This window comes from Parasteatoda tepidariorum, chromosome 7 (genome assembly GCF_982258835.1).
Source record: "Parasteatoda tepidariorum strain Cologne lab strain chromosome 7, Ptep-v5.0, whole genome shotgun sequence".
Taxonomy (NCBI): domain Eukaryota; kingdom Metazoa; phylum Arthropoda; class Arachnida; order Araneae; family Theridiidae; genus Parasteatoda; species Parasteatoda tepidariorum.
Window position 1 is genome coordinate 23,841,299 of NC_141761.1, and position 72,089 is coordinate 23,913,387.

At 31.8% G+C, this 72,089-nt stretch overlaps 1 protein-coding gene and 2 long non-coding RNA genes across 3 annotated transcripts; all 3 read left to right on the top strand.

Moving 5' to 3' along the window:
* Positions 1–32,124: 32,124 nt before the first annotated feature.
* LOC147806952 (uncharacterized) lies at positions 32,125–36,606 on the top strand. The gene is made up of 5 exons (XR_015435781.1): positions 32,125–32,222; positions 33,472–33,538; positions 33,850–33,895; positions 36,134–36,189; positions 36,495–36,606. It is a non-coding gene; the product is annotated as an uncharacterized LOC147806952 (long non-coding RNA).
* A 4,280-nt stretch (positions 36,607–40,886) lies between these two features.
* LOC147806953 (uncharacterized) lies at positions 40,887–59,002 on the top strand. Its single transcript, XM_087168713.1, has 10 exons — positions 40,887–40,986; positions 41,018–41,589; positions 42,894–43,011; positions 43,481–43,605; positions 45,780–45,958; positions 48,401–48,564; positions 49,710–49,796; positions 50,820–50,919; positions 56,390–56,453; positions 58,876–59,002. The coding sequence occupies exons 2-10, from the start codon at positions 41,417–41,419 to the stop codon at positions 59,000–59,002; spliced, it is 1,137 nt and encodes a 378-aa protein (XP_087024839.1). The 5' UTR covers positions 40,887–40,986; positions 41,018–41,416.
* Positions 59,003–61,689: 2,687 nt separating this feature from the next.
* LOC147806954 (uncharacterized) lies at positions 61,690–62,513 on the top strand. Its single transcript, XR_015435750.1, has 2 exons — positions 61,690–61,759; positions 62,070–62,513. It is a non-coding gene; the product is annotated as an uncharacterized LOC147806954 (long non-coding RNA).
* The last annotated feature ends 9,576 nt before the right edge of the window (positions 62,514–72,089 follow it).

Below are 72,089 nucleotides of genomic sequence, written 5' to 3' on the forward strand. Positions count from 1 at the left end.
TTACTATACAAAATATCCTGAATATACAGTTTTAAATTCATATGTTTAACTATAATGTACGAATTGTCAGCATTTTTTATAGTGCTGGGCGTATTAAAGCAAAATATGAAGCATGAAAAGTATTATCTAATTTACTTAAATAGTGTTTACCATGACAAGTGCTCTACAGGCAAAGTATAAACTGTAAAAATCAGAGGAAAAAAACAGCGAATTGCTTAATCTCTCTATTTTTTTTTTAATCGAAAAAATATTATTGAGTTGATGACTAAAGAAAGCAATATTTTCTTAAGTAAATAAATCAGTTCTTTATAAACACAAATTTTACTTTAGCCATCATATTTGCTTTTAATCGAACGAATGAATCAGGCGATACATTAGAATAGTGATTTCGGAGCAATGCTCCTCTTCATTAGAAAAATATTATTGTTAAGTCTATGAGATTAGTGTAGGGAATACTCAGTTAGTGATACCGAGCAATAACCCACATATCTCGGCTCAACTACTATCTACATTTGAAATAAGTTTCAAACTATGCTGGTTTGTCATTTGATATTGTATACAATGCCTGAGCAATGTCGTTTCTTATTTTTACAGCCAATATATCAAAACCTGTATTTCCAAATTTATCGGCAACATCTATTCAATTTGAGTTTATGCTTTTAGAAAGATGTTCCCGAGTAGTTTTTTTCTTCAAATTTTCACATTTAGTGACCCTTCTAATGCTTAACAGTTGAAACTGTTCTAAAAAGTTTCGAAGATTGTAATATCTTAGTTAATTATTTGTTTTTATATACAACTCAACACGTATGTACAACTCAACTCGTATGTTTACGACAACTCAGTTATGCTGTTTACTTGGTAACTTGGTGCACTTAAATTATATTGTAATCTTCAATAAACTTAATAAAATATAAATAAGTCTTATGAGAGTATTCTCAATATTGTAAATATATAAATACATCACGAAGATGACAACAGCCTCAATTTATTCAATATTTTATTGTCATTAAAGTTTTATAAAATTCATATTACAATGCTTCTTTTGCATATTTTCTTTCAAATAGACATGTATATCTCCTGAACTAGCAGAAAAGATTAACACACAGGAGGTCTGGAACTTGGCTGAAATGCTTTCTCACACTGAGAGTATGTTTTATTCATGTATTGAAATCATTGGAAACGAAAGAAAAAGATGCGAGTAAGTAATATATTATGTTGCTAGAAATAAAGTGTTCCGAACCTTAAGTCGTCACTAACACTTGACAGTGAAACTTAGAACACTTGACTACAACTTACACACAGTTTACGTCATACATCGTAAAGTAGATCATTTTCAATGGAATGAAATATTCCAGAAAAATTATGAAGTAGCAAAAGTTTTGCGAAAACAAATAATCTTGTGGATAGAATTTTAGACAGTAACAGATACGTTTGTTTTTATTTTTTTCTATTAGCCTCTTCAAACCGAATAAAAGAACATTTTCAATAGTTAAGCTAGAGTTTCATAATCTTTATCATAAATTTTAATTTAGATCATAAGGTGTACCCTATTGGCATAAGGCCGCATTAGTTATTAAGCCGCAAATGTATACAAAGAAGAGCAATGAGAACGAAGCATGTATATTACGAATACTTATACGCAATAGCATATTTACGAGGAGCATTTCATTTCCCTCCCCATTTAAATAAAAAAATTCATCGAATATACATTTTGTATGACCTTTTTGTATACCTTTGTTACTGGCCAATATATTCACCATCTTTGTACGTGAATAGAATTAAATTGCTCGTTTTTTCTTAGCATTTAGTAATCCTTTGAGGGCAATAGTATCAATATTATAACAAGATTGACAGTCTTCCAGCTAGCTAAAAACTGAAACTCTCTGCCTTTGGCATATACAGCCCTAAGATACAACTTCACATTTTCTTGTGCATTAAGATTAAAGAAGAAAAAAAAATGCAAGCTAATCCATGTCATAACCTTATTATCTAAAAAGAATCCGAGAAAAGATTTTGCTACGTGAATGGCGGTATTACTTGCTAGATTATCCAATGTCGACCACCAATCATCTCTTCAAATGGCTGGTTACTAGAATTATGTATATATTTTTTTTTACTAATTAATAGATATCATGCGTCCTGTGTGAAAGGCCAGGTTAACCGATACAACGTTATGAACGGAATATTTCCAGATACTTTAAACATGGCAGGTCCGGAGATTATCGCTACCCATAAGCTTGAGCAATTGCGCCTTTTTGGATTCAACCCTTTTAATCCATTTTCTATAAAGAGGATACACCCAAATTCTCTTCTACTCTTCTTAGTTTGTGGATAGCTTTCAATGTGAGCTACTGTTTAATTCTTTAATATCGCTTATTGCATGAACGATATAAAAACGAAATAGTAGATGAGAAAAAAAGTTAAAATGTTCTCCAACATTGGCACATTAATGGTATAAGAAGGTTTTGACTATTCAGTGAACTTAATGCGGCTTTTCACAAGGCCGCATTAGGGCTACAGAGAGCTAAAACAATTTACTGCCATTTACAAATAGAATTAGTGAACCAAGTTCAATTTTCATTGGGGAACAACGCCTCCATTCCCATCTACCATTGAAAAAATTTCATGTTCAGGGTGTTTCGAAAATAAAATGCTCGTTTTGAAATGACCTGCCCTTTCCCAGATCTTATCCCCAAGTAAACTTAGGAAGATATCGTCCGTAGCTCTATTTTCATTAATGTCTGACAATTTCAGTATCTAACAGAAATGAAGGCTGCACGCATTGAAACTTAGAATTGATATTTCTGTCTCTCACGGATTAGCAAATGCTATGTAACATCTCATATTTTAAGTAATATAGCATATACACTGGCTATTAACAGAAGTAGCTTGTTTTGGTGGGATATTTTCTTTTTACATGCGTGATTTTTTTCCCTGCCCAGTTATTCCTGAAATCAGTTACACCTGGTTAAATTGAATTTTTACACTACCTCTCCTAATATTAATTATTAATCCTCCACTTTGCTCAAAAAAATAATATACAGTAAAATTTGTTTCCTAAACTAAATATGTTTATCAACTTTTGGACCGTAGCATATTTATTTGATTCTAATTAGCTTCTTCGAACCAAAAGGAAAGCATTTCATACACTTAAAGCATAGGTTTTTGGGGAGTCATCATAAGTTTTAAATGAAATTATGAATTCTATTCGGGAGACATTTCAGAAAACGTACATTAACAGAAAGATTTAGAGAACAAAATTTTTTGTGAAACAAATTTTTGACGTGAGCAGATTTCATTGCCCATTTTGCTTTTTATTATCAGAAAAAAATAGCTCTGAAATTGGATTTTATGATGGTCATAGTGAACTTAAAATTAGACTATTTTCGATAGATAATCTACATATACTGTTATTCCGAGATTTTTCTACGTCAAATGGTTTGGCAAACTTCATATCTAGCTGATAAGCTTTTAGATGGTAAAAAATCTATTTGTTTTTATTTAGTTTCTTCAGCTTGGTAAAAAGAGAAATTAGATCTGTTATATAACAAAATCAAACATTCTGCAACAATTTTAATTTTTCGATTGAAAATATGCTTGGTAATTTGACCGAAGCAATGATTTGTTAAACTTAAGATGTTGTTGATCGGATTTTAACAGATCTATTCTTTTCTATTTAGCTTCTTCAAACCTGTAAAAAAAGCATTTCCGACCCTTAGACACGGAATAACAGAAATGAAACCCACACTCTGCTACACTTTCAATTCTGCGATTGGAAAACCTAAGTTTCGGAGTAAAAGTTTACCAAAATCAACGAGTAAGTACGAATTGCAAAAATGTATAACTGACGTTTTGAAAATTATCAAAGAAACTTAATTCATGAATAAAGCACTATTTTAATCAAAAAATAACTAACTTCAGATTTAATACTCTGCTTCGAATTGTAAAGGATGAGCAATTTCTTGAATATACACTAAATACGTAAAACCGATTACGTGACATTTATTTTTTTTTAATTATTTTTTTTCTCTCAAAAAATTGCTTTATTTTAAGAAGTTTTCTTGCCTATATACAAGCACAAGTTAATTCTAGGTGTCTCAATTATTTTTAAAAAAATAATTAAGAAAATAAATGCAATGATATGGAAATATCGATTTGCTGCTTTCTGTTGAAGAAATAAGCTTAACTATTTTTATTATTTTTAAATTATCAAATTAGGCGTTAATGTTGGAGAAATAATAAAGAGCAATATTTTCAATACAAAAAACATTTGCAAATGAATGGTTGACTGAATGTAAACAGTAATAAGCTTCTTAAAACCGGAAGAAATTTAGAAAACTTCCGGTGTCTGTTTCTGTTATACTTACGAGGCGTTGTCTGAACAAATTAGTTTAATATTGTAGGAAGTTTTATTATTCTGATTAGATTTACGCTTAATTTTACCATCCATAAGAGTTTTCTGTAATTAATAAATTATAACAGCTCGTGAGCCTGAAACGACTTTAACAAAATTAATATCACCACATAAAAGTGTGTAAGGGTACCCATGTTTCGAGTGTTATCCCTTATATGGCTATATTTGTGTAAAATAGCGCTGTTTGTTATTTTTTGGGTAGCAACATAGCAAGCTTGCAGTAGTTTTGCTAACTTCCAATGAAACCAAGAGCAAATGATTTCGGAAGATTTCTTCCGAATTTGCTGTTTTTTTCCATTGGATGGTCCATTTTATCAAAATTAATATCACAACATAAAAGTGTGCAAGGTTACCCATGTTTTGAGTGTTATCCCTTTTGTGGCTATATTTGTGTAAAGTAGCGCTGTTTGTTATTTTTTGGGTAGCAACATAGCAAGCTTGCAGTAGTTTTGCTAACTTCCAATGAAACCAAGAGCAAATGATTTCGGAAGATTTCTTCCGAATTCATTTGCTGTTTTTTTGAATTGAATGGTCCATTTTATCAAAATTAATATCACAACATAAAAGTGTGCAAGGTTACTCATGTTTTGAGTGTCATCCCTTTTGTGGCTATATTTGTGCAAAATAGCGCTGTTTGTTATTTTTTGGGTAGCAACATAGCAAGCTTGCAGTAGTTTTGCTAACTTCCAATGAAACCAAGAGCAAATGATTTCGGAAGATTTCTTCCGAATTCATTTGCTGTTTTTTTCCATTGGATGGTCCATTTTATCAAAATTAATATCACAACATAAAAGTGTGCAAGGTTACCCATGTTTTGAGTGTTATCCCTTTTGTGGCTATATTTGTGTAAAATATCGCTGTTTGCTATTTTTGGGTAGCAACATAGCAAGCTTGCAGTAGTTTTGCTGACTTCCAATGAAACAAAGAGCAAATGGTTTCGGAAGACTTCTTCCGAATTCATTTGTTATTTGTTTCATTGGAATCTTAGATTGCATTATATTAAAAACACAAGAAGAAGAATAACATTGGATGGTCCATTTTCCAAGTTTAGGCTTAAAAATCAGTCGGAAGAAGTAGGTCGGAAATCTTACGACGAATTTCCACCCCCAGCGCCATCTGCGCTTAGCTTTACACGGCCAACAATTCCATTACAATGTGTCGTAGTCTGAAGACAAAATTAACAGCTGTTCATGCAAATATTTTATTTTCCTACAGTTAACATTGTTTTATCGGTTTTCTGATGCTTCTCAGACAAATCATTGACTTGAAAGGCCAGATAAAACTAATCAAAGTCTATTTTACTGCCCGAGATAATTGAAAGGATTCAACCAAACATTATTTTTAATCGTCAACCAAGATATTATATTTTCAATCTAAGCATCAAGATTTCTGTTTTTGCCAGATTTTAATATAGTTCTTTATATTTGTTTTAATGTTAATTGGGAAATCCTAATACTTAGAGTTTTTGGTTTACATTTTTTCACAAATTTAAAAAAAATATATATATACATTGAGGGATATCATGTATACTGTTCCCTACAAAATTACAGCATCTTCAAATGTATGTAAAACATTTTGTGTCAGATAGAGAACTTAATTTTATAAAGTTTTTGAATTTTCATCAAAGGGGTACCTGAAGGTGACGTAGTGTAGGTATCTCTATCCTGATTTGTTCTTGAAACGTAGCATTTGTTTACGTTAGCAACTATTCTTTCCATTCTATTTCGAGTTCTCCAAGTCCATCAAGTTTCAATTCTCTTTGGTGATATATATTCATAACACTCCAAACATTATTTCACAAATATTTCAATCATTTCACTAAATATTTCTTACTTAACACAAAGACTGACACGAAACCATGTAGAACATGAACTAATTATGCATGGAAGTTTCCAGGTTCCACAAAACAAAAATATGCCACTGTTACAATAAAATATATAAACAAATGATAAATCTAGGTAAATATCGTAGACGAGAAAGAATTATGTTTTAACAATTTTCTATATGCAATACGCCGTTGTATTTAATTAAGACGTTAATTAGTAGTAGTAGTTCATTTACGTCGCACTAGAGCTGCACAATGGGCTATTGGCGACGGTCTGGGAAACATCCCTGAGGATGATCCGAAGACATGCCATCACAATTTTGATCCTCTGCAGAGGGGATGGCACCCCCGCTTCGGTAACCCAACGACCTGCACGCGAAGTCGAGCACTTTACGGTAGCACAGTTTAACGAGGACCAATACCACACACCCTCGGTCCCTACGCAGACTGATCCAAGTTGGTCACCCACACGCACAATGGCCGCAGCCAGTGATGCTTGACGTCGGTGATCTGCTGGGGAAACGTGTCTTAACGATCAGTCCACTGCGGGACAAGACGTTAATTAACAGTCTAACTTATGTGGTGAAACTTAGCACGACTTTAACACTCCACCCTGTTTATAAGCTATCAGAGCTGCTGCTGAGGTTACAGGTCACGTGTCTGTGTATCAGATATCGTCTTTTTCTCTAGTTGCAAGTTGTACGCAATTGTGTACTTGCAACTAGATTCACCCTTCATTTATCAGATTCACCCTGTATATTCAATGAATCTCACATTTAAATACTCTACCATGTTACTTTTTATTCAGAGATAGAAATGATCCTTCTTACCGAATGCCGTGATTATGAGAATACTCTTTTGACGCCAGGATTATTTATATCAGTTCATGATGGAAAGAAGATAGTTAATCCATTCTTTCATGGAGATATTATGTATGGTGGGAATAAGTATGAATATAATATCGGGAAAGAGGTAAGTAAAAAAGTTTTTTTTTTGCTTCAAAATAGTAGTTCAAGAAGTAATATCACAAAATATCTATCATTTACTATTATTTATTATTTTTTTTGATACTTCGGCATTACAGAAAGAAAATTGTGAAAAAAAAATTATTACGAATCATTTCTAAGTTGTATTAATTATTATTAAATTTATTATTAATAATTTAATAATAAATTTCGGTTTCTCCAACGTTAAATTTGCAAGGGTTGAGATTGCGAATGATAGCATTTTTTCAACTCTAACTATGCTTTTTAACTAGTTATTATGCCGAACATTATCTTCAAGAAGGCAACTTTTCCCTCGGAAATGAAATCGGCATTGGCGGTTTCTCCAACGTTAATTTTGCAAGGGTTGAGATTGCGAATAATAGCATTTCTTCAACTCTAACTATGCTTTTTAACTAGTTATTATGCCGAACATTATTTTCAAGAAGGCAACTTTTTCCTCGGAAATGAAATCGGCATTGTCGGTTTCTCCAACGTTAAATTTGCAAGGGTTGAGATTGCGAATGATAGCATTTCTTTAACTCTAACTATGCTTTTTAACTAGTTATTATGCCGAACATTATCTTCAGGAAGGCAACTTTTTCCTCGGAAATGAAATCGGCATTGGCGGTTTCTCCAACGTTAAATTTGCAAGGGTTGAGATTGCGAATGATAGCATTTCTTCAACTCTAACTATGCTTTTTAACTAGTTATTATGCCGAACATTATCTTCAAGAAGGCAACTTTTCCCTCGGAAATGAAATCGGCATTGGCGGTTTCTCCAACGTTAAATTTGCAAGGTTTGAGATTGCGAATGATAGCATTTCTTCAACTCTAACTATGCTTTTTAACTAGTTATTATGCCGAACATTATCTACAAGAAGGCAACTTTTCCCTCAGAAATGAAATCGGCATTGGCGGTTTCTCCAACGTTAAATTTGCAAGGGTTGAGATTGCGAATGATAGCATTTCTTCAACTCTAACTATGCTTTTTAACTAGTTATTATGCCGAACATTATCTTCAAGAAGGCAACTTTTCCCTCGGAAATGAAATCGGCATTGGCGGTTTCTCCAACGTTAAATTTGCGAGGGTTGAGATTGCGAATCATAGCATTTTTTCAACTCTAACTATGCTGTTTAACTAGTTATTATGCCGAACATTATCTTCAAGAAGGCAACTTTTCCCTCGGAAATGAAATCGGCATTGGCAGTTTCTCCAACGTTAATTTTGCAAGGGTTGAGATTGCGAATAATAGCATTTCTTCAACTCTAACTATGCTTTTTAACTAGTTATTATGCCGAACATTATTTTCAAGAAGGCAACTTTTTCCTCGGAAATGAAATCGGCATTGTCGGTTTCTCCAACGTTAAATTTGCAAGGGTTGAGATTGCGAATGATAGCATTTCTTTAACTCTAACTATGCTTTTTAACTAGTTATTATGCCGAACATTATCTTCAGGAAGGCAACTTTTTCCTCGGAAATGAAATCGGCATTGGCGGTTTCTCCAACGTTAAATTTGCAAGGGTTGAGATTGCGAATGATAGCATTTCTTCAACTCTAACTATGCTTTTCAACTAGTTATTATGTCGAACATTATCTTCAAGAAGGCAACTTTTCCCTCGGAAATGAAATCGGCATTGGCGGTTTCTCCAACGTTAAATTTGCAAGGTTTGAGATTGCGAATGATAGCATTTCTTCAACTCTAACTATGCTTTTTAACTAGTTATTATGCCGAACATTATCTTCAAGAAGGCAACTTTTCCCTCAGAAATGAAATCGGCATTGGCGGTTTCTCCAACGTTAAATTTGCAAGGGTTGAGATTGCGAATGATAGCATTTCTTCAACTCTAACTATGCTTTTTAACTAGTTATTATGCCGAACATTATCTTCAAGAAGACAACTTTTCCCTCGGAAATGAAATCGGCATTGGCGGTTTCTCCAACGTTAAATTTGCAAGGGTTGAGATTGCGAATCATAGCATTTTTTCAACTCTAACTATGCTTTTTAACTAGTTATTATGCCGAACATTATCTTCAAGAAGGCAACTTTTTCCTCGGAAATGAAATCGGCATTGGCGGTTTCTCCAACGTTAATTTTGCAAGGGTTGAGATTGCGAATGATAGCATTTATTCAACTCTAACTATGCTTTTTAACTAGTTATTATGCCGAACATTATCTTCAAGAAGGCAACTTTTCCCTCGGAAATGAAATCGGCATTGGCGGTTTCTCCAACGTTAAATTTGCAAGGGTTGAGATTGCAAATGATAGCATTTCTTCAACTCTAGCTATGCCTTTTAACTAGTTATTATGCCGAACATTATCTTCAAGAAGGCAACTTTTTCCTCGGAAATGAAATCGGCATTGGCGGTTTCTCCAACGTTAAATTTGCAAGGGTTGAGATTGCGAATGATAGCATTTCTTTAACTCTAACTATGCTTTTTAACTAGTTATTATGCCGAACATTATCTTCAGGAAGGCAACTTTTTCCTCGGAAATGAAATCGGCATTGGCGGTTTCTCCAACGTTAATTTTGCAAGGGTTGAGATTGCGAATAATAGCATTTCTTCAACTCTAACTATGCTTTTTAACTAGTTATTATGCCGAACATTATTTTCAAGAAGGCAACTTTTTCCTCGGAAATGAAATCGGCATTGTCGGTTTCTCCAACGTTAAATTTGCAAGGGTTGAGATTGCGAATGATAGCATTTCTTCAACTCTAATTATGCTTTTTAACTAGTTATTATGCCGAACAATATCTTCAAGAAGGCAACTTTTTCCTCGGAAATGAAATCGGCATTGGCGGTTTCTCCAACGTTAAATTTGCAAGCGTTGAGATTGCGAATGATAGCATTTCTTTAACTCTAACTATGCTTTTTAACTAGTTATTATGCCGAACATTATCTTCAAGAAGGCAACTTTTCCCTCGGAAATGAAATCGGCATTGGCGGTTTCTCCAACGTTAAATTTGCAAGGTTTGAGATTGCGAATGATAGCATTTCTTCAACTCTAACTATGCTTTTTAACTAGTTATTATGCCGAACATTATCTTCAAGAAGGCAACTTTTCCCTCGGAAATGAAATCGGCATTGGCGGTATCTCCAACGTTAAATTTGCAAGGGTTGAGATTGCGAATCATAGCATTTTTTCAACTCTAACTATGCTTTTTAACTAGTTATTATGCCGAACATTATCTTCAAGAAGGCAACTTTTACCTCGGAAATGAAATCGGCATTGGCGGTTTCTCCAACGTTAATTTTGCAAGGGTTGAGATTGCGAATGATAGCATTTCTTCAACTCTAACTATGCTTTTTAACTAGTTATTATGCCGAACATTATCTTCAAGAAGGCAACTTTTCCCTCGGAAATGAAATCGGCATTGGCGGTTTCTCCAACGTTAAATTTGCAAGGGTTGAGATTGCGAATGATAGCATTTCTTCAACTCTAACTATGCCTTTAACTAGTTATTATAACGAACATTATCTTCAAGAAGGCAACTTTTTCCTCGGAAATGAAATCGGCATTGGCGGTTTCTCCAACGTTAAATTTGCAAGGGTTGAGATTGCGAATGATAGCATTTCTTTAACTCTAACTTATGCTTTTTAACTAGTTATTATGCCGAACATTATCTTCAGGAAGGCAACTTTTTCCTCGGAAATGAAATCGGCATTGGCGGTTTCTCCAACGTTAAATTTGCAAGGGTTGAGATTGCGAATGATAGCATTTCTTCAATTCTAACTATGCTTTTTAACTAGTTATTATGCCGAACATTATCTTCAAGAAGGCAACTTTTCCCTCGGAAATGAAATCGGCATTGGCGGTTTCTCCAACGTTAAATTTGCAAGGGTTGAGATTGCGAATCATAGCATTTTTTCAACTCTAACTATGCTTTTTAACTAGTTATTATGCCGAACATTATCTTCAAGAAGGCAACTTTTTCCTCGGAAATGAAATCGGCATTGGCGGTTTCTCCAACGTTAATTTTGCAAGGGTTGAGATTGCGAATGATAGCATTTATTCAACTCTAACTATGCTTTTTAACTAGTTATTATGCCGAACATTATCTTCAAGAAGGCAACTTTTCCCTCGGAAATGAAATCGGCATTGTCGGTTTCTCCAACGTTAAATTTGCAAGGGTTGAGATTGCGAATGATAGCATTTCTTCAACTCTAATTATGCTTTTTAACTAGTTATTATGCCGAACAATATCTTCAAGAAGGCAACTTTTTCCTCGGAAATGAAATCGGCATTGGCGGTTTCTCCAACGTTAAATTTGCAAGCGTTGAGATTGCGAATGATAGCATTTCTTTAACTCTAACTATGCTTTTTAACTAGTTATTATGCCGAACATTATCTTCAAGAAGGCAACTTTTCCCTCGGAAATGAAATCGGCATTGGCGGTTTCTCCAACGTTAAATTTGCAAGGTTTGAGATTGCGAATGATAGCATTTCTTCAACTCTAACTATGCTTTTTAACTAGTTATTATGCCGAACATTATCTTCAAGAAGGCAACTTTTCCCTCGGAAATGAAATCGGCATTGGCGGTATCTCCAACGTTAAATTTGCAAGGGTTGAGATTGCGAATCATAGCATTTTTTCAACTCTAACTATGCTTTTTAACTAGTTATTATGCCGAACATTATCTTCAAGAAGGCAACTTTTCCCTCGGAAATGAAATCGGCATTGGCGGTTTCTCCAACGTTAAATTTGCAAGGGTTGAGATTGCGAATCATAGCATTTTTTCAACTCTAACTATGCTTTTTAACTAGTTATTATGCCGAACATTATCTTCAAGAAGGCAACTTTTACCTCGGAAATGAAATCGGCATTGGCGGTTTCTCCAACGTTAATTTTGCAAGGGTTGAGATTGCGAATGATAGCATTTCTTCAACTCTAACTATGCTTTTTAACTAGTTATTATGCCGAACATTATCTTCAAGAAGGCAACTTTTCCCTCGGAAATGAAATCGGCGTTGGCGGTTTCTCCAACGTTAAATTTGCAAGGGTTGAGATTGCGAATGATAGCATTTCTTCAACTCTAACTATGCCTTTAACTAGTTATTATAACGAACATTATCTTCAAGAAGGCAACTTTTTCCTCGGAAATGAAATCGGCATTGGCGGTTTCTCCAACGTTAAATTTGCAAGGGTTGAGATTGCGAATGATAGCATTTCTTTAACTCTAACTTATGCTTTTTAACTAGTTATTATGCCGAACATTATCTTCAGGAAGGCAACTTTTTCCTCGGAAATGAAATCGGCATTGGCGGTTTCTCCAACGTTAAATTTGCAAGGGTTGAGATTGCGAATGATAGCATTTCTTCAATTCTAACTATGCTTTTTAACTAGTTATTATGCCGAACATTATCTTCAAGAAGGCAACTTTTCCCTCGGAAATGAAATCGGCATTGGCGGTTTCTCCAACGTTAAATTTGCAAGGGTTGAGATTGCGAATGATAGCATTTCTTTAACTCTAACTATGCTTTTTAACTAGTTATTATGCCGAACATTATCTTCAAGAAGGCAACTTTTCCCTCGGAAATGAAATCGGCATTGGCGGTTTCTCCAACGTTAAATTTGCAAGGGTTGAGATTGCGAATGATAGCATTTCTTCAACTCTAGCTATGCCTTTTAACTAGTTATTATGCCGAACATTATCTTCAAGAAGGCAACTTTTTCCTCGGAAATGAAATCGGCATTGGCGGTTTCTCCAACGTTAAATTTGCAAGGGTTGAGATTGCGAATGATAGCATTTCTTTAACTCTAACTCTGCTTTTTAACTAGTTATTATGCCGAACATTATCTTCAGGAAGGCAACTTTTTCCTCGGAAATGAAATCGGCATTGGCGGTTTCTCCAACGTTAATTTTGCAAGGGTTGAGATTGCGAATAATAGCATTTCTTCAACTCTAACTATGCTTTTTAACTAGTTATTATGCCGAACATTATTTTCAAGAAGGCAACTTTTTCCTCGGAAATGAAATCGGCATTGTCGGTTTCTCCAACGTTAAATTTGCAAGGGTTGAGATTGCGAATGATAGCATTTCTTCAACTCTAATTATGCTTTTTAACTAGTTATTATGCCGAACAATATCTTCAAGAAGGCAACTTTTTCCTCGGAAATGAAATCGGCATTGGCGGTTTCTCCAACGTTAAATTTGCAAGCGTTGAGATTGCGAATGATAGCATTTCTTTAACTCTAACTATGCTTTTTAACTAGTTATTATGCCGAACATTATCTTCAAGAAGGCAACTTTTCCCTCGGAAATGAAATCGGCATTGGCGGTTTCTCCAACGTTAAATTTGCAAGGTTTGAGATTGCGAATGATAGCATTTCTTCAACTCTAACTATGCTTTTTAACTAGTTATTATGCCGAACATTATCTTCAAGAAGGCAACTTTTCCCTCGGAAATGAAATCGGCATTGGCGGTATCTCCAACGTTAAATTTGCAAGGGTTGAGATTGCGAATCATAGCATTTTTTCAACTCTAACTATGCTTTTTAACTAGTTATTATGCCGAACATTATCTTCAAGAAGGCAACTTTTCCCTCGGAAATGAAATCGGCATTGGCGGTTTCTCCAACGTTAAATTTGCAAGGGTTGAGATTGCGAATCATAGCATTTTTTCAACTCTAACTATGCTTTTTAACTAGTTATTATGCCGAACATTATCTTCAAGAAGGCAACTTTTACCTCGGAAATGAAATCGGCATTGGCGGTTTCTCCAACGTTAATTTTGTAAGGGTTGAGATTGCGAATGATAGCATTTCTTCAACTCTAACTATGCTTTTTAACTAGTTATTATGCCGAACATTATCTTCAAGAAGGCAACTTTTCCCTCGGAAATGAAATCGGCATTGGCGGTTTCTCCAACGTTAAATTTGCAAGGGTTGAGATTGCGAATGATAGCATTTCTTCAACTCTAACTATGCCTTTAACTAGTTATTATAACGAACATTATCTTCAAGAAGGCAACTTTTTCCTCGGAAATGAAATCAGCATTGGCGGTTTCTCCAACGTTAAATTTGCAAGGGTTGAGATTGCGAATGATAGCATTTCTTTAACTCTAACTTATGCTTTTTAACTAGTTATTATGCCGAACATTATCTTCAGGAAGGCAACTTTTTCCTCGGAAATGAAATCGGCATTGGCGGTTTCTCCAACGTTAAATTTGCAAGGGTTGAGATTGCGAATGATAGCATTTCTTCAATTCTAACTATGCTTTTTAACTAGTTATTATGCCGAACATTATCTTCAGGAAGGCAATTTTTTCCTCGGAAATGAAATCGGCATTGGCGGTTTCTCCAACGTTAAATTTGCAAGGGTTGAGATTGCGAATGATAGCATTTCTTCAATTCTAACTATGCTTTTTACTAGTTATTATGCCGAACATTATCTTCAAGAAGGCAACTTTTCCCTCGGAAATGAAATCGGCATTGGCGGTTTCTCCAACGTTAAATTTGCAAGGGTTGAGATTGCGAATGATAGCATTTCTTTAACTCTAACTATGCTTTTTAACTAGTTATTATGCCGAACATTATCTTCAAGAAGGCAACTTTTCCCTCGGAAATGAAATCGGCATTGGCGGTTTCTCCAACGTTAAGTTTGCAAGGTTTGAGATTGCGAATGATAGCATTTCTTCAACTCTAACTATGCCTTTTAACTAGTTATTATGCCGAACATTATCTTCAAGAAGGCAACTTTTCCCTCGGAAATGAAATCGGCATTGGCGGTTTCTCCAACGTTAAATTTGCAAGGGTTTAGATTGCGAATGATAGCATTTCTTCAACTCTAACTATGCCTTTTAACTAGTTATTATGCCGAACATTATCTTCAAGAAGGCAACTTTTTCCTCGGAAATGAAATCGGCATTGGCGGTTGCTCCAACGTTAAATTTGCAAGGGTTGAGATTGCGAATGATAGCGTTTCTTTAACTCTAACTATGCTTTTTAACTAGTTATTATGCCGAACATTATCTTCAGGAAGGCAACTTTTTCCTCGGAAATGAAATCGGCATTGGCGGTTTCTCCAACGTTAAATTTGCAAGGGTTGAGATTGCGAATGATAGCATTTCTTCAACTCTAACTATGCTTTTTAACTAGTTATTATGCCGAACATTATCTTCAAGAAGGCAACTTTTCCCTCGGAAATGAAATCGGCATTGGCGGTATCTCCAACGTTAAATTTGCAAGGGTTGAGATTGCGAATCATAGCATTTTTTCAACTCTAACTATGCTTTTTAACTAGTTATTATGCCGAACATTATCTTCAAGAAGGCAACTTTTCCCTCGGAAATGAAATCGGCATTGGCGGTTTCTCCAACGTTAAATTTGCAAGGGTTGAGATTGCGAATCATAGCATTTTTTCAACTCTAACTATGCTTTTTAACTAGTTATTATGCCGAACATTATCTTCAAGAAGGCAACTTTTACCTCGGAAATGAAATCGGCATTGGCGGTTTCTCCAACGTTAATTTTGCAAGGGTTGAGATTGCGAATGATAGCATTTCTTCAACTCTAACTATGCTTTTTAACTAGTTATTATGCCGAACATTATCTTCAAGAAGGCAACTTTTCCCTCGGAAATGAAATCGGCATTGGCGGTTTCTCCAACGTTAAATTTGCAAGGGTTGAGATTGCGAATGATAGCATTTCTTCAACTCTAACTATGCCTTTAACTAGTTATTATAACGAACATTATCTTCAAGAAGGCAACTTTTTCCTCGGAAATGAAATCAGCATTGGCGGTTTCTCCAACGTTAAATTTGCAAGGGTTGAGATTGCGAATGATAGCATTTCTTTAACTCTAACTTATGCTTTTTAACTAGTTATTATGCCGAACATTATCTTCAGGAAGGCAACTTTTTCCTCGGAAATGAAATCGGCATTGGCGGTTTCTCCAACGTTAAATTTGCAAGGGTTGAGATTGCGAATGATAGCATTTCTTCAATTCTAACTATGCTTTTTAACTAGTTATTATGCCGAACATTATCTTCAGGAAGGCAATTTTTTCCTCGGAAATGAAATCGGCATTGGCGGTTTCTCCAACGTTAAATTTGCAAGGGTTGAGATTGCGAATGATAGCATTTCTTCAATTCTAACTATGCTTTTTACTAGTTATTATGCCGAACATTATCTTCAAGAAGGCAACTTTTCCCTCGGAAATGAAATCGGCATTGGCGGTTTCTCCAACGTTAAATTTGCAAGGGTTGAGATTGCGAATGATAGCATTTCTTTAACTCTAACTATGCTTTTTAACTAGTTATTATGCCGAACATTATCTTCAAGGAGGCAACTTTTCCCTCGGAAATGAAATCGGCATTGGCGGTTTCTCCAACGTTAAGTTTGCAAGGTTTGAGATTGCGAATGATAGCATTTCTTCAACTCTAACTATGCCTTTTAACTAGTTATTATGCCGAACATTATCTTCAAGAAGGCAACTTTTCCCTCGGAAATGAAATCGGCATTGGCGGTTTCTCCAACGTTAAATTTGCAAGGGTTTAGATTGCGAATGATAGCATTTCTTCAACTCTAACTATGCCTTTTAACTAGTTATTATGCCGAACATTATCTTCAAGAAGGCAACTTTTTCCTCGGAAATGAAATCGGCATTGGCGGTTGCTCCAACGTTAAATTTGCAAGGGTTGAGATTGCGAATGATAGCGTTTCTTTAACTCTAACTATGCTTTTTAACTAGTTATTATGCCGAACATTATCTTCAGGAAGGCAACTTTTTCCTCGGAAATGAAATCGGCATTGGCGGTTTCTCCAACGTTAAATTTGCAAGGGTTGAGATTGCGAATGATAGCATTTCTTCAACTCTAACTATGCTTTTTAACTAGTTATTATGCCGAACATTATCTTCAAGAAGGCAATTTTCCCTCGGAAATGAAATCGGCATTGGCGGTTTCTCCAACGTTAAGTTTGCAAGGTTTGAGATTGCGAATGATAGCATTTCTTCAACTCTAACTATGCTTTTTAACTAGTTATTATGCCGAACATTATCTTCAAGAAGGCAACTTTTCCCTCGGAAATGAAATCGGCATTGGCGGTTTCTCCAACGTTAAATTTGCAAGGGTTGAGATTGCGAATCATAGCATTTTTCAACTCTAACTATGCTTTTTAACTAGTTCTTATGCCGAACATTATCTTCAAGAAGGCAACTTTTACCTCGGAAATGAAATCGGCTTTGGCGGTTTCTCCAACGTTAATTTTGCAAGGGTTGAGATTGAGAATGATAGCATTTCTTCAACTCTAACTATGCTTTTTAACTAGTTATTATGCCGAACATTATCTTCAAGAAGGCAACTTTTCCCTCGGAAATGAAATCGGCATTGGCGGTTTCTCCATCGTTAAATTTGCAAGGGTTGAGATTGCGAATAATAGCATTTCTTCAACTCTAACTATGCCTTTTAACTAGTTATTATGCCGAACATTATCTTCAAGAAGGCAACATTTTCCTCGGAAATGAAATCGGCATTGGCGGTTTCTCCAACGTTAAATTTGCAAGGGTTGAGATTGCGAATGATAACATTTCTTCAACTCTAACTATGCTTTTTAACTAGTTATTATGCCGAACATTATTTTCAAGAAGGCAACTTTTTCCTCGGAAATGAAATCGGCATTGGCGGTTTCCCCAACGTTAAATTTGCAAGGGTTGAGATTGCGAATGATAGCATTTCTTCAACTCTAACTATGCTTTTTAACTAGTTCTTATGCCGAACATTATCTTCAAGAAGGCAACTTTTACCTCGGAAATGAAATCGGCATTGGCGGATTCTCCAACGTTAATTTTGCAAGGGTTGAGATTGCGAATGATAGCATTTCTTCAACTCTAACTATGCTTTTTAACTAGTTATTATGCCGAACATTATCTTCAAGAAGGCAACTTTTCCCTCGGAAATGAAATCGGCATTGGCGGTTTCTCCAACGTTAAATTTGCAAGGGTTGAGATTGCGAATGATAGCATTTCTTCAACTCTAACTATGCCTTTTAACTAGTTATTATGCCGAACATTATCTTCAAGAAGGCAACTTTTTCCTCGGAAATGAAATCGGCATTGGCGGTTTCTCCAACGTTAAATTTGCAAGGGTTGAGATTGCGAATGATAGCATTTCTTCAACTCTAACTATGCTTTTTAACTAGTTATTATGCCGAACATTATTTTCAAGAAGGCAACTTTTTCCTCGGAAATGAAATCGGCATTGGCGGTTTCCCCAACGTTAAATTTGCAAGGGTTGAGATTGCGAATGATAGCATTTCTTCAACTCTAACTATGCTTTTTAACTAGTTCTTATGCCGAACATTATCTTCAAGAAGGCAACTTTTACCTCGGAAATGAAATCGGCATTGGCGGTTTCTCCAACGTTAATTTTGCAAGGGTTGAGATTGCGAATGATAGCATTTCTTCAACTCTAACTATGCTTTTTAACTAGTTATTATGCCGAACATTATCTTCAAGAAGGCAACTTTTCCCTCGGAAATGAAATCGGCATTGGCGGTTTCTCCAACGTTAAATTTGCAAGGGTTGAGATTGCGAATGATAGCATTTCTTCAACTCTAACTATGCCTTTTAACTAGTTATTATGCCGAACATTATCTTCAAGAAGGCAACTTTTTCCTCGGAAATGAAATCGGCATTGGCGGTTTCTCCAACGTTAAATTTGCAAGGGTTGAGATTGCGAATGATAGCATTTCTTCAACTCTAACTATGCTTTTTAACTAGTTATTATGCCGAACATTATTTTCAAGAAGGCAACTTTTTCCTCGGAAATGAAATCGGCATTGGCGGTTTCTCCAACGTTAAATTTGCAAGGGTTGAGATTGCGAATGATAGCATTTCTTCAACTCTAACTATGCTTTTTAACTAGTTATTATGCCGAACATTATCTTCAAGAAGGCAACTTTTCCCTCGGAAATGAAATCGGCATTGGCGGTATCTCCAACGTTAAATTTGCAAGGGTTGAGATTGCGAATCATAGCATTTTTTCAACTCTAACTATGCTTTTTAACTAGTTATTATGCCGAACATTATCTTCAAGAAGGCAACTTTTCCCTCGGAAATGAAATCGGCATTGGCGGTTTCTCCAACGTTAAATTTGCAAGCGTTGAGATTGCGAATCATAGCATTTTTTCAACTCTAACTATGCTTTTTAACTAGTTATTATGCCGAACATTATCTTCAAGAAGGCAACTTTTACCTCGGAAATGAAATCGGCATTGGCGGTTTCTCCAACGTTAATTTTGCAAGGGTTGAGATTGCGAATGATAGCATTTCTTCAACTCTAACTATGCTTTTTAACTAGTTATTATGCCGAACATTATCTTCAAGAAGGCAACTTTTCCCTCGGAAATGAAATCGGCGTTGGCGGTTTCTCCAACGTTAAATTTGCAAGGGTTGAGATTGCGAATGATAGCATTTCTTCAACTCTAACTATGCCTTTAACTAGTTATTATAACGAACATTATCTTCAAGAAGGCAACTTTTTCCTCGGAAATGAAATCGGCATTGGCGGATTCTCCAACGTTAAATTTGCAAGGGTTGAGATTGCGAATGATAGCATTTCTTTAACTCTAACTTATGCTTTTTAACTAGTTATTATGCCGAACATTATCTTCAGGAAGGCAACTTTTTCCTCGGAAATGAAATCGGCATTGGCGGTTTCTCCAACGTTAAATTTGCAAGGGTTGAGATTGCGAATGATAGCATTTCTTCAATTCTAACTATGCTTTTTAACTAGTTATTATGCCGAACATTATCTTCAAGAAGGCAACTTTTCCCTCGGAAATGAAATCGGCATTGGCGGTTTCTCCAACGTTAAATTTGCAAGGGTTGAGATTGCGAATGATAGCATTTCTTTAACTCTAACTATGCTTTTTAACTAGTTATTATGCCGAACATTATCTTCAAGAAGGCAACTTTTCCCTCGGAAATGAAATCGGCATTGGCGGTATCTCCAACGTTAAATTTGCAAGGGTTGAGATTGCGAATGATAGCATTTCTTCAACTCTAGCTATGCCTTTTAACTAGTTATTATGCCGAACATTATCTTCAAGAAGGCAACTTTTTCCTCGGAAATGAAATCGGCATTGGCGGTTTCTCCAACGTTAAATTTGCAAGGGTTGAGATTGCGAATGATAGCATTTCTTTAACTCTAACTCTGCTTTTTAACTAGTTATTATGCCGAACATTATCTTCAGGAAGGCAACTTTTTCCTCGGAAATGAAATCGGCATTGGCGGTTTCTCCAACGTTAATTTTGCAAGGGTTGAGATTGCGAATAATAGCATTTCTTCAACTCTAACTATGCTTTTTAACTAGTTATTATGCCGAACATTATTTTCAAGAAGGCAACTTTTTCCTCGGAAATGAAATCGGCATTGTCGGTTTCTCCAACGTTAAATTTGCAAGGGTTGAGATTGCGAATGATAGCATTTCTTCAACTCTAATTATGCTTTTTAACTAGTTATTATGCCGAACAATATCTTCAAGAAGGCAACTTTTTCCTCGGAAATGAAATCGGCATTGGCGGTTTCTCCAACGTTAAATTTGCAAGCGTTGAGATTGCGAATGATAGCATTTCTTTAACTCTAACTATGCTTTTTAACTAGTTATTATGCCGAACATTATCTTCAAGAAGGCAACTTTTCCCTCGGAAATGAAATCGGCATTGGCGGTTTCTCCAACGTTAAATTTGCAAGGTTTGAGATTGCGAATGATAGCATTTCTTCAACTCTAACTATGCTTTTTAACTAGTTATTATGCCGAACATTATCTTCAAGAAGGCAACTTTTCCCTCGGAAATGAAATCGGCATTGGCGGTATCTCCAACGTTAAATTTGCAAGGGTTGAGATTGCGAATCATAGCATTTTTTCAACTCTAACTATGCTTTTTAACTAGTTATTATGCCGAACATTATCTTCAAGAAGGCAACTTTTCCCTCGGAAATGAAATCGGCATTGGCGGTTTCTCCAACGTTAAATTTGCAAGGGTTGAGATTGCGAATCATAGCATTTTTTCAACTCTAACTATGCTTTTTAACTAGTTATTATGCCGAACATTATCTTCAAGAAGGCAACTTTTACCTCGGAAATGAAATCGGCATTGGCGGTTTCTCCAACGTTAATTTTGCAAGGGTTGAGATTGCGAATGATAGCATTTCTTCAACTCTAACTATGCTTTTTAACTAGTTATTATGCCGAACATTATCTTCAAGAAGGCAACTTTTCCCTCGGAAATGAAATCGGCATTGGCGGTTTCTCCAACGTTAAATTTGCAAGGGTTGAGATTGCGAATGATAGCATTTCTTCAACTCTAACTATGCCTTTAACTAGTTATTATAACGAACATTATCTTCAAGAAGGCAACTTTTTCCTCGGAAATGAAATCAGCATTGGCGGTTTCTCCAACGTTAAATTTGCAAGGGTTGAGATTGCGAATGATAGCATTTCTTTAACTCTAACTTATGCTTTTTAACTAGTTATTATGCCGAACATTATCTTCAGGAAGGCAACTTTTTCCTCGGAAATGAAATCGGCATTGGCGGTTTCTCCAACGTTAAATTTGCAAGGGTTGAGATTGCGAATGATAGCATTTCTTCAATTCTAACTATGCTTTTTAACTAGTTATTATGCCGAACATTATCTTCAGGAAGGCAATTTTTTCCTCGGAAATGAAATCGGCATTGGCGGTTTCTCCAACGTTAAATTTGCAAGGGTTGAGATTGCGAATGATAGCATTTCTTCAATTCTAACTATGCTTTTTAACTAGTTATTATGCCGAACATTATCTTCAAGAAGGCAACTTTTCCCTCGGAAATGAAATCGGCATTGGCGGTTTCTCCAACGTTAAATTTGCAAGGGTTGAGATTGCGAATGATAGCATTTCTTTAACTCTAACTATGCTTTTTAACTAGTTATTATGCCGAACATTATCTTCAAGAAGGCAACTTTTCCCTCGGAAATGAAATCGGCATTGGCGGTTTCTCCAACGTTAAGTTTGCAAGGTTTGAGATTGCGAATGATAGCATTTCTTCAACTCTAACTATGCCTTTTAACTAGTTATTATGCCGAACATTATCTTCAAGAAGGCAACTTTTCCCTCGGAAATGAAATCGGCATTGGCGGTTTCTCCAACGTTAAATTTGCAAGGGTTTAGATTGCGAATGATAGCATTTCTTCAACTCTAACTATGCCTTTTAACTAGTTATTATGCCGAACATTATCTTCAAGAAGGCAACTTTTTCCTCGGAAATGAAATCGGCATTGGCGGATTCTCCAACGTTAATTTTGCAAGGGTTGAGATTGCGAATGATAGCATTTCTTCAACTCTAACTATGCTTTTTAACTAGTTATTATGCCGAACATTATCTTCAAGAAGGCAACTTTTCCCTCGGAAATGAAATCGGCATTGGCGGTTTCTCCAACGTTAAATTTGCAAGGGTTGAGATTGCGAATGATAGCATTTCTTCAACTCTAACTATGCCTTTTAACTAGTTATTATGCCGAACATTATCTTCAAGAAGGCAACTTTTTCCTCGGAAATGAAATCGGCATTGGCGGTTTCTCCAACGTTAAATTTGCAAGGGTTGAGATTGCGAATGATAGCATTTCTTCAACTCTAACTATGCTTTTTAACTAGTTATTATGCCGAACATTATTTTCAAGAAGGCAACTTTTTCCTCGGAAATGAAATCGGCATTGGCGGTTTCCCCAACGTTAAATTTGCAAGGGTTGAGATTGCGAATGATAGCATTTCTTCAACTCTAACTATGCTTTTTAACTAGTTCTTATGCCGAACATTATCTTCAAGAAGGCAACTTTTACCTCGGAAATGAAATCGGCATTGGCGGTTTCTCCAACGTTAATTTTGCAAGGGTTGAGATTGCGAATGATAGCATTTCTTCAACTCTAACTATGCTTTTTAACTAGTTATTATGCCGAACATTATCTTCAAGAAGGCAACTTTTCCCTCGGAAATGAAATCGGCATTGGCGGTTTCTCCAACGTTAAATTTGCAAGGGTTGAGATTGCGAATGATAGCATTTCTTCAACTCTAACTATGCCTTTTAACTAGTTATTATGCCGAACATTATCTTCAAGAAGGCAACTTTTTCCTCGGAAATGAAATCGGCATTGGCGGTTTCTCCAACGTTAAATTTGCAAGGGTTGAGATTGCGAATGATAGCATTTCTTCAACTCTAACTATGCTTTTTAACTAGTTATTATGCCGAACATTATTTTCAAGAAGGCAACTTTTTCCTCGGAAATGAAATCGGCATTGGCGGTTTCCCCAACGTTAAATTTGCAAGGGTTGAGATTGCGAATGATAGCATTTCTTCAACTCTAACTATGCTTTTTAACTAGTTATTATGCCGAACATTATTTTCAAGAAGGCAACTTTTTCCTCGGAAATGAAATCGGCATTGTCGGTTTCTCCAACGTTAAATTTGCAAGGGTTGAGATTGCGAATGATAGCATTTCTTCAACTCTAACTATGCTTTTTAACTAGTTATTATGCCGAACAATATCTTCAAGAAGGCAACTTTTTCCTCGGAAATGAAATCGGCATTGGCGGTTTCTCCAACGTTAAATTTGCAAGCGTTGAGATTGCGAATGATAGCATTTCTTTAACTCTAACTATGCTTTTTAACTAGTTATTATGCCGAACATTATCTTCAGGAAGGCAACTTTTCCCTCGGAAATGAAATCGGCATTGGCCGTTTCTCCAACGTTAAATTTGCAAGGTTTGAGATTGCGAATGATAGCATTTCTTCAACTCTAACTATGCTTTTTAACTAGTTATTATGCCGAAAATTATCTTCAAGAAGGCAACTTTTTCCTCGGAAATGAAATCGGCATTGGCGGTTTCTCCAACGTTAAATTTGCAAGGGTTGAGATTGCGAATGATAGCATTTCTTCAACTCTAACTATGCTTTTTAACTAGTTATTATGCCGAACATTATTTTCAAGAAGGCAACTTTTTCCTCGGAAATGAAATCGGCATTGGCGGTTTCCCCAACGTTAAATTTGCAAGGGTTGAGATTGCGAATGATAGCATTTCTTCAACTCTAACTATGCTTTTTAACTAGTTCTTATGCCGAACATTATCTTCAAGAAGGCAACTTTTACCTCGGAAATGAAATCGGCATTGGCGGTTTCTCCAACGTTAATTTTGCAAGGGTTGAGATTGCGAATGATAGCATTTCTTCAACTCTAACTATGCTTTTTAACTAGTTATTATGCCGAACATTATCTTCAAGAAGGCAACTTTTCCCTCGGAAATGAAATCGGCATTGGCGGTTTCTCCAACGTTAAATTTGCAAGGGTTGAGATTGCGAATGATAGCATTTCTTCAACTCTAACTATGCCTTTTAACTAGTTATTATGCCGAACATTATCTTCAAGAAGGCAACTTTTTCCTCGGAAATGAAATCGGCATTGGCGGTTTCTCCAACGTTAAATTTGCAAGGGTTGAGATTGCGAATGATAGCATTTCTTCAACTCTAACTATGCTTTTTAACTAGTTATTATGCCGAACATTATTTTCAAGAAGGCAACTTTTTCCTCGGAAATGAAATCGGCATTGGCGGTTTCCCCAACGTTAAATTTGCAAGGGTTGAGATTGCGAATGATAGCATTTCTTCAACTCTAACTATGCTTTTTAACTAGTTCTTATGCCGAACATTATCTTCAAGAAGGCAACTTTTACCTCGGAAATGAAATCGGCATTGGCGGTTTCTCCAACGTTAATTTTGCAAGGGTTGAGATTGCGAATGATAGCATTTCTTCAACTCTAACTATGCTTTTTAACTAGTTATTATGCCGAACATTATCTTCAAGAAGGCAACTTTTCCCTCGGAAATGAAATCGGCATTGGCGGTTTCTCCAACGTTAAATTTGCAAGGGTTGAGATTGCGAATGATAGCATTTCTTCAACTCTAACTATGCCTTTTAACTAGTTATTATGCCGAACATTATCTTCAAGAAGGTAACTTTTTCCTCGGAAATGAAATCGGCATTGGCGGTTTCCCCAACGTTAAATTTGCAAGGGTTGAGATTGCGAATGATAGCATTTCTTCAACTCTAACTATGCTTTTTAACTAGTTATTATGCCGAGCATTATTTTCAAGAAGGCAACTTTTTCCTCGGAAATGAAATCGGCATTGTCGGTTTCTCCAACGTTAAATTTGCAAGGGTTGAGATTGCGAATGATAGCATTTCTTCAACTCTAACTATGCTTTTTAACTAGTTATTATGCCGAACAATATCTTCAAGAAGGCAAATTTTTCCTCGGAAATGAAATCGGCATTGGCGGTTTCTCCAACGTTAAATTTGCAAGCGTTGAGATTGCGAATGATAGCATTTCTTTAACTCTAACTATGCTTTTTAACTAGTTATTATGCCGAACATTATCTTCAGGAAGGCAACTTTTTCCTCGGAAATGAAATCGGCATTGGCGGTTTCTCCAACGTTAAATTTGCAAGGGTTGAGATTGCGAATGATAGCATTTCTTCAACTCTAACTATGCTTTTTAACTAGTTATTATGCCGAACATTATCTTCAAGAAGGCAACTTTTCCCTCGGAAATGAAATCGGCATTGGCGGTTTCTCCAACGTTAAATTTGCAAGGGTTTAGATTGCGAATGATAGCATTTCTTTAACTCTAACTATGCTTTTTAACTAGTTATTATGCCGAACATTATCTTCAATAAGGCAACTTTTCCCTCGGAAATGAAATCGGCATTGGCGGTATTTTCCAACGTTAAATTTGCAAGGTTTGAGATTGCGAATGATAGCATTTCTTCAACTCTAACTATGCTTTTTAACTAGTTATTATGCCGAACATTATCTTCAAGAAGGCAACTTTTACCTCGGAAATGAAATCGGCATTGGCGGTTTCTCCAACGTTAATTTTGCAAGGGTTGAGATTGCGAATGATAGCATTTCTTTAACTCTAACTATGCTTTTTAACTAGTTATTATGCCGAACATTATCTTCAAGAAGGCAACTTTTCCCTCGGAAATGAAATCGGCATTGGCGGTTTCTCCAACGTTAAATTTGCAAGGTTTGAGATTGCGAATGATAGCATTTCTTCAACTCTAACTATGCTTTTTAACTAGTTATTATGCCGAACATTATCTTCAAGAAGGCAACTTTTCCCTCGGAAATGAAATCGGCATTGGCGGTTTCTCCAACGTTAAATTTGCGAGGGTTGAGATTGCGAATCATAGCATTTTTTCAACTCTAACTATGCTTTTTAACTAGTTATTATGCCGAACATTATCTTCAAGAAGGCAACTTTTCCCTCGGAAATGAAATCGGCATTGGCGGTTTCTCCAACGTTAATTTTGCAAGGGTTGAGATTGCGAATGATAGCATTTCTTTAACTCTAACTATGCTTTTTAACTAGTTATTATGCCGAACATTATCTTCAAGAAGGCAACTTTTCCCTCGGAAATGAAATCGGCATTGGCGGTTTCTCCAACGTTAAATTTGCAAGGTTTGAGATTGCGAATGATAGCATTTCTTCAACTCTAACTATGCTTTTTAACTAGTTATTATGCCGAACATTATTTTCAAGAAGGCAACTTTTTCCTCGGAAATGAAATCGGCATTGGCGGTTTCCCCAACGTTAAATTTGCAAGGGTTGAGATTGCGAATGACAGCATTTATTAAATTTTAACTCTGCTTTTAAACAAGTTATTAAGCAGCACATTACTATCTTGAAGAAGGCAACTTTTTCTCGGAAAAGAAATCGGTATTAACGGGTTCTTCCCCTGGCGAAACTGAGGACTACAAAATACTGGATTCTTCACTAAATGCTAAAACGATTACCGCATCCTGCTAGCACTGATCACAGTGCTGATGTGAAATATTCTCAGTAGTAGACGGATCGTGTGTTAGAGTCCACTTGCCATCAGGTGAACCATGGGAGGTTTTCATGGTTTTCCTCTCCATGTTACACAAATGTGGGTCAGTTCCATAAAAAAAGTCCTACACGAAGGCAAATGACTTCCAATACTTGATACAGGAGTTCCCTTGTCTTCTGGATTGTCTTGTTCTCCGGTATATTCTTACATCAAAAAGAAATATCCATTTTTATTTCAACTATTGCGTGCATTACATTTTGATAATTTAGAATGTATAAGTTGCAATCCGACTACTAAGAGCTCGAAGCGATCCGATATGACCTATGAAATTTTCTTCGGAGGGGGGGGGGGAGAATGATCGAGAGTAAGGAATGGTGAACCTCTAATAATAAAAAGTTTGCGTGTGGGCATGTTTGCATTTGTATCTCTTTCATAACCTGTAGAACCTAATGTGCTAGAGTTCTGAAATTTACATCTTCCAAGGTGATACATTAGCCTTCGGTTCTGAAATGTATTCAACAATTTAATTAATACTTTGATATAGATGCGTGCTAAATACGATTTTTTTCTCATGCGTTTTCACTATGGATTGTTTTAATATTCACATATTTTTAAGATGACATCAGTGATGTAGACTAAGTATGAGTTTTATTTAAATAGAAACGGGTGACAGTGGAAGTTTATTATACGCTCTTTAATAATTAATCATTATTTTTTTCGGCCTATAAGTAAGCTCAAATAAAACAATTTTGAATGGCATATGGAATTGCGATCTTACCGAACTAGTATTTCTAAGCTTGAGCGAAACCATGTGTTCATTTTTGTTGTAGTTGCGCCTCTGAAACTTGTTTATACAAAATTTAATAATGTAAAATCCACTGTAAAAGCGAATGGGGAATTAAAAGTACAGTGAAAATTATTTAGTTGTGATAAATGTGGCTGCGATCCATAATATCATTTTCTGGTCTGAATGATACTGTGTGTGGGTGATTAGTAAAACTTCGCTTTGATAAATTGAACTTCAAAAAACGTGTTTTGCTAAAATCTAATAACGTAAAATCACTAAGACGATGAACAAAAAATAGTTATAGTAAGCAATAGTAGTTATAATAGCCATAATAGTTATAATAAGCAAAAATAGTTATAATAGGGACTACAGTAGTTTCACTACAAGTAGTGAAACTACTGTAGTCACTACTTTTTTCGTAGTTTGTAGTGTGTGCAGTTTTTTAAAAATACAAGTAGTGCGATACAAAAAGAAACATTAGTTTGTAGCAATTCCAAGCTACTACTTTTCACTTTAGTTCAGTATACGAATAGGGTTTTGAGATAATTAATTTTTTTAATTTGATAGAGACAAATCTTCGCGGGTCTGTCAAAAGAACACCATTTTAAATGCTCCTGTGACTGTGAGTCAACAAGAATTGCTTATTTAGAGTTACGTATAACTAATATTTAAGAATATTTAATAATTTCTTACGATAAAAAATAATAAATAATTCATTTTTTGGTCACACTGATGATATTTTTCAAAAACAAATTTTGGTCACACTGATGATTAAACATTGATGATATTTTTCAAAACCATTTTCAATATAATGTGTAAAATAAGAGAGACGACAAGTCCAAAGTAGTTCGTAGAATTTGCCTTCGTGGTGTACGATGGGGATATTCAAATAGATTGTTATAGATATAGACTTAATAACTACTCGTCCGTTTTTCAAGCAGAATTATGGGCGATTCTTCAGGCAATGTATTGGATAATTAGGAACAAATTAAACAGAAATGTTCATATTTTTTTCGATTCCCTTTCGGGATTACAAGCACTAGCAAACCCTTATGAAAATGATTACTTAATAAAAATGTTGAAAGACCAATATAAATCAAACATGATAATCCATTGGATTAAGGCTCACGTCGGACACCACGGCAAACGAGGAGGCTGACAGTCAGGCAAAATTGGGCTGCCAAAGACCCGAAATAGATCTCTTTGACTAGAAACCAAAAAGTTCAGTAAAGTTATCGATGTTCAAACGAAATATAAATCTTTGGCAAAATATGTGGGATGATGATCAAAACCAGGGCAGGCATACCCACCATCTAATCCCGAAGGTAAATTACCGTAAAATATATGGAAATTTCTACTTGAATCAATTTATCACAAACCACGGCACACAGGGTACATACCAATCCAAGTTTCACAATAAATCTCCCCTATGCAATAACTGCGAAGTTACAGATGACCTGGAACGTATACTGATTCACTGCCCTCTATTTGATAACATAGGAAAAGCAAATTTCCCGGTAAACCTGACCTATAGCTCCCTCAAACAACACTGGAGGATACCAGCTATGCAAAAGAGCATAGAACGAATAATCGAAAGCCACTTTAGCGCTGGCTTGCCACCAGACACGTTATAATAACGAAAATGTCAAAACTGTTTTTCTCACGCACTGAAATTCAAAGACTTATCCAAACCCTATCAAACTTTTCGATTTGTCGTAAAGGTGGAAAGTTCCCTTTCCACCTACCCTAACTTTTATAATTAAAATATAGGACACTTTGTGTATGGAATTAACATTTCACCTGTACTTACTTTCACATTTAAACTTGTTTTGATATGTGGACTGGGTCAGCTCTCCATCTGTTAAAATTAACGACTTTGTACACCGAGTTAACTTTTCATCTGTTCAAACATCTGCTTTTTACATTTTTTGCATTTTTACATTTTTCGATACTTTGTTGATGGAGTCATCTTTTTATCTGTTTTGCTATCTATATCTTGAATTCAAGTCACCCTTTCTATTCCTCATTGTAAATACTCATCTTCCCTTTGTTTTTCAAACTGGGAATCGTTTTTGTATATTTAGTTGATCAATAAAATTGCTCCCCGGATGCCCCCGATAGGGGGCGTGACGGGGTTAAGCGTTGCTGTAGTTCGTAGTCACAACATTTGAAAAAGACTAGTTGTAGTAGTAGTAAACTAAAAAAAAATTAATATTATGTTTTTCCAACCACTGATAATTAAATAGTTTTTTTGTTTAATTTTTTAATTGTGCGTCTATATATGACTTACAGTTTTTTTTTTATGTACAATCACAATAGTTATAAAATCGTTTTAAGAAATAGCAAACAAATTGCAAATAAAAGAAAATTAGTGTGAATCTCAGATCTTCTGATAAAAACTCTGAAGTTTTTAGCCATTATATTGTCGTAAAAGGAAGGAACCAAGAACAAATAATTGATTTCTTGGTATATCTTAAGCTTTATCTTTTCCTTTTAAGTTTAAAAGTTAATTTTAAACCTGCAGTATAGATATTTCTTCTTATTTTTTCGAAGATTCAAACTAGCTTACTACCTGCTCCTTACGACACTAATTGCACCGATTACCTAGCTTCATGGATGCAGAATAATGGAACAGGCTCTCTTGATTTTCAGGTACATTTCATAGCTTTTCGTTATAAAATATTCTTAAGTATTTATTTTTCGTAATTTTATAAATGGATTTAAGGATTAATTTTCTGGTTAAATATGTAGTCAATTTTTTTATTTTCAAGTGTAAACTTAAATTTCTGGAATATCATTTTGTTTCATTCCTTAAACAGCCCTTCATTTTAGTTCTTTAAAAAGTAATATACTTGCATTCACACATATCTCAATAAGTCATAGTCTTCAAGGAAAACTTTTTCTTTTGAATTGTCCATATGTTTATATTTTACTTTGGTGCATACTACCAAATTTTATGAGCATTTCAATGTTTTGCTATGAAATCAAAATAATTTTCGATTAAATATTTTTAGTAGTTTTTAAGTTGCTTACGTGTCATATGAAAATTTACGGGTTTTAAATTTAAATTTATTTTTATTTTTTATTTTTAAATCTAACAATACAGCAAGTCAAAGATATATATATTTTTTCCTTCCAATGCCCACCTGGAGAATGACCTAGGTTATACAGGTATCTGAAGGGCAGATTTGTTGACCACTCTTTCAGGGGCACCATTTTAGGAGGGTCAACGTTGCTCCCACAGTAAGACAGATAGTACAGAGAAGGAAAGAGCATCCATGCCTTGCCCAGGATTCGAACCCAGAACCTTTCTCATGAAGTATTACTCCAAGAGAAATAGTTTTTAGAAAGTTTTTCCATAGGTCAACATTATATTCGACTAGACGAATGCAAAAATAGCAATGAAAACTATCAGAATTTTAGGAAAATTTAATTTTTGTACATTCGTGGAAATTTAAGCGTTCTGGGGATTCAAAGAGATGCGGATAGAATTCCCCATAAAGTCAGAAGTGATTTTCGAAAAATGACTCCACGTGCTCGAAAACGTCGTCGTGTACCTTAGTATCGTATGGTAAAATTTATGTCAGCTTAGCAATCAATAGAGATGTCATAGTATAAGACATATCTATTTAAAGAGAATGTAAGAGATTATATCAATTCAGTAATAATTTTTATGTATATTTTAATTAATTGTTTTATGTTAAGAGACAAACATACATTCAATAACTTTTAATTTTTGTGTTTTTTTTCCATAATTTTGAAATTCTACCCCCAAGAATTAAATATTTTTTCATAATTATAATGTTAAATTTTTTTCAATAATTATTTATTTTGCACGGTTAGTTTAATTAAAATAGTTTTGAAATTGATATTTAAAGCAGTATAGCAATGTGCTTAGAAATTTTTTTGTATTTTTTAAAAGTTTATTTTGTTTTTAAATCATAATAAAATTTTATCATTATTGTATTTAAATAAACCATAATATATGCCTGTTTGTTCGTACTTTAGGTGCAATTTAACATTTGAAATATTCTTATTCTTTCACTTATGTTCTGAGGTCCACGTATGTGTATCTAAATGTATTAGCCCCTGCCATTATTATTCTTATTATTTTCTTATTATTACTGATGGCCAGTAAAGTAGAAATTCGCAACTGTAAAATATATTTTTTTGCTTTATTCCTTTATTCTTCAGTAGTGGAGAGTTTAATGCTAGTAATACAAATGTGTTTTCTTATTTTACAGGATTGTTTTTACAACTGTATTTCGAATGAATTAAAACCTATTAATGTTTGCGTGCCAAATAACTTCCCATTACCTCACGATCAAAGAATGTGCAGATGTATGAGTATATTTAAATTTAGTTTAAATAAATAGTTTAGTTGCTTTATAGTTTTCTAAAGCAATGCATAATTCTGAAACTAAACACAATTTCAAAAATTAATCTTTTTGATAGTTCTGATTTGTCATTGTAACGGATAATACGTCTTAATTAACTTCTTTTTGTAAAAGATGGTTGTTGTTGTTGACGTATGCCTGTTTTAGGCAGAGTGGGTGCGATAGTTCTTGTTTTCCAGTGGCGCCATCTATGGCCAAGAATTTGACTTCTGCCACACCATACGTCACACCCGTTTATAGGGCGGACCCATTCATAGATCGTAATGCTCACCTGAATCAGAGAACGACCGATCTCCAATCCAGTACCCCCAGAGGTATTGATTTGTTATGGGAACATTGAGGACTCGACAGATTGAACTTGCACCAGTCACTTTACTACACGAGGAGTCTTCGGCCGGAGGGGTTCGAACCCACGAACTCTCGAACATGGACCCAGCTCCCTACCAACCAGGCTATCCCGGCCGTAAAAGATGGTAAATTAAGGTTTAAATTTTTTCCTTTAACGGTATCATAGCAACACTTTTAATTCACTCTGTTTTCCGAAACCAACTATAGAACAGTTTTAAAATAATGTCGTGCTCTGTAAAGCTGAGAGAAAAAAAGAATAAATAGTAAAGATTAAGTTACCATTAAGAACAGGAAAATATCGATCAGTAAAAAGCGGCGTTTAAGAATAGAAACTATCATACATTGAGAGTTACTGTCACAAAGATGGCGTCGTGTCGCTACTTAGTCTGCGTATTCAAGGCTTTCTGGTCTTCTAATCCGAGTCTCTTGTGACTATCATAAGTTCTGCACTTAGTTCTTGCTTAAATGAGATTCGAAAATCTGCTCTTAAATGAGTAATGCCAAGAAAATTGTATTTCGCATACTGTTGGGACTTATTAAATTTAATTTAAATTTGTAATGAATTTTTATCTTCATCATCATAGTTGGCCAGACAGCCCAATGTGGGCCAATGCCTTCCTCTGAAGATTTCTCTATAATGACTTCCGATTTATCTTTGATCTCTGATTTGAATTTTTATATTATCATTAGAAAATTAGCTCTTTTTAAACTTTTTTTGAATATTGCTTTGAAAATAGCTTTGCATAAAATTGTTCCGAACGCAATATTCTGAAAGTCGAAAATGGTTTAAAATAATAGATCTGAAAATTGACTAACATATTATTTTTTATATTATATTGTTTTAGCTCCCGTTCGCAATTTGGAACAGTTTGAAGAATTTTGCAACAATCGTTGTGGTAAAAAACCTTGTTTGTAAGTAGATTTATTTTGCTATTACTTTTTGCCTTACATATTGAATAAAACTCAAGGTCTTAGCATGAAACTCATATTTGTTTTTTTTTGACTATTAAAATTGGTATATTTTAGGATTTTCTTAAATTAATTTAATTGCAATTTGTGTAATTAAGAATTCTAATACTGACACGAAGAAATAATTTGTTTATTTTTTAAGAAGTCGCTTTTTTATAAAGTAATTATTTGAATTTTTCGAAGTAAGAATTGTATAGTTATAGAATTGAAATAAAATAAGGACATTTAGTTCAATGGTGAATTTTCATTTTCAGCGAAAGAACGTATGAAACGAACTTAGTAAAGAAAGGTCAAGTAACGGTATGTTATTATTATATGTTTATGAAATGTTTGTATTCGTTTTTAATGGTTTCACCACGAGAAGGCATAAAATAGTAAAAATGATTTTTCTCTAATTTTTGATTGACAGTTCTTCGTGATACACTGTCAAAAATTTGAAAATGATTTATCATTAAAAATAAACTGAAGTACCATAAAATTAAGGACAAGCAATGCAATTTAAATTGTGAAGCGATGCACCTCATTTATGCAATCTTAAAGGCGTAGTGGTAATTGCATAGATAGCATTTACTATGGCCTTTGTTAATCAGTATGAGTAAAGCTTCTGACGTAGAAAACAGATTTGATTGCGCAAGAACAGACACAAGACTAACTATGTATGAAGCTACCCAAGCGCCCTCGCGTTTGCATAAATAAAGTTCAACGCTACACAATTTGCATACCCTTGTTTACCCCAAATTCAATGGTACTTCGATGTAATTTAGAAGTGTAATTTTCAGTCTAACTTCTTCGTACAAAACTTCTTCGCGAAAAAAGTCTTATAGCTATTAAACCAAATTAAAAATTTTTGAAAAACATGATTTTTAAATGCACTACAGAGGTTCCTTTTTTTTTGTCACTACTAAAAGGATAGGCGTAGGGTATGTCATGTTTGAAGGATGAGGAAATTTTTGGTGATAAGAGTTTATTGCGAAAGTTTTCCTTCATATTTGAGAAAATGTAAGCAATTTTCTCCTTTTTAATTATTTAAAAAACAAAGATAAAATTTTTATTTTATTTTAATATTTTATTCTTATTTGTTTTATGTACGTTAGATAATTTTTTTTAATTTAAAAGCGATTAAATTTTTGATTGGTCAAAAAAATAGAAATAAATTTTGATTTCAATTTCTAGGAAACAATTTTAGCTTTTATGCAACTCCAGTTAAAATTTAAGTGTTGAAACTTCTTGAGTGTTGAGTGTAATAGTGATCGAAATTTTGATTGACAATAATTCTGATTTTTAAATACAATTTGATTACAATAAGGTGATAACGCTTGAAACTCTACTAGAGCATCAGACACAACGCTCTAGTCTAGACTGTTCTATCTAGTTCATTCAATCTGTTCTATCTATTTGGCCAAATTCTTGATTCAAGATTCAATCTACAAAATAGATATAGCGAGTCCATGAAAACGTAGAGCTATAAATAACTTACTTTATCGTACTATTTCTGACATAAGTAAAATTTTATTTATCACGTAGCATTTTTGTTTCTTTAAACATTTTGAATAAGATTATTTTGTGAAGATTATTAAGGAAAATTTACAAAGGAAAGTTAAGAATTTAAGATTCATTAAGTTTAATTAACTGCGTTAAAACTACAAGTATATAGAACTCATATTATAAGTTGAAACCAAAAAGAAAAAAAAAACGGAGAGAAATAAAAAAAAGGAAAATTATTATGAAAAGTACTTAAAAATCTTTAAAGTCTAAAAAAAATAACTAAAAGTTTAAAAATTTATAAAAAGCCAGAAAAAAAACAACGAAAATATATAATTTTGTCATCCTCTCACATGATTATATCCGCAAGTACTAATACTAATACTCTTAATACTATTTGTTTAAAATAAAATTTTTACTAATAAGTATAGGTTTTGTATATTTATTTACTAGGTCCTAATCGTAATTTTGTCTGTATGCTATAAATTTAAAATTGACGTTTATTTTTTATTTTTTTATTTTTAGAATTCGTTCAGACATGATTCAAAATATGTATATAAAAAATTAATATTTGACTAAGCTGTTTACAAAGATTTAAATTTTGTCCAAAGAAAGTACGCTTACGATTAAATAGCAAGTAGCAATATGATTAAAAATTCCGAAAACAAGGCGAGATTTTGATAAATGGAAGCAAACTCTGCAGAAAATATTTCAGAGAAAGGCAAGAGCGAAAACCCTAGAAAATGTTTGATTTTTGGTGGAATAGAAAAGGTTCGCACTTTTAGCACTTTCAAGTTACATCTGCAATGGTAATTCATCAAATATTGATACACATTTTATTTTTATCAGTTAAGCATTAATTCAAGATGCCTACTTTTTTTTACTTCATAATCAATGATCCTAAAAGTACGTAATAAGGGCAATGATTAAAAATCGTTAACCATATGAAATACTTGGAAATAAGTGTATCATTTCAACAATTTATAATTATTTCATTCAACCTAATTTTTCTGTTATTACCTATTTATAATGCTTAAATGAATTTTTCATTTTTAGTGCAATTCATCGACATTTGATGTGATGACAAGTAATCTGGAAGAACTGATTTGCATGTGAGTTCTATTTTTTAAAAGTTGTTTATTAATCAAAATAATTACTTGGGAAATGATGTTTAATGGTTTAATGATGTTTCTGTAAATATAATTAGATTAAACTGCATTCAATATAACACTAAGATATTGTTTACGAAACATCATTTTATATTGAAAGTAAGCTGATTTAAACTCTTTCTGCTAAAAGAAATTATTTTCCTCTATTTACAGGGAGCCATTTTTTTATTACAATTCTTGTTTTGGCTTTGTTTACTAACACTGCGGAACAGATATTTCTTTTAAAAACTTTTTGTAAATTTTTGCAGGTATAACAACATATCGCTAACAATTACGTTTAACCAATTCTCGTTGACGAAAGTGGTTTCTGTTCCTAGAATACAGGTATGTCACATCACAAATTTTAATGAATATTTTTAACCCTTTTGCGGTCACACACATGTATATTTTTTTCAATGAAAGCCTATTTTTTGATGTTATTAGATAGAAACATTCATGGATCAACCATGGGTGAAAAGAAGTTATAGTTTGTTTTCGGCAAGCGCCATATAATAAATCAAATAATGAGTTTGTAAAGGGTTAAATGACTTCTTTTACATTTATTTACTGGAATTAACTAATCGCTATTGTTGCAGTAGTACTTTAACTACGTTGCATAAGCGCTGCACAATGGACTTTTGGAGTCGGACTGGGAAAAATTCTTGAGGATGATCTAAAGTCATACCATCACAATTATAATCCTCTGATGACTCTCCTGTTTCGTTACCTGTCCAGGGAACGGTGTCAGTCCATTGTGGAAATAAAAGTGGTTGAGCGTGTATAGTTGTTATCATTTTCAGTGTTGAGATAAACTAATACTTTTTACAGAGCATGTAATTACATTTGTTTGTTCATAATTTGCTTTTTCACTGCTGTAGTTTCATTTTCTATTTATACTTTTTTGTTTTGTTGTTTACTGACAACACATATTTTAATGCGCATTAGAATCAATTTCCTGGCTTCATTGTAAAAATATTTCGTTTAAGAAACAAACACATTTTAAGTAATATATTCGCTAAAATTCTTTCAAATAATTGTTATTTTGTCAATTCTTCTTATAGTTTCTGCGCGATAACTACAGATCTATTCTTAAAAATGTCTTTAGTTTACCTCAAAAGGAAAAATGGTAGCAACTATATAATAAAATTAATTCAGTGTAGTAATGTTATAATGTGGTAATGTAGTAATGTAATTTAGCGTAGTAATTTAATTTAGTATTGTAATGTATGAAATTATCTAATTTCTGCCACATTTTTTCCACGAGATTGAGATTTACTTTACATCGTTGAAGAAAAGACCGGCAAAAATTTGAACTAACTGTTGTTAATTTCGTATTGTTTGCATTTGGCCAGCCATTCGTTACATCAATTTCAAACCATTCGTGTTTTGTTTATGAATCCAATCAACCAAATTACCCTTGTAAAACTATCATAACAATTTCAAAATTGTGGGATTTTATGACTGGGAGATACTTGGGACCGCCTTCAATAATTTAGATCGTTTTGTCAATTGGGCATTGTCAAGTCCATTCATTATCCTTAACTCAAAAGTTAAAGTATTGGGAGATCATGTCTGAAATTGCCAAGTCAGCCTTAGTGTCGTTTTTGTCAATCGTCTAGATGGTAATCTTGAGTTATTGGCAATCCTAACAGACCATTATCACCGAATATACATTTGTTTTGCACTGAAGAGCCAAAAAACTGGTACAGACATGAGTATGTAAATAAAGGGGTATGGAGCCAATCAAAGTACACCGCTGCGATCGTCAACGCGTATATAAGACAACGAGTGTCTAGCACAGTTCTTAGATCGGTTACTGCTGCAACAATGCCAGGTTATACAGATTTAAGTGAGTTTGAATGTGGTGTTATAGTCGGCGCACGGGAGATGGGACATAGCATCTCTGAGATAGCAATGAAATTTGGATTTTCACGTACGACCATTTCACGAGTATACCGTGAGTATCGGAAATCCGGTAAAACATCAAATCTACGACATCGCTGCGGTCGGAAAAAGATCATGCAAGAACGGGATCAACGACGATTGACGAGAATCATTAAACGTGACAGACGTGCAACCCTTCCACAAATTGCAGCAGATTTCAATGCTGGGCCATCAACAAGTGTCAGCGTGCGAACCATTCAACGAAACATCATCGATGTGGGCTTTCGATACGGACTTTCCTACAAGTATACCAGTTTTTTTTGGCTTTTCAGTGTATATCGATGTTGCATTAGGAACAGCTATAATTTAAGTTATATTAACATTAATCGCAATTTAAAGTTATTGTGATAAAGAATATTTTATTTTTAACAGTATCTTGAAATCGCAAGCAGAATAGGTGGCTACCTTGGATTGTGGACTGGTTTTTCACTTCTTGAATTAGTCGATTTTCTTGCTATTATCGCCTTAATTCTGTATTATACTATCATCCATTTAATACAGGTAAACATTATTTCTTCTTTCTTAAATTATAATTAAACTGTACAGTGAGCAAAATAAAAAACAGACCACCCTAAATAACTTTTGGATATTGTGATGTTGCTACATGACACGTGCGTCGATGTTCATCTCCTCAATAGTTTTTTCAGTTTCCGTTCGTTTAACCGCAATAGCCTTTCCCTACATTTAACTTGATCAACTAATTTTTCTTATCGATTTTCCCCACCCTAACTTTAACCGTGTATCGCTTTGCTCCTTTCCGCGTGCCTTCTTGGCGGCAGTCGAGGAAGCCACCGTGAGAGAGAAGCATCGATCTCATTTTTTAATAACTTCAAGGCTCTTGCATTCCTGCTCAGCGATTGTTCTTTTTACAAGAAATAATTATGGAGACTCATTAAGTCAAAAATCTAATAAAATAATTTCAAGACACTATCACGTTCCATTAATATAAAAGATGAGGCTTGGCACGTGTTCCTGTCGCCAATGATTTGGTGCGATTTCTACAGCCAGGTTGTGCATGCGGCACAACTCAGATGACTTATTTTCTGAGAAATAGAATTCATCTTCTTTCGAAAGAAAAGTTTTTCTTGTCTAAGATTTTATCCTGGGGATCCCGTATGTGTTAACACCACCTGTCCGGAGCCACCTGCATCCAAGAACCCGTAATGAGAAGTAAAAATAAAGTTTCTTAAAATTTCCTAAAGGAATTCTCTTAAATTATTCATATCCAGTGTGCACCATTAGACCACATGATCCTGGAGATCCTTCTGGAACGAAGGATCAGGAAAATTCATTTGAACACTGTTTGTAAATATTACGATCACATTTTATGTTTTCACATTTATATTATACATTGCCATTAGTGCCTTAAATGCTACCTATTATGATGTTAATACTTTAATTTAAAAATTGTAACTATTTATTTTATTCTAAAATTTATTTTGAATCGTAACAATACAACAGATATAATAATGCAATTTAAAATGGCAAAATACAAAATGTGATCGAAATCTGTCGAATAGTTCTGGTGGATCGAATTTGGAAATAGACGCGTTTTCAAAATTCTATTGTTTAGAACTATACAGCCGATTTCACTCAAATTTTCTATTCTGCCATTTAAATTTGCATGAAGCATGCATGATTTAATGATTTAAAATTGCCATTTAAATTCATGAATTAACCACATTTCAAAATGAGTTTAATTGATGATACTGAGTCTTTATGTAACGTCTTGTGGGACTACTTTGTGCAGCGAGGGTTACTTTGTGCAAATTCGAATTTGGCACTTTTCAAGTGCTGCTATTCAGTATTACGTTTTTTTCACGTTAAAAATGTGTGGAATTTGAAGATAGAAGTCTCCTCTATTACTACAAAATTTTTTTTCGAATTTTAAAACAATCTCAGAGTGTGTTTTGTTTATCCAATGTCAACAACTTTCCGAGAACGTCGGACATCGAAAAGTGTGCGTGGAAACTTTAGCTGTGAAATGCAAAGACGTTGATAAAACAATTGTAGTAAGTGCAAAATTCTTTATTTATGTATTAATAAACAATTATATCATGTTAGCGTTAAAATGTTTTGAAAATTAATAACAAATAAACGGAAAATGAAAAAAAATGCACTGTGGGGCTACTTTGTGCAAAGTTTCATTCGTTTTTTTTCGAGAGAAAAATGGTCAGACGTTATAAAAAAAATACCTGGAACGAGAAACTACCGTGATTACACTTTAGAAAAGCTGCAACAATGTTTGCAAGCAGTTGCTGGTGGTATGTCGATTGCAGAAGTTTCTCGGAAGTACAAAATCCACAGAAATACTATCTCTAATAAAATTCACAAGAAGCGCGTGAAACGTGCTGGTAAACTATTATTTTTCTTCTACAAAGATTTTTCAATGAATTAATCAAACGATTTAACACACAAAAATATATTTTATAGGACATCAGAGGATTTTGACAGAAACTGAACAGCAAATTCTGTCATGTTCATTCAAGCATGTTATGTTCAAATTTATCAATATTATAAATGTTAATGAATATGTAATAATTATTATTTTTGAAATTTCATCCATTTCAATGTTCAAAAATGTATATGGTTTCCTTTTGTTTAAATTCAAATGTTTTGATATAAACATTCTTTTTAAGAAAAAATTCTTTATAAAAAATGGTTTTTTAACGCTGAAAATTATTTTCAAACTAATATCTTTACCATATCTTGATGTTTTTGTTATTAAAAATGTCAACAATTAACTTTTTTAACAATTTTATATCAATATTTTACTAAAAACATGATTATTAAACTGAATTCCTATCGCTGCCCAAAGTAGCCCCACTTGGGGACTACTTTGTGCAAGGTATGTTTTGACTTATTATTTGTAAATATTACATGCAAATAATGCCAATATTGATCAAATTCACTCGTCTGAGTCCAGTTATGAATATAATATCGATAAATTTTACTAAAGTTTGAATTTAACATAGTTTTTTTTACATGTCAAAGTTCAAAAACTGCGAAATCCTGCACAAACGGTAGCGTTTAGAAAGCATTTTATCTCGTTACAATATCTCCAAATTATATTAAAAATGGATATTTTCTTTTCCTTCTTTAGAAGAGAAAAGATACTATTCGTCCGTTTGGAGTTGAACAGAGTGGAAACGAAATAATTCTCGAAACTGATGAAACGCCAATTGCAGTCAAAATATTCAAGAAGTCGTTCATTTCTTCTATAGCCGATGTCGCAGCGTCAAATTCCATGAAAGAAAAATTGATAAAGCTGGTGATATTTCTTCTGAATTTATTTGGATTTCTGTATTTTACTTATGATTACGCGATACAATATCTTACTTACGAAACTACTTCAATGCAGATAATAGAAAGACCATTCACCATAGATCGGCCAGCAATAACTCTATGCGATGCAAATCGGTAAGTAATACATATGTTACGGTTAAAGTGATAAATCCGGTTATTATTAATACTAACCGGTAGAAATTAATAATAACCGTTTACTTTGGTCAAAGTGAGAATTAAAAAGGGGAGATATCTGTATCGTGATCTGTGACAGAATAATTGCCAACTCTTAGCAACTTCCGGGCAGGCAAGAAAGTTAAAAAAAAAAAAAAAAATCACAGAACGGGACTAGCTCGAGGGGTACAAATCGTAGCCAACCCAACTACATGTTTTTTTTTAAATATTTTTTTTAATAATTTTTTTAACTTAGTTTTTCTAGTTTAAAATCAATTTGGCGCCATAGCGATTGCAGTTGGCGCAAAACATGTTGATGTTTACCAAAAGAAGCGGTAATTATTCGACCGATTTCACTCAAATTTTGTAATTTTCCATGTAACAATAAAATTTTTAAAACTACAGAAAAATTTTTATGCTTCACAATTAAATTTTCAATTATTAAATAAAATAATAAAAAATAATAAATATTTACCTAAATAATTTCTTTTTTTTTTCTTCATAAAATTATCTTTGGAGAAACGAATTTTATAACCGTGAGTAAAAAATTTTCAATTCACTTAAAAACTTCCCAAGATAAGAGAAAATACATAAAAAGTAAAATCAACGTTAGGAAATCCAAGCTCTCGTGACCAATCAATCGGGACTGTATTTCCCAGATAGCGGCTACCCCCTGTATTTTTGGGGTCGAAAATCTGAATCCATCGAAAAACAGACATGTTTATTCAGAGAAAGTGCGTTTTTATGTCTGATTTCGTAACTTAAAATATCGTCTGCTTTTATTAATTAACATATTTGAGATCTCCCCCTTGAACCATTAAGATTGAGTCAAAAGTCATTAATTAGATCACTACATTAGATCAAAAGTATTCAGAGTGGTCCGTTTTTTATTTTGCTGACCGTACATATAGGTAATAGTCTGCTAAGTCATGCTAATCGACTGAAAGGAAAAGAAATTTCCGTAGATTTAACATCGACCAGGCATCTTTTGCCGGCAAAATTTCAAGTTTATGTGAAATCTTTCTTTTCAAATTAATTTTAAAACCAAGTTAACAGTTAACTATCTGGTAGTAGGCACTTTTATGACCGTTTTCTTGAAAATTAACCGATTGCCCGGACTTTACGGACACACCCGGACATATTCTCGATTGTTTTAGATCTTCTACATTATATGAATGGCTATGGTTCTAATTTGTAGAGATCAGTAAAATTCTTAGTTGTTAACTTTAACCTTTATAATGATAAATTCTTGACTTCCTTTGAAGGCGAAGTAGGAGACATGTTTGCACAGAACAGCCGCATAAGTGTGTTTTTCTCAATTCCGAAGAAGAGTTATGTAGCAAGCATGACAAATATTGCAACTTAGATGACATATACTTAGGCGTAAGTTTTACGCACGTATTTCTACTAAATAATGAATTTATATTGTAATTTATTATGTTTGATGCAAAAAGTAATTTTTAGCTCAATGCACCGCACATCATAAGTAAAAACAAGTGTAGAATTTACAGATTTATTGCTTTATATATGCAAGATGTTTAAGAGTACATAATTTCTTTTATTATTTTTTCATATCCCTTAATTACCGCATGGAAAAAAATGTTATTGTAAAGTACTAGTTGTAGTAAAATAAAATAAAAGAACAAGCAAACAAAAAATTCTCTTAGTGTTTCTTGTGAATACGAAAAAAACCATTGAAAGTATTTGATGGCTTTTGTTCATAGAGTATCACATTTATAGTTAATTACACCAAGATTTATTTATTCATATAATTTTTCACGAAACTATTGTAAATTTTATTATTTTTTGTCAAATAAAATAATATAAATAATGCTTCGTCATTTTATTTCAGGTTTTTAAAGATAATCCTGTATGCGACGATAGTTGTTATGATTGGCAAAGAACAATTACTGAATTTGAAGATTTTATAACTCATCTAAACGATAATAATATCTTGCACTTATTCAGGGATAAAAGGTACGTATAAATTAATGTGTGGAGGGTTTTAAACTATATTAAGAACCTAATGTGACAAAATGACGTGATGCATTAAAAAATAACCGACATCTGTGTCTTCCTTTTTTTTTTTTCCTAATTTTTTTTTGGAAAGAACTTAAATAGTGTGCAACTGCTGAAAAGCCTCATACGAAATGATTTTGTAGTTAGAAACTTTTACCAGCTGAAATAGCATCACTTACAGAATATTTCATTACTTATAAAGATAGCTTCAATAAAAAAAAATGCTCTTTTTAGATACCAGACTATTTTTTTACACTATTTTTATTAATTCGAAAAAACTAGGTTCGACTTCTAAAAATTTCATTTCTAAAAATTTAAATGCTTCACAAAAGATGTTTCATATACACTTCGCTTCTTTTTCAATCAACTTATAGTTACATTAGTCATTATTCACTGAAAAATATACAACAAAGATTCAAATTAAAAGATGAATTTCGAAACAAATTTCAAACAGCAATAAAAATCGAAACTAAATATTTCAATACTTAGCCAATTGAAATATTTCATTACTTATAAATATATCTTCATTAAAAAAAATATCTGCTTTTCAACATTCATGCGTTTTGAGAAACCGGGTCCGACTTCTAACGAAAGGCTGAATTATTCTGCTCTGTTGACGTTAAAATTAAAAACACATTGAACTGTGCTCAAATTGAATAGGAAGAAAATATTTAATGGCAATCACATATACTATTTACAATTAAAGAGAAAAATTAATACAAGATAAACTTCATTTCCTTGTTCTGATTAAACAATTGATTAAACAATATTCAAACTATCTTTTTCTCAGTAGTATGATTTGCTTTTAAGAAGGAAGCAATATGTACAATGATTAAGTTAAGCACGAATTTTCTAATATCCTAAGAACGTTTCTTGTAATTTGGAAAAATAATGCAGTTTAGGAAAAAATATCATATTTTTAATGGCAAAAATACAGGTTGAGTATGCTTAATTTTTTATACTCGTATGGGGAGTTTTCAAAATCACCGAAAATATGTCACATTTGAAAGGTACTTTAACTCAAGAGAAAGCTTTTATTTCCTACTATTTTTAAAGTAAGATGTAAATGGAATTATGGACACATATTTTTATTTACATTGTTTGATTTTTACTTACATCGTTTGATATTGATATTGTTATTGTTTTATTTATTTTGATCAAATTTATCAGGTTGAGTAAGAATATCAGTAAACAATTAAACAATTAAAAAAAAACAGGAAATATATATATATATATATATATATAGATCTCTCTCTCTCTCTCTCTCTCTCTCTCTCTATATATATATATATATATATATATATATATATGTTACAGTGAAACACCGAAATCTGGAGAATGTCAACATTCACGTAGTCACTTGGTATATGTCCGAAATATTTGCTAAATACCCTTATTTCTGACTCTCACCGGTGAATGTCAACAATCACATAGTCGCTTTGGTGAATGTCCGAAATATTTGTTATATCCAATTTTATATTAATTTGTTCGTTAATATTATTATATTTATTTGATATATTTATATTTATTCTATATTTTAATACTTACTGACGATAGATTAGAAGAAACATCAGTGTTTGGAGTATCGGGTAAATGTATACCGGGCCTGTGGCGCTTAACCTTAAAAAAACATCAGTGTAGGGTATACCGGGCAGTGGCACTTAACCTTAAAAAAACATCTGTGTAGGGTATACCGGGCAGTTGCACTTTACCTTAAAAAAACATCAGTGTAGAGTATACCGGGCAGTGGCACTTAACCTTAAAAAAACATCAGTGTAGGGTTAAAATATCGAATAAATGTAATTATATCCACGAATAAATTCATATCAAATCGAATGTAATAAATATTTCGAACATTCACCAAAGCATATCTGTGATTGTCGACATACACCGGTGAGGGTCCGAATGTACAAGAATATAATGAAATATTCAATCTTTCACCGACGTATTTGGTGTTTGTCGGTGAAAGTCAACAACCACCGATATCGATCTCGCCGTGACATAAATATATATATATATGTATATATATATATATATATATATATATATATATATATATATATATATATATATATATATCATGTACTCTTAGATATACTAGAGCTATTTCATTTATTTTTGTACGATTGAAGAACATACAAGCTTCACCTGGTACCATTTACCGACAATGATGGAGAATCTGCAATTTGTTTATCCTATGGACTGAAATCTGATGTCGAAGTTGTTACAAAATTCTTCAATAGAGCAGTTGTTCGCAGAGATTTAAATAAGGATAATTGGCAAAATGAGACTAAAGTTGTAACTACGAAAGGTAAGTAAACAGATGCTCCGTATAAATTATGTAAGTGAAAGCCGATTAAATTAACGTTGTTTTAACTTATTCCCAGCTGACTTTTCTTTCGCTTGTTAGCAAGTTCCATTATCTCTGGGAATTAAATCCCTGAAATGTGCTTTTTAACGTTTGGAACACAGTATGTTCGTTTTCATAATCGAGTGCAAAGGTTACTGTTTTTTTTTAAAAGGGGAAACACTTTTAGCTCCTTTTCTAAAACATTATTCCATTCTAAATTGGTAATCTAAACTGTGCAATAATTTGAATTAAAGTAATGTACGTACCAAGTAAAACAAAAATATTCCGTAGCGGGATTCTCTTGTCCCCGTAAGATTGTCCGAAAACCGTTTTTTTAAAGAGGTAATACTCTTATCTCATTTTTTAAAACATTATTTCAACTCTGAATTGATAAATCTTACATGTATAATCATTCGAATTAAAGTGATGAGTCTAGTAATAATAATATTCAAAACTGATTCTCACTACCTGCAAGCTTGCCTGAAGACGGTTTTTCTTAAATGTGTAACACTTTATACTTAGCTTATTTTCTTATGCACTATTCAACTCTTAATTTATTGATCTAACCTGTGCAATCATTCGAATTTAAGTATTGAGCCAAGTAAAACAAAAATATTTAAAGATATAATTTATATTGAACTAGGCATGTAAAAATTTCTAGCTAAAGTCCTCAATAAATTATGTTGATAAAATTTTGAGTGTATCTTAAAACACCAAAAATGGTGGCACGTAAGTCAAAGTTTCAATTCGCAAAAGCGGTAAATTAAAACACCATCAATAACTTTGGTTCTTGGTACTTCATAACAACAGGAGAATGCTCTTTTGGTGTCAAGTTGCAGCCACTATTTTTTGTATTCAGTAAAACTAAAACAAATTCTTTGATAGTAACATAAGATACACATACGAATCTATAAAGTTAATTTTACGATGCAATTTAAAGCAAGAATTAACTTAAGATTAATGTGTACATATTTAATATATCTTAAAATAAAATTAGCTTGTTAAACAAACGTAAGCGTTGCACAAGGAGAATATTAAGATGAATTCAAACTAGGCTTATTAAAACCGATGTGGATAGAAATTATTCGTTATAAAATCATTTAATAAAGTTCATAAAAAGTTAAAAATTAAAACATAATTATCCCTACTAAACAAATAAAAACATAATCCATATTTTATAGGTGAACTTTTTCTGTAGGTGTATAGCAACTTAGAAGGCAACAACAAACTATCGCCAACTCGCATTCAAATTTCTACAAGCATGCACAGTGGGCCAGCATCCAAGGTTTCGTTGCCAAAATTAGTATTTCGATAAAATTTGTTTCAAAATTTGGGGGGTTTCATTTAGGGTTTCTTATGTGCAGGTAAATTGAATTCATAGTTGAAATTTCGAAATACACTAAAAATACCCAAAAAAACAAAATGTCGGCTGAAATATGGCGAGCAAAAACAAAAATAATAATATAGTAAGTTTAAATAATTAAATATAGCAATGAAAATATAATAATTTTCGTAATTTCATATTAAAAATTTAAAGCAAATTATATTTCCGAAGTAATATTACAAAATTACGCAAATTAATTACAAAATAAAGCGAAAACATGAAACAAAAAAACATAATTTTTGTTTTTCGGTATATTTAGTCCACCTTTGCAACACGGGCAAAATGGGGCAGGTTTTTTCGAAAGAAGAAACATCAAAGAAGGCAACAAAAAAAAGTTTAGCTAATTACCTTGTGGAACTTTTTGGAACTAAGTTTCGAAAGTGATTTATACATTGTAAAATGCGAAATGATAAGATATAAACTATAAGTTTGTCAAGAGTATTAGCTAATCGAGCAAATTGAAAAATTGTACTATGATTTCAGACTAATTTCTCTGATAAAAATGTAACAGTAAGGTGAAATTCCTGTATATATTTCTGAAATAAAAATTTAAAAGTTACATTAAAATTTTTTTTTAAACATATTTTTCATTACATTGTACTCTTGTCGGTCCAAAAAGTAAATAATAACGTTTAGAATGATTATGAATACTTAATTTGGGCTATATTAAAACTGCCCACACATATTTTAGTTGAAAATTTAATTTTTGACTGTAGGCCAAAGATCATGGTCTTCTGGCCTACGGTGCATGCGCATGGTGTGAATGCACGTGAGACAGGTGTAAGCTTTTTCCACTTTAGGTGTTTAGATTTAAATGACACATTTTAAATTGCATATGAGAACTTGATTTGGTATTAGCCTGAAATATAGTGTTCTTTCCCCCAATTTTTTAGTTGTCCAACATTGTACTCAGAGAGATATTACACAACAGCTTTTACTTACTTATCCTGTAAGACTTCTAAATTGAATATGCAGCAAATGGTATGAAATCTAAAATGGAAATGTTCTTTCTTTCTCAGATATTGTTTTCGTCTTACATATAAAGCTGGATGAATACCTTGATCCTTTGGCCAAGCCGGCCATTTATCTTACAATACACGATTCTAGAAAGCTTGTGAATCCTTTTAGGCATGGTTTAAGGCTTGGATTTCCGGGATATCATCTTCTTCAAATAACTGAATATGTGAGTATGATTTACAAAGTACAATCTCCAAACTATGGTTTTATAATTTTTAGAATGATGAAAATTGGAGTTTTTCTATAATTTTTACAGTACTTTAAATTAAGTCTACTTTTTTTAATAATGGCCACATCAGTTAATGCATCAGCTCCAATTAAAAAAAACACCTTTAAAGACTTAAAGAAGTTTTAAATATCATTTTCACCCAGTACCGCACTGTTAGAAATTTTTCAGAAAAAATGGTTAAAGAACAATTTATTCAGTGGTTATTTTAGCATATTCAAACGAAACATCAAATAACTATTGATAAGATAATATTTTAACTGTAAATTGTTAGAAAAACAATTTACTAATTGCTTTCACCTAATACTGTTAAACAAACAGAATTTTATCGCATCAAATAGGACCACCTAGTGAAGCAAATTTTTGATCCTTGCAGCGGAGAACATATTATAACAAATCTGGCAATCTCATAATCTACAGAATCGGGGTTCAAGTCCTATCGTTCTCACCACAATATTTCCTCCATTCTCTTCAACACATGAAGAATTTCCAATGCCTGTTATCTAACTCTAATGCCCATTACCTAACGAAAAGCTTAGCTCCAATTTCCTGTTAAATGTTTTTTTTGTAAGTACGTGAAATCATGGAAGTTGCAAGTAGTTAAAAAACCGTACTGTATTGTATTCATAGTTTTTTAACCATACTAGTTGTAAACAGTTTGAAAATCGTAACTGTGTAAGATGTTCTTAACCATTAACTTTAAGATCAAATGGATGGACAAACAGCTGTTGGTTATTTTATCGTAATTTTAGAATAAAAATTCCAACAGCGAGCAAAAGAATCGCAGCTTCCCATCTAAATATCTTTTATAATCTAGATCTTGTCAAAAATTATACCTAATTTTAATTCAAATGATATATTTTGTTATAAGATTTGTATTAAATGTATCTTATGTCACAAAATATTTTACAATATTATATGAGGGGAACAGAAATGTCAAATAGATTTTGCTTTTGGTGAAGCAGAATGCTTCCTGAATAAAATAAAAAGATCTAGGTGTAGCATATTTCTATTTTTACATTAACGTATATAATTCATAACTTTTGACTATTGCCATCAAATTGCTAACCAAATTTTTTAATTAGATCGAGCAACATCTCTTACCCGACCCTTATGATACAAATTGCTCAGTGTTGAATAAAGGAACTTCAGATGAATTTTTTGATATCATGGTAAGTTCCTGTTTTATTTCTTTTATTGCATGACGTGATTTATTGTAAAGTATCATGTACTCCGATTCTACCCATCATTAAAAAAATATCAATTTCAAAGAAAAAGGAGATAGAATTATACAGTTCATTGCTGTGTTTTGGAATCAGATTTTCTTCTTCAAATTTCGAAATTAGTTGAAATATAAATTAATATAATTAAAATATTATTAAATATTTTTCTGCACGTAATCCATTCGAAACAAATCTACACGTGTGACTATAGCTTTTTTTTCTGTTGGTGGCTCATTGTTCGTGAAAAATGTTAATTTGAAATTATATTTTGTTTTTGTTCCTATCAGTGCAACCTATTGTCGAACAATGAAATTAAATCTTAAGTTTATGTTAAGACTTAATGATGGTGAGTTAAGATTCATTTAAATTATTTGGTTTGAGAAGCAGAACCCAGTAATTGTACAATGCTCAAAAAAGATATCTCTCTGATTAACTTCCGATCCTAATGATCAGATTTTTACGTACTAAGAGTCAATCTTAAGGGTTCCTGGGGGGTGCCTTCAAATATGCTAATTAATTAGTGCCAACAATTAATTAAGTTACAAATTCGGACAAAAAACGTGCTTTCTCTAAATAAGCATATATTGTTTTACATATTTGGATTACATATTACAGACAAAATTTCGAAAGGATTTGGTCATAAATTGAGGGACTAAGTGTTTACGTGTACCTTTTTATACGTGTTTAGCGATAAAAAACAACCTAGCAAAATATAATCAAATTTCATAGTGAATGGCTTATTTTTGGGTCAGCTATCTCTACTTTTGTAGTTTTTCCTTAATTCATGATTGCCAGTGTACTATTAGTAGACTTTTTTAGTTATGTGTTTGTTATTACGGAATTTTTCTGCACTCACGATGCAACGAGCTTACGCTGTAGTGTCTATTTTTGTCCGGATGTCAGGAATCGTTCTAAAAAGTTGACTATATAACATTTCCTTCATTGATGTTTTATCATGTATATTTTATTTAGGATTGCATAGAGAGTTGCAACTTTAATCTTCATATGGAGCAGTATGGATGTGCACCTCGTTCAATAAGCATAAGTCATATGGCGAAATTGTGCAAGAAATGTAAGATTCAATATTTTGCAAAATGTGTCAACGATAGGATATTTATATTAGCACCCTCTACCGTATAAACATGGCTTATTCAAAATCTGTACAATTTTCACTTCCCTTTAACAAAACCGTTCAATGTAAAATGCTCCAAGCAAACTGTTTATTAAATCTATGAAATAACTACTATTTTTATTCTTTGAGAATTTCTAGTAAAACTTTAGGTTTAATGCTATATATGGGCTGACACGATTTAACGGGAAAAATAATGTAAAATATTATAACTGTAGAAAATACAATTAGTGAGGAATGAGTATTCAGTCATTGTCAGAAATTGAACCCGGGAAACCTGATCTCCAGGTCAATTTGCTACGCTATTTTTACGGCTTTTTAGCTGTGTTTTAACCTTTTTATACCCGCAAACGATTTTAAAATCAGATTAAAAATGCTGAGACAACATAAGAATAAGGAATCAATTTTTGCAAATTATTTGGAAGTTCGTATTTTAACAAAAATCACGTGATTTCGTGATAAAATGACTGTAAACAATAACGAATTACATTTTTGAAGCACAATGAATGTGAAATTCATTTTTATGAATTCGTTAAGTCAATAAGTATTAAGAGAAGAAGGGAAAAAATGGAAGCGTTACGTGATATTTAAGGAAAATTTCGTCAAATAATTCAAGATTCAGAGAAAATTTTATGAATTTCCTATGTATTGTGGATAACTGAGAATAGTTTGATTGTATTTTTTTCTCATAGTTTTAGAGCAACGGTTTGTGTAAACGTATTGCTACCAGTAGCCTCAGAGTTGTGTAACAAAAATATTTCTAAACCATTTTTTCTGTTTTGTCTTTCGTATGCAAGATTTCATTACAGGAGCCACAATTATTGATTATAAGCTACATAAAAATAGTATTATAATATACAATATCAAAATTTCTTCTTGTAGAGTGACAATATTTTACTCATGTGTAAATGTTGTTTGGCAAACTTAACTCAAACTTGATTTATTGTAATAATTCAGAAGTATTTACGTACCACCTATTGAATAAACTACTAATTTTAAGTAAACATTTACCTTCACTTTGAAGATAATCTTCCCTTTTCAAACAAATGACATTTTTTGCTTTCAAAATTTTTTGGTGTTCAATTTAACAAGGGAAGGATAATATTTTGGTCGCAATGCTACATTGAACTACAACACTATTAATTTTTTTTAATTGTCGAATATTAGTAAAGTATTTAAGTTGCTTAATATCTACTCGTAATACATTTCTTTAAACATATATTGATATTTATTTTGTTACCAAACTCAAACTTTATGTTTCTTAATTTGAGTAATTAGCACTTACTGAAAGATGCTATATATCTATTTGTATTTATCTTTTCGAATAGACTTTTGGCAATCTAAGAGATTCGTTGTTTTCAACTTATTTATAAATTCTGCACTATAATAAAGGGTTTCTCAAATTTGAGCAAAAATGTGTCAAAATTGTTTCGGAACAAATAATAGTCGAATTCGAAAATCGTACGTAACCATATGATCATTTTTGTGCAAAATGCATAGATTAAAATATGATGTGGAGGAAGAAATGTGTTAGAGAGATTGATGTTTGTCGGTTGACCAAGATTCGTTCGTCGAACCCAGGACCACCGGGTTCGTTGTAGGATGCTCTAACCAACAGACCTGGTTAAAATAGGAAGCTTTATACGAGGGTTGCAAATTAAATAGTGGTAACTTAACCTTGAAACTCACAGAAGGGCGGGCATGCGCAAATAGGATATGGGAGGGGTGAGGTGGCGCTGTTGTCTATGTATAGAGTACAAAAAACAGTCGATCTGCTTAGAAGGGTAGTTGTGTGGCGTTAAAGTGAAGAGTTTCGTTTCCATCGCTCTAAAGCATGTTTTCAAAAGGTGATCAGCGGTCGTGGCTCAAAATCGAGGTTGCCCGTGGCAAAAATGAAACAGAATGCTCTCGAGGATTAGTGGAAGCCTGTGGAGCAAATGCTTTACCGTATAGGACATTAGCACGATGGGTTCAAGCATCTCATCTTTTTTCGTCATTAACACTTTTGAAAACATGCTTTAGAGCGATGGAAACGAAACTCCTCACTTTAACGCCACACAACAACTACCCTTCTAAGCATATTGACTGTTTTTTGCACTCTACACATCGACAACAGCGCCACCTTACCACTTCTATATCCTGTTTGCGCATGCCCGCCCTTCTGTGAGTTTCAATGTTAAGTTGCCACTATTTAATTTACAACCCTCGTATAATGACAGCCGCAATGACACATCATATCATATTTTCCATTCATTTAAATGTTTTTTAAAGATATAGCGAAATAAGCAAAGAATAAAATTAAAATTACCGATTTCCTGAAAGCTATAGGGACAATATTTTTGAAATTGCAACTCTTTGTATCTTTGAAATTGGAAATACAGCGCTACGATACGTCATTGCGGTGGCCACTATATAAAGCTTCTAATTCTCCCTGAACTGGGGTGCACAACTATGGTATTTAGAGCAACCTACTACGAACCCTGATGAGCCCTGTCCATGGTTCAAATCAAGCTCACCGCCAACGGACATCTCTCTCTCACGCATTTTCTCATTCACAAAACTTTTGAAACAATGCATTTTGCTGAAAATAATGAGTATATGCTGCTTCAATTTCGAATACTGTTACATGGAGCTTTCAAATTCGACTATTATTTGTTTGGAAGTTTTTTTTTGCACATTTTAGCTCAATTTTGAGAAATCCTTTCTTACAGTGTGGCTCTATTACGTGCTTATGAAACGGATTTCAATTTCAGAATGATGTCCTTAGACTATTCAAAAGTCCTGGGAGCTTATGAACTATTCTGCGTTTAAAAACCAATATGGATGCACTTGAATCTCTATTAATTATTATAATATCATATTTTCAACACAATGATGCTCCTCAAAATGTCAAAAGATACACAAGCTGAAAAACAGCAATTTAACATTATCTGTCTATATTAAAAAAGAAAAAAAAAACAAAAAAAAAAACAATTATATTATATCATTTGTAAACACTTATCACCAGTAAAGCGTTTTAACAAACTTATTTTGACCAACATTTCGGTAATAAAAGTTAAAACTAAAAATATTATCTGCAAAATAAATCCAGAGTTATCGTTTTAGAGCGAAGCTTGTTCATTTTTTATTCAGAAATATGTCGTTTATTTTACGGAAAAAATAAGTTTTTTTTCTAAATAAAAAAAAAACTTTGATGTTTGCTGTGAAGTCTAAATGCATAACTTTTGTTGCACTCATTCTTAGACTGCTAGTTGTTCTCTTAGGCTATTTGTCAATACTGGTAAGCCTATTTTAAGGGAGAGAGATGAGCTTTTTGTTCCTACAATGACGCCATCTATGGCTGAGAATTCGACTTCCACCACAGACATACATCACAACCTGTTTTAAAAGGAGGACACAGTCGCTCATCATCCATCTATCCGCAGATCGTAATTTTCGAACTGAACTAGAGCACGATCAATCTCCGATCCAGTATCCCCAGAGGTCAGGACTCGAAAAGGGCCGCCCGTCCTTGGCGGTCAAAAATTCCACGCGGACAACGAATTTCTCGAATCCGACGTCCGAGCGGACGGCCATTGATGTTCGTTAATGTTCGTGATACATTTTAAATTTTTGTTATCTTACAAGAGTCTAGCTCCTCACTTCTAAAATGACCCTATACAGCAACATACTGCGCATGGTGGAATTGATGTTTTTTTTTGTTGCCTGGGAGTACTGAAGCGGTTGAAAAGGGTTTTTCAGCAATGAACTTACAAAAAAAAAAAAAAAACCTCACACATTACGTACTGGTCTTAAACAAGAAGCGTTAAACGCAATTATGAACATCTACCTAAATGGAAAACACCTTTCAGATTTCTGTGCCGAAACCTCTGTAAATCATTGACTTGATTGTGGAACTGGCAAACGTCATATTTAATTCATTTAAACAACGCAGTACCCTCGGATAAATTGACATTCCAGATAACTTGACCTTTGTCATTTAAATTATTTCATAAAAGAAATACTAGGTTTTACTATTAGTAACCTAGTATTTCTTTTATTACTGTATAATGTAATCCTAGTATTTGTAATCCTAGTAACTACTAATTCATTGTGCAATTTAGATAAATGTTTGTGATAAGTAAGAGAAAATTATATTTTTATTTATTTAGAAGCGACGTGTTAGTTTCAAAGGAGGACGGGTACATTGTTGGACAAGCCGTCCTCTGGGACGGTTAAAATTTCTGAGTTTTTTCGAGCCCTGCCAGAGGTATTTATTTGTTATGGGAACTCGGAGAACTTTGTCACCCCGGCAGATTTATAGCGCATCAGTCATCATTTTGTACACAGGGAGTTTAGCCGGCAGGGATCGAAATCACGTTTTCCAATATAATCATGTAACTCCCTTAGATTGCTACGTTTATACCAAGTTGTTCCTTTATCCAAAAAAAACAAACAAACTTTTGTTTTTATGATCATTTTAGAGTTCATCGGATGTTTTGGCATTATGCTGATTTAGTGTATCTGAACTGTATTTTTTTCTAAAAACAAATATCATCATCACTATGAATAAATTGTGATAATCATAAATAATCAAAAATAAATTCTTTATAATCATAAAGTTGTAAATAATAATCACCCTATATTTATGTATGGCATTTTTTTAAAATATATTTCCTCTCTTATTTGGTACTTTGCTTTGTTATTGTTGTTAATTTACGTCGCACTAGAGCTGCACAATGGGCTATTGGCGACGGTCTGGGAAACATCCCGGAGGATGATCGGAAGACATGCCATCACAATTTTGATCCTCTGCGGAGGGGATGACACACCCGCTTCGGTAGCCCGACGACCTGCGCGCGAAGTCGAGCACTTTACGGTAGCACAGTTTAACGAGGACCAATACCGCACACCCTCGGTCCCTACGCAGACTGATCCAAGTGGTCACCCACACGCGCACTGACCGTAGCCAGTGATGCTTGACTTCGGTGATCTGCTGGGAACCGTGTCTTAACGATCAGTTCACTGCGGGACTGGTACTTTGCATAATTTATTGTCTTTTAAACTTTTCGAGATTCAAAATTTTCCTACAGTTTTCCTGAAAATAATTTTCACTGTTGTAAGGAGTAAAATAAATAGAAAGGTTAATTACTCCCATTTTAATTGTTAATTTACTTTAACTCGCGAAGCTAAAATGTGGCATAAACTAATAATTTTGAAAACTATATTTTCTAAAAATGAGTAAACATTTTAACATCTCGCATTGCTTACATATTAGCCATCTTGCAAACATTTAGCATCGAAGTAAATAAACATGTAAGCATTTAATTTTTAATAAATTGAGAGTGCAATTTTAAGATTTCAATAGACAAGCATTTAAAGCACATTCTCTTTAATACTACTACTGTAATGTAATTTTTAATACTTTGTTTAGCTGAAAGACTCTTAGAACGAAATCGAAATATTTGCTTGAGAAAGTGCAGCAATAATCCATGCGTGTGAGTAATTTTCATGTTGAATATTTTTCTAATTTAAAAAAAAAATCTCTGCTTGAAAGACTGGTAAAAAAAGAAAGTTTGACTTGGATTTTATGATGTAATTTTTAAGTCAGATATAACTTCTGATTAAGAAAAGAGTGTGAAAATCCGGACATATTATTCTTTCACGATATGTAAATGCAGCATAACCGATTATGGTTGTGCAATTAACTCCTATCTTTCTGTCTATCTCCAATTAAACTTGTGTTTCCAAAGCAAGTTAAGTTCAATATGAATTGTAAAAAATTCTGGATCAAATTAAGCTATTAAGTATTGGAACTTTGGCGTCATCATCCGTAAAGTTCATTTTACCGAAGAAGAAATTATTTTCCTTAAATTATTATACAGTAATATTTGATTGACAGTGGTTTTATTGTAATTATTACTGCAAACATTACGGTATAACAGACGTTTTGTGCAGTAACATGTGCCCGTAAAAATATCGATTTTATGGTAAAAAGTACCGGCACCCTGAGTGCCGGTATTTTTTATAGTAATTTGATCCGGGATTTTTTTTATGGGGTGTTTTATGCATTTTAAATTAATGTATGATTTATAAATAGAAAAGAAGTTGAAAAAAACATAAAAATGAAGTTTTAATAGCCAAATTATTGCGTCTTCTGCAGTCACAGCCACCAGACTTTTCGAAATAGATTATATTGAAAAAACTCTGTGGAATTTTACGAACTTTAGAATGTCTAATAATCGTTAGTAGCGTTTCTTTGAAATAAATTGCCTTAAAACAGACGGTAAAATCAATAAAATTTGATAGCTGTTTGATTTAATTTTTGAGGTCGCAACTTTCACCTAATAGTCACTCCATAATCCGTACAAAAACTTAAAAATAACAATGCATTTATAATTTAAGGAACACATTTAAAATTTGTGAAAAATTCTTGTTCATAATGTGTTAAATAAATATATATATATAAATTAAATTGGAATAATAATATTTTTAGAAAAGAAATAAAACTTTTAAACAATATGCACTGTCTTTGGGATGTGTTTTAAAATGTTGTGATATTATTTTAAAAGAGATTTTTGTGCAAACATTTTATAGTGTCAGCTCCTGACTTTCTTACAGTGCATAATTTTATTCTGAAAAAATTTAACCAACAGATAAAAATAATGAAAAAAATAATCCAAGAAACGATAAAGTAGAAAAGAAGTGAAGCCACACCCTTCAAGGAAATCATCAGATTTTGTGGTCCAAGGTCAAGATCAAACTATCATAATTGAATGAATGATAATCATACAATTGAACAGTTTAAATAATGTAATCGCAACAAGCAGTTCGATACATTTTTAACTCAAACCATTCTCTTTAAAGCGTAATAAATTTTTATTTCTCTTTCAGTTTGATTAGATGTAGAGAATGGCTTAAGAGCATTACTACGTTTCCTCAGTATCGATTTCATACTTGTTCAACAGTTCTATCATATTTTTTTTTCCTTTTCAAACCTACACTCACAATTTCACGTGCTTCACAAATATACTAAATTGATTTTAATATACTTTTTCCACAAAACTTTGATGTCAATTTAATTTTGTGCATATATTTGTCATATCTAAAACGAAAAATTCAATTTATTCTCAAAAACTCACGATTTATTATTTTTTTTATAAAAATATTGTTTGATGAAAGATAACGAGTTTATTGAAGGATTTTTAGATTTTATTAAAAACAGATATTGAAACAGATATCTGATATTAAAGTTGCCTTGATAACTCCTATCCAAAATTGTTAAATCACAAACTCGTATTTCAATTTCCGTGTTAATAAATAAACTTGAAAATTTAAAATAAAAATATGTATTAGTAAAATTCTTTACAATCTCAATGAACATATCTACTCTGTAATAATAAATTTAAAAAAAAGTGTCATAAAATTTTGTTTTAAAAATCTACATTTGATGCGAAAGATTTTTTTCTGTGAATGTATTTTTTATGTATATTCTTCATTATACAAAGTTTTTAAGTTTAGGCATAATAAATGGTATTAATAAATAAACTTAAAAATTTAGAAATAAAAAATATGTATTAGTTAAATTCTTTATAATCTCAATAAACATATTGACTCTGTGATAATAAATGTTAAAAAAATGTAATAAAAAAGTTAAAAAAATGTAATAAAAAAGTTAAAAAAAACAAATAATCTGGGTTTATTTGATACGAAATATTTCTATTCAGCGAATAATTTTTTGAAAAATATATTCCTCATTATACAAAGTGTTTAATTCAATATACATATATATATTTGGTATTGTCTCGACATTAGTGTATCAAAACTAGAAATGTTGTGGCTGGAGAGCGGAAATTTACTGTTAGCATTTTAATTTTTGTGTCAAATTTTTTAAATAAAATTTCAAAAATTATTTTACAGGTCTCGATCGTTCAAATACAAGCACTTAGAGAATATAAATGATGAAGTAAGCTATTTCATTCTGACTCAGTTAATAAGTATTATTCATATCATAAGTATTAAAAATACACTGCTGGCAACACCCTGAAGGAAGCATGCAAATAACATGCTTGCAACAGGCATTAGCGGAGGTGAGATATGCAAATGATTAGAATTTCAGCGCTGACGCACATTACGCGCACCTGTGGCTCCACTTCAAAGCGCTATTTAAGGCTTGGAGATTTCGACGATTTCAAGTTCGGCAATTGTGTTTTTCTTGTGGCTTTTTCAAAAAACAATCAATTATGCCTCGTAGAAAACAGCGATCATCTTTTGATCAAGTATCCGAGTTCGACAGAGGAAGGATAGTGGCCTACCGAGATTGTGGATTATCTTTCAGGGAAATCAGTAGTCGTGTTGGACGAAACCAAACAACTGTAATGCGGATATGTGATCGTTGGATGCAGGAGGGTACGACGGACCGACGTGTTCGATTGCATCCACCTCAGTGCACTACTTCACGTGATGACAGGCGAATTGTGCGCATGGCAGTGACTGATCGCTTAGTCACATCACTAACCATAGCACAGCACATTCAGTCTGTAACGCATCATCCAGTGTCTGCGCGTACCACACGACCCTCGACGCAGAACCATAGACGTCTCCGCCGCGAATTCTCCCTCTTAAGAATTAAAAATATGTAAAAACAATTAATAAAAATTTGCTACGGAGTTGAGATTTTTTGACAAATCCCACTTGCAAACTGCTGATATTATTTTGAAGAAAAAAAATTAAGATACTATAACAAAAATGAGAATCCTTCATTCAGTTTCAAAACAAAAAAAATCTTTAGGAGAATATATTAAGGAATATCAAAGTCTAAAGTCTTAAAGAATAACAAAGTTCTAACAAACAAACTAACTTAGATTAGAAATTTTGCTGAGTCTTTGAGAGATCAGTTGAGAACTTAATATTAAATATCACAACCATATGGGTTTCTTTGACGTTATAACATGTTTTCCGATTGTTTTTTTTCTATAATTAGCTCAATAATGCTATTAAAGTACAAATAAAAAAATAATGATATACTAATAATGTAAGTTATATTATGATCTGATATATATAGATGCGAGAAATTAAATAGAATCACTTTAGCTGAAACCATTTCACAGTTAATTCATTTTACAATCATAAGTCTATTGCGAGAAATGCAATTTTGTATTTCCATTTTGTTATATGCAAAATTAATTTTCCATATTAAATATTTTAGGACTCTTTTGTTGATTATCATGAAAGAAAATTCTTGTATCCTGGATTATATAATGTGTAAGTTTTCCAGAAGTTTATAAAAATGTATTTATAATTCCATTGTTCAAAGCTTTACATTTGTTTTTATAATCAGTTCAACATCCATTTAATATATTATTTATTTTGAAAGTAAATAAAAAAATTCGCAGATGTTGGTAATGAAGTTTTCTGCAAACATAAGAAGAGCACAAAATTACAAGCGTAACATCTTTGTATTTAATAAACATCTAAAGGTAAAGCGAAAAAAATTATATAAAAAAATATACAATTTTCAAAGTATAAAATATTTAAATTTTTATGCTATTTCATTTTTTATGTCACTTCTTTTATTTAATTTATTGTCAAGTGACACTTAGCTCTTCTTAAAAAACATTTAATTTTTTTTTATTTAGTTTAATAATATTTAAAGTCATTCCTTAATTATGTAAGAGAATTTTTATAAATAATTACGATGGAAACAAGTACTAATGTTGCATGGAATTTTTAAGAAAATATTAGAACTTTTGTAGCCTTAATGGGCGGCCTACATATATTGCCTTTTTGCCAAACATTTTGAAGCGTAAAGGTAGTGGGCTTCAATAATTCTCCGTTACTCTGCGGATGTATGTTTGTACCGTACCATTCTTAGTTGTGTAAGCTGTTCTTCTGTACGTGGCGTCTTATCTTTAGGCTGGTAAGACAGCATTAGTACTTTGTATTGAGCATACAAGCCCATGTGTAGTTCAGCCGAGTAATATGCAATGATAAAATAATTATATATTAAATCTAATTCAGAAATAGAACTTACATCGAACGTGCAATCAGTTAAAACTTTTCCAACATAGTAAGTAAATCGAGTGGTTAAATTTTCTCAGAAAATGTAATGGTGTGTCTCTAATGTCATGAGAAACTGATCAGTTTCACGTTACTAGGATCTTTTAATATTTAAATATATTGTCTTAGATATATTAGACGATATAAACCCCCCCAAGGTCAATTTTTTTTCTTCTCAATCTAGCAGACGTCGTGTAGATCAGTGGTCTCCAATGTGCGGGCTGCAGACCTATACTGGTGAGTGGTTCAGATGGTGAAGGGTCGCACAATGAACATTAAATTATTTCTATTTTATTTATTGTGACGGATTACTCTCGGGTTTGTACAACTTTCCATGAACGAGAGATAAACCGGAGAGGTGTCTTCTAAAGCCGCACCAATACCGCGCATGTTATTGTATTTTACTTTGAGGCATGTTTTAACACAATTAAATATAAAATTATTAGATCAGAGTAGTCTAACATATAAACAATCAATGCTTACTCCCCCCTCCCTCTCAACAAGGTCATGTAAAAATTATGAAAGGTTGACCGGTCCGCGGCTGTATAAAGGTTGAGGAATACTGATGCAATTCTTTGCATTAATCCTTAGCTTTACTGCTCTGTTTATATATTTTGGAAGAACCATTTCAATATTCACTTTCTAAATTCAATCTATTTCTTTTTCTAGTACTCGATTCGTATATATAGCAGTATCATTCAAGCGTGCAAAGGCCAGAATTATCACCTTTGTTCCAAAAATGGAGGTAAGTGAAATTTATTTTAAATATAAAATTTAGTTATGCATAAAAAATTTAATTAATAATTGAATTATTAATTATTAACTCATTTAGTTATTAATTATTAAGTAAATTAATTATTAATAATTTAGTAATTTAATTATTAATTATTAAGTAATTTAAGTATTAATAATTTAGTTATTTAATTATTAATTATTTAGTAATTTAACTACTAATTATTAATTATTAAAGATCACTGACAGCATCATTTACTGTTTACTATAATATGAATGCATATAATTATTTTTATATATATTTATTTTCTAAATATTTTCAGCCTATCGACTTGTTTAGCAACATTGGTGGATTCTTGGGAATTTGGATTGGTTCCTCTATCATATCCGTGTCCGATTTCTTATATAAACTGTCTGAATATGTCTACATTTACACTATAAAGCTTGTTAAAAGATTGAAAGCAAGAATTGAGCAGCCATAACAGCATGCAAAACTGATCAGATGAATTATTTTTACCATTTTTGATTGACTATGTTCAAACAATCAAATAGTTTCGATAATAACAGTATTTCTTGCCACTATTAAGCATTATTAAGTAGTTTAAGCTTATTTTTACTAGCATAACAAATGTCTTATGCTTTAAGAAATTTTTTTTTAAATGCCTTTCCATAATAGCATTTTTTTTGCCTTCAAGGAAATATTTTTTATTTGAATTGCAGCATTATTTTTTACACTGAAACTATAGTTAGAAAAATAAAGAAAATAAGCGATAATACCCTCTTTAAATTCAATCAAAATATTTTGTTTTATTTTTCTTTCTAATTTGTTCCAATTCGTTGTTTTTTTGTTAAAATATGTATAGAATTATTATTATCTTCACTTATTATTTTGAAAGATCCAAACTGCTATATTACAGCAATTAAACGTTTGACATCAGGCGACAGAAATAGAAAAATACATTATACAGCGATGAAATCCATGAAATGTTCTTCATGATATTTATGACTTCAGCACAAAGTTAATTAAAACTACAGGTAAATTTATATATTATCGTTTGGTGATTTCATTATTTTGGTCTGTTTTATATTATTATAATTTGATATTTATTATTTTAAAGCAAGTTTTTTAAAATACTTTTGGTTTATGATGTAATGTATATTACATTTGTCAATAAACTTTGAAGCAAATTATGATTAATTAGTTAAGGCAATTTTTCTATCTGTATTTATTAAACATTGCATATTTCAAATACTATGTATGTGTATTGATGTAGCGCTCAAATTAAAAAGCAAAGAACACATTTTTCGGGATATTTAGGTCTGAAAATATTGCGGGGGGCGTCGCAATCTGGAAATTCGGGTCCAATTAGTTCATGTAGGAAAACAGCCGAAAGCTTAAACCTTTTAATATTAATTTTTTTGCGTAATTCGAGAAGTTTTTAAGTGAATCAAAAAAAATTTGCGCTTAAAAATATAAAATCTGCTTATCCAAATTATTTATAAAATTATTCATTAATTAAAAATTTCGAATTGTAATTGAAAAGATATAATTAATATGTATACAATAGAAATTTAAATAAACACAAACACTGCTGCTTAAAAAACAATATGTTAATTTGCGTTTTAATTAATATAAAAACAGATCAACTTAAGAATGCACGGCAGAAAACTGCTTACGAAGCGTTTTTTTTTGACAAAACATTCATTTCATGCGTTTACAGTCAAGTCACAACATGATTTTAAATTTAAAACAAATAGAATTTTTTTAACTAATCAACAATTAAATATATTGTGTCACCTAAATTTTTATTCCAGAATTTGCTTCAAAATATTTAAACAGTTAAAATGCTGTATTTTTTAATTTTTTAATGGTGTAATGCTCTAGCAATTCCAATATGAAACTTGATATTGTATGAGTAATAAGCAATACTCAGTTTTTACTAATTTATTTGAGGGGAAAAAAATGTTAGATTTTTTGCTTGTGATATATATTCTATAAGGAAGTAGATCCTATTTATGTAATTATAATTTTTGTAAAAGAGCTATCACGCAAAGAGAGTGAAAAATCATGCAAATCAACATTCATTCCTTTAACACTAACCAAATATCTTATTAACCTTAAATAGGTATATATTTAATTAATGACAATAAAGGTTGAAGAATTTAAGGTTAAGTCTGTTGTGATGGCCATGTACTATTACAGTTTAACTGCTACGAATACAGTAATGCAATAATTAATATTTCTACACAAATTTAATTTTTGGTGTGCAATCAATATTTTTCATTATTTTCGAACTTGTAAGGATTGTTTTTTTTTGCAAACCAGATTTAGTAGCTGAAACCTTAACTGGCCACTTTTTTCCCGAGCTAAAGATCTAGTCCAGCTAGTAAAACTTTTCTAGCTTGCAAAAGATTTAATTTATTATTTGATTCTATTTATTAATTTCTATTTTAGGTTTATTTGTTTAAAAAATTATAAAATAACAGTGATGTGACCTGAAAGTTTGCTGATAAAAAAACAATTTTCTGCTTTTTTTCTTATTTTGTGCAATGTAGTTGTTTTTCCATTATTTAAAAGGAAATCTATCCATAAGTATTGAAAAAAAATCACCTTTTTTATTACTGACTCTAAATTTATTTATTCAAGATTTCCAGTCACTATTCAATGAAAATTAAGGCCATGTCGCGTATAATTGTATTTAATGTATTAGGAACTCTGCTTTATGATCTCTCTCTGCTTACAAACCCATGCAATTGATAGTCTTTTCTTTCCTTTTTTTATGATAAACATGTAATTGATAGTCTTTCCTTTTTTTATTTTTATAATAAACACGCAATTGATAGTCTTTCTTTTTTTATTTTTCATAATAAGCCCGCAATTGATAGTCTTTTCTTTCTTTTTTTAATGATAAACCGGTTATTGCATCTAAATTATTCTATAACTATTATTATGTAACTTAATAAATATTTAATAATTGTTGAATGATTTTTACGATTCGCGATCGCAACGAACTATAGGGGGCGTTGTTGTATGAGACGCATACCTGCGATTTCTATATGAACCGTCATTCAGTTACTCTGGAGACGTCGTTAATGTAGCGTGTAGCATTGCAACGTTCCTTCTTTAATGTGGCTTATTAAATTTAAAAAAGAAAAATGCTTGATATTCTTTCTTGTACAACCGAAAACAAAATGGTATCTCTTTTTATTAGAGAAGGAACATCCAAAACACATCGGAAAAATATTTGTACATTAACAGAAAAAAATATGTATATTCTTATAAGAGTTAAAACCTAATGCCCGAGAAATAGTATTACTAAATTTAATGATATAACACGAAAGGCCCATTTAAACTTTACATTCTATAGTTTTAAGAATCATATTAGTTCAAAAATTAAAATGAACAAAAAGTATACATAAGCCTCATAATTTTATGAAATTTAATTTTGTAAACAACGTTTTTTGACAACAATTTTTATCAAAAAATTTCAAGTTTCAATAAAAATCATTATTTAGAAACTAAGAAACGTAAAATAAAGAATGCTGACGAAACAAAAACAAAAAAAAAAAAAACAAAAACCATTCTTTTTTGTCGCCATTTTTAGTGCTACGAATATTCGTCTTTGGGATTTGCCAAAAACAAAACAAGATGCAATTTTATTTTTTCAGGAGGGAAATATTTTACCGAAAAAACGAAAATGTACCAATTCCCACAACATAAAACTTTATCTTGGTAAACGTACGTTTTGGAAATGTTATTTCATTTGGAATCTTATTCATCAGAGTTCATATGGCGATATGATTGTTTTGAATCTATGCTAAACTCTATATCGGCTCATTTTCCACCGAAATCCGATTAACTATTTTGATTTTAAATAAAGTATTTTATTTTATGAATTGTCGCAAAAATTTTAAGTGTAGATTGGCGGCATTTAAAAACCGCCAAATCTGTAGCAGCGTTAGGTATATTAATACGTAAGTACCGTATTTTTATTCCATACTTTTCTGAATCATATTATTTCAAACATTGGAATATACAAGAAGTATGCATAAACACATAATGTTATACCATTTAATTTTTCAAAAGTATTTTGAGAACAATTTTTATCAAAAAATTATAAACTAAAAAACGGAAAATAAAGAATTCTTAGGATAAAAAAAACGATTTTAAGAATTCTTAACATTGAAATAAAAACTTTCATATTGTTTCTTTTTTTATTATTCTTATAGTTCTTAATCAGACGTAAAAAAACATTCTGTAGAGAACCATCATCAAATGAAAAAAAAAAATATTTACAAGCAAATTTTTTATTGTAAAAATCATTGCACTTACCTGATTTATGATTCCCGGAGAATTCCAAAATGATAAGTTCCTTGTTTGAAAACTTTATTCTCAAATAATAGATACATAGTTTATACCTTCATTACTTTTAGATAACATGCTACACAGCAAAATTTTATAATTTATATGAATTTGAATTTGTAGCTAAAAACAGAATAGCTGAATTCTAGTTGAACTTATTCTTTCAAATTTAAAAAAAACTTACCAAGAAAACGATTTAAATTAATTAAGAATCAGCACAAATGGCTCTATTTCAAGTAACTTGGATAATTTTTTATTGTTGTTTTCCGAATTATATGGATACAGAAATATATACTATTCTATAACGAAGAAGAATATGCTATAACTATTACAATTCTGTATGTTCTGAATTCATATTTATTCACTGGAATGACGAAAGCAATGTTGACTTCACTTTAATTCGTAATGAATTGAAGACAGAAGAAATGCATTTTACCTTAATACACACATCTGTAACAGTATCCGAAATCGGAAGTCATCAGTTGCAAGTTTGTTGATAATAGAAATTAAAAATTATTGAGGAATTTTTCTTCAAATGTTTGGCGTGCTCTGTTCCTGAAAGATTTACTAATATTCTGGAGATTTTTTTCAAGTTCTTCGGCCTTTTCCTTAGGGAAATTTTGTTTCTTATTTGCTGCTAAAAATGGAGTCTGATTCAGTCAATGACTTTGATGTAACTAAATGAAAACGTGATAAATTAATGTCCGATATTTACAGGCTCCCGCTAGACGGCGTACTCGAGCGTTGCGATCGCGAATACCGTTTTAAATACTGTAGAAGATCGTTATTATGCAAACCCTGAAACTTGGGCCTTTGTGTTTTATGAGTTATGTGTTGTATAGATCATTTCACTAATCTCTAATTTTACCTACTAAATATGGCAAATTTAGTCTGGAACCAATCACTTTTAAAATACTTAAAAAATAATTTTTAAATTCAAATCTTTAAAAACACAAAACATGCACGTAACTATTTATTATTTAAGGAAAAAATTTGAATTTTTCTGCAGCTTTAGAACTAGTAACAAAGAAATTAATCAATTTTGGTTTGTTTAGCTTTTGATATTTCAATTAGCAGATAATTAGACAAATATAATATAAAAAGTTATTGTTTGTTATCGAAATGTCTTAATTGCAAATTTAATTGTTTACACCCACTAAGCTAGTGTGGTTTATAGAAAATTTTGTTTATAGAATTGTAATATATAAATCTTCTATTGTATGTTTAGCATAAAATGTTGCATAATGAAGTAATCTGTGATTACTTTATCCTAATGAAAAAACACAATTCTAAATATAAACTTCTTGCTTGGAGCAATCAGAATGAAAAATTTATTAGTAGCTTTGAAAGATTTAAGTTCTTAATGAAATCTAGTTGAGACTATTGGTTTTAGATACTTTGAGCACAACTGTGCTAAGTATAAGTCTCTTAACATTTTTTTAAGAAAAAATTGTTTAACGTCACAATATTATTAATTAATGTATAAAATCTCTTAATGTAAATGTTTGTGAAATAAAAATCCTCATTTTGAATTTTTTTTAAAGCTTGTAATTTGGTATAATCATACGTATTAATTTCTAAGTATTGTGCAATAATTTATAATTTTAACTTGCATAATCATAATGTATGGGAGTTATAAATATAAAATAACCCTATTTTAATATTGTTCTTTGCTAAAAAAGAACACTGCTAAGATCTCAAAACATTCGTCATCGAAGATGACACTTCGCACTACGTTGAGCACACATGTGTTTATTTATCATTGATTTTTAGATGAATTACAGAGCATTTATTAGTGTTCAAATTTCGGTTACTTGCAAACTAAAGATACTGTTAACCAGTTGCAACAATTAAAAAACACTCCCTAATAATAAGATCCTTGACTAATTCAGATAAGACTGAGTCAGTCTTTATTGTTTTATCTAGTTATGATATAAATTATAGTTATAACTGAAATAAGTTTTTATTTTTTAATGATCAGAAAAAAATATAGATTGTTTGTTGCCTTTTGTATATTTAATGTGTGAAAATGTAGAGGCAAGTGATTTAAATTGTGAATACATGCTTTATATATGTATATAGGTCATGAATTCATTTTTTTTTCAAATTAAAATTTCAATTAAAAAACTTGCCAAAATCATTATTTATGTTTTAAAAATTTGTAAAAAAGATACCATAACATAGAGATTCTTAATTTCTTTATATTGCTTTTCATTAATCCTATTATATGGTTAGTTGTTAAAAATTTAGTACTACACTTACGATGAATCTGTTCATTGTGAAAATGATTCTGTTAAACATGTGTGTTGTATTGAGAAAAACTTTTTCACATTGCAATAATGAATGCAAATATTATGCAAAGTAAATGTGTTTATTTAGAAGCATATAACTATGAATCAGATGTATTAAAACAGATTTAATATGGTTTTGTATATTTTTTTCAAAGACAACCAAAATCATATTTTTTTTTCCATTTGAGCTTGAACTGTAACTCAAGGATAATTTTTGACTTTAGAAACTAATTTTAATGAATTTAATATTTTTTTTCGAAAAGTAAAATTCTTTTTATTAATTAATAAATTTTACTGAGCTGTAACTTCAAAGTACCTTTTTTCGTTTAAGATCTTAGAAACTGTTAATTAATCTTGCTATCATAATTTTTCCTCTTCCTTTTAGAATAGATTCTTTATTATATGCTTTTCAAGTATCCAAAAACTTGATACAACTATTGACAAGAAAACTTTCTTGATTGCTGTTCTACAAAAAGCTCAACAGACTAAATATGGTTTAACAATTTTTTGTAAATAATTCCTAAACAAAACTGCTGTAACTGGTTAAAAAAATATTTGATTTTATATGAGATTCAAGAAATATTCAATAAAAAGTTATTCTCCCCATGCCTAAAACCAAGTTATGAAATTAAATTTTTAATATTTTATTATATTATTAATTATAATATATTTAATATATTATAATTAATATTATAATTATACTAGTAATTTTTAATATATTATTAAGAAGATTGATTAAGGTTTATAATTCTAGTAAATATAAATGAATTTTGCTTGCCTAAAACTTTAAATTATTTGAGCTGAATTATTGGTACTTGCGTATTATCGCAACCAGGTTGGCGCGATTTGTACGTTTGAGTAAGAAAGTATGAATAGAAAGAAAATGTACATTTATTAATTACAGATAATTTTTAATACAGTTTTTTGTATTTTGTTTTAAAATTATTTACAACAAAATTATTATTATTAAAACAAATTATTATTAAAACAAAATTATTATTATTATTTTGCTTCTTTACGAAAAACCACATATAACACGTAGGATTGCCGTAAGTAGGGTCGCCAAATTTGGCGAATTATGCAAATTTTGGCCTGGTTGCTTTAATACGTAAGTACCGAATTATTTAAGTGTACAATTTCAAAACAAAATCTTATACTTTACGCTATTTAGTAAACTACTTTGAATCTGCGTGATTTCTCGCATATCAAATTTGCATTTTTTTGTCATTTTTGATTTATATATTTTGAATATATATATATGTATTTTAAATTTGCTCATTAAACTCGTTATTTTTTATATGGGTATAATATGATGTATGTATTTCTGGTAAATAGTATTAAATTAGGACTTTTTTTCCCATATTGACTAGTACTATAGTAGCATATTAACTAGCATAGTAGCAGTAAAATTTATTTGGTTTTTAACTTCTGCATATGAACTCATTCAGTTTTTTTAAATTTTTTTATTGAATCTTCTCCTATGTATGCATTAATTGTTTTCCTTTAGAAATGACAAATATTTCTGTTAAAAGAAAATAACTTGTATATTAAATGTTTAAACGTTTTTATTTCTTAATTTATTTTTATTTAACTATTTATTTAATATTGATATGGAATCTTTCTTTATAACTAGTGTTCTTGCATTGTGTCACTTCCTAATGCTTTCATTCAAAAACATCATTCACATATCCTAAAAATAGGATTTGATTTTTTTTTTTTTTTTTGCTTTTTGTATTAAAGAAATTTTTATGTTATGTCTAATTACATTTAATTTCCTTTTTTATTTTTATTAAATTTATTATACTTGCAATATACTTCCTTTTGTAGTTGAAATGGTATTTTTGTACCAAATAACTTAATAAAATTGTATCATTTTCAAAAAAAAAATAAAAAAATAAAAATAAAATCTGCAACCGGATTTTATTTTTATTTCTAATCTGCAACCGGGATGCTTACTCTTAAATACTGTAAGTACTGTACTCTGATTTCAGTTTTCAAATTATTATGGAATAGTTATAACTAATTTGTAGAAATGTTTTATTTTTCTGAAATTGTCTCCTATTTTCTGATATGTAATATTTGAGAATATTCTAGAATATTGTACAGTGCGTTAAAAAAAAAAAAAAAAAAAAAAAAAAAAAAAAAAAAAAAAAAAGCTCAATTACTTTTGACATAATCAGATTTTCCAGTAGGACTTAATAGTTAATTTGAGATGGTGACTTCAAATTTGCTAATTAATTAGACCAGACGATATTTTAGATTACAACATCAGACAAAAACGTAATGTCTAATAAGCACATCTCTGAATAAGCGCTTCTTTTTTTCGACGCAGTTGGATTCCTGACCCTCAAAATATGGTTCTAATAGTTAAGTCAGAAAAGCAGTCGTAAGTTTGGATTTCTTTTAAGCTAATTGAAAAATTTTTGCTTACTATCATAAAATTCATTTATAAAAAGACATTTTCTTTCAAAAAATAATTTTTTATAATTATTTATTATTTTGTATGGTAATATTAAAAAAAAAAATCTGAAGTGTAAGTTGAGCAAATTTTTACATCATTTTAGAGATTGTAATGTTTCATGACAAAAACAAAGGAACAAAATCTCAAATAATTCCTGAAAAAATTGCATTTTATAAATGTTGTTTACTTAAAATTCGATTTCTATGGACCTTTTCGACTGATTTTGTTCTAATTTTTTATTTTACCATATAAATTTACGTTCTTTAAAACATTGTGCCTTACAAATCAAATTTTAGTCAACTATTTTATACATAAAATAATTATTTAAAAATTATTTTTTCTATGAAATTACGTTTTGATAAATGAATTTTATAAATTGTGTGCACAATTGGTTTCTACTCTCATAAAACTTTCTCGGATTGTTGCAAAAAGAACAATTAACATTGAGGAGTCATAACTTTCGACCGCTCTCTTATCCAAAATATTGGGAAAATATTTCCAAGATTGTTGCTACCCCCTATATTTTGTGTCTGATTTCATAACTTAAAATATAGTCTGCATCAATTAATTAGCCTATTTGAGGTCCTAATACGTAAAAATCCATTACAAAGCTTTTCATTATAATTCTTTTTTTTTTTTGCGCACTGTACATGATGTTGCAAAATCATTGAACATTTTAATATATATTTTCAATCTTTGTTAATACGTTTTTTTTCCTTATAGGAAATCGTTTTTATTGGTTATAACTTCTTATCTCATTCTATATTATTTTCTTAGCTGCTAAATCTGAATATTTTTATTACTTGTTGCTATGCTGAATGCCAATTATTATTTACACAGTTTAATTTTGTTGAACAACTACTTGTCAAATTGTTTATTTTGTTATCAAATAAAAATCAATTATTGCTTCTGATTTTATTTATATTTTACTTCCATGCTACTTTTTTTACTCCGATTTTGAGACTATTTCTTTAAATATATTATCACTTTTTTATTTTTAAGTGTGTCAATTATTTAAAGATATTTATTCAATTATTTAAGATATAAGTCATTTAGATTAATGGTAATGTGGTATAATTTCATGAATTTCTAACAGTATCGCATTTATAAATAATTACTCGTGCTACAGAAGGAACATGTTTAATACTTTTTTTATTACTAGCTGAATACTCGTACTTCCCTCAGTGTGAATAAAAAAAAAGTAGTTATTGAAGTTATACTTTCTTAT

Excerpts from the sequence above, each read along its gene's own strand:
- LOC147806953 (XM_087168713.1), top strand. The coding sequence starts at position 41,417 with ATGAAAGAAAAATTGATAAAGCTGGTGATATTTCTTCTGAATTTATTT. Across the intron at positions 49,797-50,819 it reads ATGAATTTTTTGATATCATG|GATTGCATAGAGAGTTGCAA; the intron begins GTAAGTTCCTGT and ends TATTTTATTTAG. Across the intron at positions 50,920-56,389 it reads GGCGAAATTGTGCAAGAAAT|CTGAAAGACTCTTAGAACGA; the intron begins GTAAGATTCAAT and ends TACTTTGTTTAG.